This window comes from Phascolarctos cinereus, unplaced genomic scaffold, assembly GCF_003287225.1.
Source record: "Phascolarctos cinereus isolate Bilbo 61053 unplaced genomic scaffold, phaCin_HiC Scaffold_7;HRSCAF=346, whole genome shotgun sequence".
Classification (NCBI taxonomy): Eukaryota; Metazoa; Chordata; class Mammalia; order Diprotodontia; family Phascolarctidae; genus Phascolarctos; species Phascolarctos cinereus.
Genome location: NW_027556180.1, coordinates 44,279,586 through 44,351,674, shown reverse-complemented (window position 1 = coordinate 44,351,674; position 72,089 = coordinate 44,279,586). Strand labels below are relative to the sequence as shown.

The 72,089-nt window shown below is 39.0% G+C and overlaps 1 pseudogene; it reads left to right on the top strand.

Moving 5' to 3' along the window:
- Positions 1-45,378: 45,378 nt before the first annotated feature.
- Positions 45,379-61,513, top strand: LOC110204761 (arylacetamide deacetylase-like; annotated as a pseudogene).
- Positions 61,514-72,089: the final 10,576 nt, after the last annotated feature.

Below are 72,089 nucleotides of genomic sequence, written 5' to 3'. Positions count from 1 at the left end.
CATTGCCTACAAAAAAAAAAAGCATGTGGAAGTGCTTGTTGATAAATCAAAATAAATTAATTTTTTAAAATGTATTGAGAAGTATGTATAGAACAATTTCGTACACATGTATATATGTATGTATGTATGTATGTATGTATGTATGTATGTATGTATGTATTTGTGTCTAATGGTAGCCATCTCTAGGGGGGAGGGAGGAGGAAAGGAACAAAAGGGAAAAAAAAGAAATTTACTTGATAATGTTATTATATATTTGAAAGGAATAAGAAGTTGTGCATAGCATATTTGCAGTTTCATGTACAATCATCTTTTTTATTGTCCTATGTTATAGAAATGCTTGTTTTTTCCATAAATTAAAAAGAAAAATAAATATGTATTGAGGGATTTGTTTTTTCAGGTTTGCTTGTTAGCTTTTTCAATTTGATCAATGGGTAGAAGGTAAGTAGGAGGAGCAGAATAGTAAAAAATACTTTTAAAATAATTTTTAAAAATACAATAAGGGAATATAAATGTTAAGAAAAAAAGGAAAATTAGAGAAAGAGAAAGAATGTTTGAAGTGGTAAAATCTCAGAAGAGACAAAAAGTAATGGACTCAAAGACACAAGGAAAAGTTTTGACATTTGAAAGGAGAAAGGCCACCTCCTCCTTGGAGCCTGGAATGAAAAAGGAGAAATTGGGGGATAATTTATAAACTCAAAATCTAAGTTTTAAATTGTAGCATCTTATTTCAATTCAAGGTATTTACATTTAGCTACATAAAAAGGAACATTTATTTTTTTAAAGAGAATTTATTTTGGAACCACAAAGAAACAGGTATGAAATTATCACAACATAATTTAACTGGAAATTTTGAGTCTCTAAGAAATGGAAACACCATCCCTGATGTTTTCTTTCCTAAGTGCAGCAACTTTTTTATAGAGTTTCCATAAAATATTTTCTTTGGAAAAATGTACATCTTGGTGGTTTTATTATTTTTTGAACAGTGCTTATTTTTAATGTGACAACAAAAATCATGTTAAATTCAAACATTGTCAAACATTATTTTAAAATTACCTTCACAGATTATATAATATATATTCTCTTACTATAATATTGCCTCCTACCCCCACACATATTCACAGGTTGTTTCAAAAGTTTTAGTGCAGTTTTATGCTTTAGTAGCTTAAAGCTGCACTAAGACTTTCTGGAGAGTGTGTGTGTGTGTGTGTGTGTGTGTGTGTGTGTGTGTGTGTGTGTAAATAAAATCTGTGAAGATGTTGACTGATGGAAGAAAATGCACACTTAATAATCATAACAATGTGAATGGGATGAATAAACTCACCCATAAAATGTAGGAAGGTAAGAGATTAGAAAGCAGAATCCAACAATATGTTTTTTATAAGGAAAAAAATATATGGTTTAAGATTATATTTACATATATATGTATATATATGTAGCATATATATATACATATATATGTATATATATATATATATATATATATAGCACACATATCATTCCCCCCAACACTCCTAAAAAGGGGCTTTTACCCTTTCATACATGGTGACTCATAAGGAAGGGGTAGCAGAAAGAGATGAGGCACAGGAGATGAAGTGGATCAAATTTGCCATTTTCTTAGCTCTTCCTGAATCACTTTTTGTCAAGAATTCTGCAAGAGTCAACAATAAGTCTAACATAAATATATGCCCCTTTAGCAATACAAATGTGCCTTAGAAAAACATCATAGGTTGTAAAATTTGTTTCCCAGTTTTCTGCTTCTCTCCTAATCTTGGATGGATTGGCTTTATTTGTGCAAAAACTTTCCAATTTAATGTAATCAAAATTGTCCATTTTGCATTTCATAATGATCTCTATTTCTTGTTTGGTCAGAAATTCTTCCCTTTTCCATAGAACTGAAAGTTAAACTATTCCTTACTCTTCTAGTTTGCTTATAGTATCAGTCTTTATAGCTAAACTTGTACCCATTTTGACTTTATCTTGGTATAGGGTATAAGATATTGGTCTATGCCCAGTTTCTGCCATACATTTTTCCTGTTTGCCCAGTAGTTTTTTTTTCCCCAGCAATGTCTCTGATAAAATATAATTTCTAAAATATAAAGAGAGCTGAGTCAAATTTATAAGAATACAAGTCATTCCCCAATTGATAAATGGTCAAAGGCTATGAACAGGCAGTTTTCAGAGGAAAAAACTAAAGCTATCTATAATCATATGAAAAAAGTGTTCTAAATCTCTATTGATTAGAGAAATTCAAATCAAAACAACTCTGAGGTACCACATCACACCTATCAGATTGGCTAACATGACAAAACAGGACAATGATAAATGTTGGAGAAGATAGGGGAAAATTGGAACACTAATACATTGTTAGTGGAGTCGTGAAATGATCCAACCATTTTGGAGAGCAATTTGGAACTATGTCCAAAGGGCTATAAAATTGTACATATCCTTTGACCCAGCAATACCACTTCGAGGACTGTAACCCAAAGAGATCATAAAAATGAGAAAAGGACCCACATGTACAAAAATATTTATAGCAGCTCTTTTTGTGGTGGCAAAGAATTAGAAATTGAGACAATACCCATCAACTGAAGAATGGCTGAATAAGTTGTGGTGTATGAATGTAGTGGAGTACTATTGTGCTATAAGAAATTATGAGCAGGCAGATTTAAAAAAAAAACTTGGAAAGACTTGTATGAACTGATACAGAGTGAAATAAACAGAACCAGAAGAACATTGTACACAGTAACAGCCACATTATGGGATGACTGAATTTGATAGACTTGGCTCTTCAAAGCAATGCAAGAGGGGCAGCTAGGTGGCGCAGTGGATAGAGCCTTGGCCCTGGATTCAGGAGGACCTGAGTTCAAATCCAGCCTCAGATACATAACACTTACTAGCTGTGTGACCCTGGGCAAGTCACTTAACCCCAATTCTTAACAAAAAAACAACAACAGCAAAGCAATGCAAGAATCTGACAACTTTGAAAGATTCATGACAGAAACTGCTATCCACACACAAAGAGAGCTATGGAGTCCGAATGCAGGTGGAAGCGTGCTATTTGCTCTCCTTTTCCTTTGTTTTTTTGTTTTATTGCTTCATTCCCCTGGTTCCTCCCATTAGTTCTAATTGTTCTTTACATCATGACTAATGAGAAAATATCTTTAACATGAATGTATATGTACAGCTTATATAAGATTGTATGTTGTCTTGGAGTGGGGGTAGAAGTGGGAGGGGGAGAAAACTGAAAACTCAAAATCTTATGGAAGTGAATGTTGAAAACTAAAAATAAATTAATTATCAAAAAGAAAAAAAGAAAAACATCCTAGGCTTACAGCACTGGAAAGGCTCACAGAGGAAACATAACCCAAGTGTTACCTCAATAAAAGACAGCGTTGCATAATGCAAAGAGTATTGGATTTGGGATTAACAGACTTTTAGGTTCTAATTCTGGCTCTGCCACTTGCATCATAACAATAGCAACAACGATAATAATAAAACAGCCATCATTTATATAATACTTACTATGCGTCAGGCCCTGAGCTAAGTGTGTTGAAATTCTTATCTCATTGGAACCTCACAACAACCCAGGAAGGTAAGGGTTATTTATTATCCCAATTTTGCAGATTTTACAATCAGTATTTGAGGCCATATTTTTACTCAGAACTTCTTGACTTCAGCCCCAGTGCTGTATCCACTGCCACCAAGGGCAGTTTGGGAGAGCCAGCTAGGTGGGACAGTGGATACAGTGGATAGAGCACTGGCCTTGAAGTCAGGAAGACCTGAGTTCAAGTTTGGTCTCAGATATGTACTAGCCATGTGACCCTGGGGAAGTCACTTAACCTCTGTCTTCCTCAGTTTCCTCAACTGTAAAATGGGAATAATAGTTCCTACCTCCCACAGTTGCTGTGAGGTTCAAATGAGATAATATCTATAAAGCATTTACCATGTTTCCTCCTTCCCTTCCCCACTTAACCTCTGTTGGACTTTCACTTTCTCAACCATAAAATGAGGAGACTGGATTATTAAATGACCTCTGAGAGGCTTCTGAGATCTACTGGTCTTCTTAATGATGCATTCATTTACACTGAAGTGTTGCACCCAATGTGAACACCTAGAGCTTCTGATTTGACTCAATGTTTTCATCTTGCCCTGGGCTAAGAATTAGAATGTGGAGAGAGAAATATGGGGCAGAATCCAGAAGAACATCCTATAACCTTCAACAGTTGAGAGGGAAGAGTCAGTATAAGCTCCTAATTTTTAGAGCTTCACAAGTTGAGCCTACTAAAATTCATTCATGAATGGCTAATTGTAAAACTCTATGTACAGTTGGATATCCATTCGGGTGGCTTAAGCCACCTCAAGTCCACACCTCTCTTTCATCTGCTCATGGAAATACTCTCCATGGATGCCAGTCCCTTTCACCTTTTGGTGAGTTATATCCAGGGGTCTCCATTTTGGAGATGGGCACAGGTCAGCCATACTTCATTCCCCTGAGAGCTGTGCTTCAGACTCTCTGGACCTCCCTAGGGTACCTTCTCTGCCTCTTCCCCCAATCCTTTTAGTTCTTTTTTATGTATTATATTTCCCCTTAAAATGTAAGTACCTTGAAGGCAGAGAGAGTCCTTTTGCTTATATTTGCTTATATTTACATCCCCAGCACTTAGCAGTAAGAGCTTAATAAATGCTTGTGTCCTTCATTCCAAGTTTTCCTCAAATCCGAGTGACATCAGAAGAAATAGAGGAGGACCTCTAGCACACTTGCCTGGGGCAAATTTATGGGAAGATTTGAACAAGAGTCACGTGGGATCGGCATGCAGGGATAAATTGCAATATGCATTGTGGGAGGAAAGGTTCAGATTCATGAGTCTGCATATCTGTATGAGTAACTTTATCTCTGAATCTCTGGATAACAAGTACAAACTTAGTAAATTTGGTCATAGAAGGGAAATCCCAACAACCCCACTTAAACTAAGCTTGTGGAAGAGTGACCAATGCCCACCAAAGCTATTTGCCTTTGTCTTCCTCTTCAGGCTTGGCTCTTCCTTAACATGTTGACTTTGTCTTCTAGTAGTTTGTTCATTGGCCTCCTCAGCCCCACACTAATGAGCACGAGTTTACAAGCAATGTGTATAGGAAAGGATAAAGGCCTAGTTGGATTGCTCGGGAGGTTGCTTGCTTTGGATGGAGGCCTTGCCCAGCCTGAAACTCTACCGTAGTTCACTTAATTTCCTGTTCAGTGAATGGCAAAAATGATTCTTTCAGGTTCAGATGGGACATGGGTACTTACTGTGTTGTGCAAGTTCTCTCCTGGCACAAACTTTGCTAAGACTTTACTTTAGAGAAATGATAGATTTCCTTTTGGCTCCTCTCTTTAAATCTAGAAGGATGACCCAACCAATACTATGCATTTCCTGTTTTAGCTGCTTGCTGGAGATACTCAGGGTGCATAGAATGAGTTCTGGTTATCTATTGCTATAGTTAACATATATAATACATTATAATACAAATATATTTATATTTTATATATAAAAACTATATTAAATATAAATAATAAATCATATACATACATATACATACATGCATACATATACGTACATGCATACATATACATATATACATACATACATATACATACATGCATACATATACATACATGCATACATATACATATATACATACATATATACATATACATATAAACATGTGCATATACATATATACATACATGCATATACATATACATATACATATACATATACATATACATATACATATACATATACATATACATATACATATACATATACATATACATATACATATACATATACATATACATATACATATACATATACATATACATATACATACACATACACATACACATACACATACATGCATACATATATACATACATATATATACATATATATGTATATATATATGTTGGAGCTCCCAGGACTTTCTCTGTGACTCTTCTTTTCCCATGATAGATGCTTTCTGGGCATTATTTAGACTCAATAAGACAGTGTTGCTGCCCAAATCAGGGCAACTGATGGCATAGTGGATAGGGTGCTAGGCCTCGAGTCAGAAAACCCAGGTTCAAAATCAGCCTCAGATACTTCCTAGCTGTGTGACACTGGGAAAGCCACTTAACCTCTGTTTTACCTCAGTTTCATCATCTGTAAAACCAGGAAAATAATAACACTTACCTCTTAAGGTTGTTATGAGTATCAAATGAGATAATAATTGTAAAGTGCTTAGGTTAATGCCTGGCATATAGTAAGCATTATATATGCATATGGCTGTACCGAATATTGAAAACTGAGTATTGTTTGTCCATTGTCCATTATTGAGTATTGAATTGAATTTTTTACACTTCTTTTCCTACTTAAAAAAGAAATGAATTGATCTTATGTCTAGGGGGGTCTTCCGGTCTCTAGGAGAATACTGGGGTCACATCTGCTTGGTAGATGTTTCTTATCTATAATTCTTGTTATTACCCGTATGCCATGTTTAGTTGAGTAGCGAGGTGATAAAGTGGATAGAGTGCCAGGTCTGAAGTCAGGAACACTCATCTTCCCCGGTTCAAATTTAGCCTCAGACACTTACTAGCTTCATGACCCTGAGCAAGTCCCTTAACTCTGTTTGCCTCAGTTTCCTCATTTGTAAAATGAGCTGGAGAAGGAAATGGCAAACCACTCCAGGATCTTTGCCAAGGAAATACCACGTGGGGTCACGAGGAACTGAACACAACTGAAATGACTGAATGACAAAATGTTTAGTTGCCTATCAATTTCATGCTAAATGGAAACAACTGGATACAATCTCCAACAATGTCTATCTGCTTCTCTGGAAGGCTACGGTCATGGCTTGCCTTGGATTTAGAAAAATAGAGCAAATTCACAAAGAATGCCTTACGCATAGTAGGTGATTAAAAATGCTTGCTCTGTTGAATATATTGGAGGTCTACATGCTGTCATTCCCTCAGAAGATGCTCACCTTCTTGCTCTGGTTCTTTGATGCTCATCCGGTAAACTGATTATTTTATCCAATCCCACCCCATTTGGACTCTTCCACTGATGCCGTGTAGCCTCCAGCCTTCAAAGTCTGGTCAGACCAAGTCAGGCTCCACTGAATCTTGACCTCCTTGATTCAAGACTATTTCTCCCAGGCTTCTTGTAGTCATATCATTTCAGTCATGTCCAACTCTTCATGACACCATTGGGAGTTTTCTTGGCAAAGATGCTGTAATGATTTGCCTCTTCCTTTTCTTGCTGATTTTACAAATGAGGAAACTGAGGCAAACAGGACTAAGTGACTTGTCCAGGGACATGAAGTGTCTGAGGCCAGATCTGAACTCAGAAAATCAGTCTTCCTGTTTCCAAGTCCAGTGCTCTGTCCACTGCGCCACCTAGATGCCTTCTTCCAAGCTACCTGCTGTCTTATTCTGAATTTATGATTCCTAGGGATTCCCAAACATTGCTTAAGTTATGGTGACAGACAGAAACACCTAAATGTGCACACAGATTAAACTCTGCAATTTACCAACAATATCCTTGAGCAAGTCACTTTACCCCCAAAGCCTCAGTTTCTCCATCTGTAAAATGGAGTTGAATTAAATGGTCTTTAAGTTTATTTCTGGCTCTAAGTCTCTTGATCCTATGGATAACTTTCCCTCATCTACTCTTAAAGATCTGCTCCCTCCCTCACATCAAGGTTGTGAGTCAGTAGCCCCACCTGACCTTGACTTTGGTCCCTTGCAAAATTCTAGAACATGTAAAAGAAATGGTGAGTGAATATCCTACTCTGCCTTCCATGCAAGAAGATTGGGGGCTTGGGGGGGGCCGGCAGGGATGAGAGAAGAGAAAGACTTGAGCCAAATAAGAAGAAGGAAATCATGTGAGTGACTCAGAAGGGTTTGGACTACTGAAGCAGGTCAGAGGTTGACTTGGGGGTAGGCAAGAGGCAATTTGGCAAAAATCAATCCATCAATAAACAATCATTCAACATTTATTAAGTGCCTATGATTTACAAAGCACTGGATTTTAGCGAAAAAGTCTGGAGCATTGGGAATTTGGGAGAAAATGAGGAAATTTGAGATTTTTTTTTGGCTAGGCAATTGAGGTTAAGTGACTTACCCAGGGTCATACAACTAGTAAGTGTCAAATATCTGAGGCTGGATTTGAACTCAGGTCCCCCTGACTCCAGGGCTGGTGCTCTATCCACTACACCCCCTAGCTGGCCCCAAAACTAGGACATTTTGAAGAATAATCTCTAGGCCCAGATACCAGTCCAGATTCACTTCCAATTTGTAAGATGGATCATGGGCAATTAAGGAGGATATGAAAGGATTAAGGAGCATCAAGGAGGACTAAAATATTGCCTTTGAAGAGAGAAAGTTGGAAGGATCTGGCCAAAGGACTTGTCAGGCATGGCAAGGTAAATAAGTAAAGGTAAGTGGAGGAATTAAAGGGTAAAGTAGCTAGAGGGTAATGGTGGAGAAGGTTGGTAAAATTGCAAAGAGGTCGGTGCCATTTCAAGGGAGGTGGGTGTGGCTGTGGCTATGCAGGTATTCATACAAAGAAAAGAAATTTGAGTGAGGGTGTCTGTAAAAAAAAGAAAAGTTTGACAAGATGCTTAGGGTTGAAGTGTAAACACCTACAAGAAATTTCAAGAAATGAAGCTTAAAATCACTAGGGAGAGCAGGGGAAATTGGGCAATGATTTGCATCTAGTACACATTTCTGCCTCAGGTGAATGATGGTTATCTGTGTTCCCAGTATAAGCTGATCTCCTTCCTGAAGGATTTCCTAAAGAGATTCATTTTTAAAATTTTCTATTTAAAGTTTTGAGTTCTAAATTTTATCCCTCTCTCCCTCCTTCCCCTCCCCTCTCCCTGAGACAGTAAGCAATCAGATATAGTTTATACACATACAATTATGTAAAACATTTCCATATTAATTGTTTTGTACAAGAAGACTCAAATAAAAGAGAAAGGAAGGAAGGAAGGAAGGAAGGAAGGAAGGAAGGAAGGAAGGAAGGAAGGAAGGAAGGAAAAAAGAAGGAAAAAAGGAAGGAAGGAAAAAAGAAAGAGAAAAGTAGCATTCTTCAGTCTATATTCAATCAATATCAGTTCTTTCCCTAGAGGCAGATAGTATACTTCATCATTAGTCCTTTGGGATTGTCTTGGATCATTGTATCACTGAGAATAGCTAACTTAACAACGTTGCTGTTACTGTGTACAATGTTCCCCTGGTTCTATTCACTTCACTAGGTATCAGTTCATATAACTCTTTCTAGGTTTTTTCTGAAATCATCCTGCTTGTCATTTCTTACAGCATAATAATATATTCCATTGCAATCATATACCACAGCTTGTTTAGCCATTCCCCAATTGATAGGCAGCCCTTTGATTTCCAATTCTTAGCCATCACAAAAAGAGCTACTATAAATATTTTTGTACAAATAAGTCCTTTCCCCCTTTTTTTTTTTGGATGTCTTTGGAATATAGACCTAGAAGTGGTATTGCTGGATCAAAGGGTATGAACAGTTTAATAGCGATTCGGGCATAGTTTCAAATTGCTCTCTAGAATGGTTGGATCAGTTCACAACTCCACCAACAGTGCATTAGTGTTCCAGTTTTCCCATGTCCCCTCCAACATTTTCCCTAGGCTACATGGCACTCTGAAAGGTGTGAGGCAGAACCTCAGAGCTGTTTTAATTTTCATTTCTCCAATCAATAGTAATTTAGAGTATTTTTAATATGACTATAAATAACTTTGATTTCTTTGTCTGAAAACTTCCTGTTCATAATCTTTGACCATGTATCAGTTGGGAAATGGCTGTCATTTTTATAAATTTGACTCAGTTCTCTATATATTTGAGAAATGAGACCTTTACCAGAGATACGTTTTGCAAAAATTTTTGCCATTTTTCTGCTGTCCTTATCATTTTGGTTGTGTTGGTTTTACTTGTGCAAAATTTTTTTATATATAATCAAAATTATCTATTTTACATTTTGTAATGCTCTCCATATCTTCTTTGGTCCCAAATTCTTCCCTTATCCATAAATCTGACAGATAAACTATTCCATGCTCTCTTAATCTGCTTATGAATCATCCTCTATGTGTTGGTCTATAACTATACCTAGTTTCTGCCATACTGTTTTCCAGTTTTCCCAGCAGTTTTTGTCAAATAATGAGTTTTTGTTTCAAAAGCTAGGATCTTTGGGTTTATCATATGCTAAATTACTATGGTCATTTACTATAATGTAATTTGTACCAAATCTATTCCACTGATCGATCACTTTATTTCTTAGCCAGTACCAGATTGTTTTGATAATTATAGCTTTATAACACAGTTTGAGATCTGGACAGCCAGACCACCTTCTTTTGCATTTTTTTCCATTGATTCCATTGATATTTTGAGCTTTTGTTCTTCCAGATGAATTTTGTTATCATTTTTTCTAACTCTATAATTGATTAATTTAGGTAGAATTGTCATTTTTTTATACTGGCTTGGCCTACCCATGAGCAATTAATATTTTTCCACTTGTTTAGATCTGACTTCATTTGTGTCAAAATCTGTTCATATCGTTACTGGGTTTCTCTTGGCAGGTAGACTCCCAAGTATTTTATTTTGTCTACAATTATTTTAAATGGAATTTCTCTTTCTATCTCTTACTGTTGGACTTTGTTGGTAATATATACAAATGCTGATGATTTGTGTGGGTTTATTTTGTATTCTGCAGCTTTGTTAAAGTTGTTAATAATTTCAAGTAGTTTTTTTAGTTGATTCTCAAGAATTTTTGAAGTATAACATCATATCATCTGCAAAGAGTGAGTTTGTTTCCTCATTACCTATTATTCTAATTCCTTTAATTTCTTTTTCTTCTCTTATTGCTATAGCTAACACTTCTAGTACAATATTAAATAATAGAGGTGATAACAGGCATCTTTGCTCCATCCCTAATTGTGTTGGAAAGGCTTCTACCTTATTCCCATACAGAAAATGCTTGCTAATAGTTTTAAATATTACTTATCATTTTAAGGTAAATTCCATTTATTCCTATGCTCTCTAGTGTTTTTAATAGGAATGGGTGCTGTATTTTATCAAAGGCTTTTTCTGCATCTATGGAGATATCATAAGATTTCTGTTGGGTTTGTTACTAATATGGTCAATTATGCTAATGTTTTTTCCTAATATTGAACCACCCCTGCATTCCTGGTATAAATCCCATCCTGAAGAGATTCAAAGAATGCTTCTCCATTTTCCAAGATAGTAGAGATAACTAAGGGCTCCTAAAAGGAATAAAAGGAAAATTTCAATCAGAATGAAAGGGATCTGAAAGTTGAGGAGGGAAATGACCCTTGTTATGATGATAGAGAATGGAAATGTTCCAGGGGTAAGAGAGGAAAGGAAAAGGACAAGTATACAATTAAAGCTTAGAAAACAAATGTGAGGTCCTTCCTAAGAAAAGAAAAAAGGTGGATGTTCTGAAGAGGAAGAAGCTGGTTGTTCTAAAAATGATAGATGTAGGATGACAAAAGGAATCAGATGAGATAAGGTCCATATGAGGGCAGAAGAAGATAAGAGTAGTAATAGTTGGAGATTTCCTGGTCAGGACCACTGAGGCAGCCAAGTGTTGACTTGATACCAACAATAGAGAATCTGATGTCTTCCTGGAAGCATGTATACAAAACATAACAAAGGATCTCCCAAGACTTATCAAAATGGATGATAACTACCCACTTATGGTTATTCTTGTGGGTACCAACAACACTTCCAAGAGAAAAAAAAAAGTATCACCAATGATTATGAAGTCTTAGGCAAGAAACTGAAGTCCATAGAGGCACAGGTTGTATTTTCCTCATTGAAGGCACGGGATAAAGAAGTAGAAAAATTAATTTAATTAAAAATTAATTGAGGAAAGTGATGTCTGAGAATGGAGTTGCAATTTCTGGACCATATCTAACAGTGTGGGGTTGAGAGGTTCCTTACCAGAGACAAAGTGTACCTAACGAAAGCTAGTAGTTACAGTTTTGATAATCTAACCAAGAGAGCTTTAAACTAAAAAAGATGAGAGATAATATTGCTTATGTACATATATATATACACATATACATAACTTAAACATAATGAAAAGTAACCACAAAGAAGAAAGAATAATGTTCAAGACATCTAGAAATTCACAAGAAACCAAATCCAAGAAAGGAACCAGGAGTAAAAACCCATGGCCTCAAATGTCTATGCGCAAATGCCCAAAGTTTAGGCAACAAACAAGAAGAATTAGAAGTCCTGACAGAAGGAGGCAAAATTTACTTCATCTGTCCCTGAGACTTGATTGGCTGACAAGCAAGTATGGATCATCATTTAATACTTATCACTTCCCCTAAATCCAATATCTTGAAAAAGCATTAGAGCAGGGGCTGCTAGGTGGCACAGTGGATATAGAGCACCAGCCCTGGAGTCAGGAGGATCTGAATTCAAATCCGGCCTCAGACACATAACACTTACTAGCTGTGTGACCCTGGGCAAGTCACTTAACCCCATTGCCTAGCCAAAAAAAAAAAAAGCATTACAGCAGGTCCTGGAGTTGACAGCTTCTAAGGTCCCTTTCATGATCCTATGATCATTATGCTCAGCACTGGGAAAACAAAACCAATAACAAAACAGTCCTTGCCTTCAAGAAACTTACATTCTATCGGGAGGACAGCATGTCACATAAAAGTATATACACAACACATACATATAAGTATATACATACATGTATACAGAATACATATAAAATAAATAGATGATTTGGAGGAGGTGGAGGAAGCTAGAGGGAGGGAAGCACTAACAGCTGGGCTGATCAGGAATCCAGGGGAATCCCACAGATGGAAAACAAAATGGCTCACCAATTTTTTAAAATGAATCCATTGATCAGCAAGTATTTATAAAGTACCTACTACCTGCTAGGCACTCTGTGAGGTGCTGGTGAACCAAATACAAAAAGAATAGAACCAACTCTGCCCCCAAGGAACTTAGATTAGAGCTCTCACAACTCCCTGAGCTCACGGCTAATTAATCTTTTCTCTGACTTTTTTTTTTTGCTATTTATTGGTCTGTGTCTAACTTAGTTGTTTCCCTTTTGCTGCACACCCCGCATCCACCCTTCTTCTCTTTACTGCAATGGTTTGCCTGTTAAAATGTTGAAGGAATGCTCACTGTTGCCCTCAGATCCAAAATTGCCTGCTTTTTTTTACTTGTTAAAATTATTTTCAGGCAAGCCTTTGTGTCCAAATAAATGTATTCGGTCTAGAAATTAGGACATTTTAGGGGTTTTGACCACAAAAATAATACTTTGCTACTACTTGTCCAAGCCTTGAAGAACAAGGCATTGGAAAAATAAACAAAAATCAATGGGACCAGAAAGCTTCTTTGGGCTTTAAACAATTTCATGATATTTCAGTTAAGCAAAAATTTGAATCCCTATTTCTTTCTTAGATCCAGACTATCTATCTCTGTTTGCTTCTTTTTTTCTGTATTAAGGTTTACTCTGAGGTTTTAGGTTTTCAGGAAGCTATGGTTGGCAAGACAGAGTTTATGGAACCATCCTTTACCTTATAGTCAAGTCATATAAAGTAAAATGTAGTAAGTCAAGCCAAGATTAACCCTACCATGGCCCTTGGAACCACTGGAAAGAGTTATGAAATACATATGTTATCTAGGATACTTTGACAAATGTTATATATCACTTTTTTCTACATTTCTCATTGTCCAGGGACCTTGCTGTTGATTGTATTTTGTGAATGTTCTAAGAGCAATGTGGAGATAATTCATGATGTGGCTATTGTAAAGAAGTAAGCCAAAAATCATTTTAAAGAATGATGCAAACATAGCATCATTTTCTCATTTAAAAAATATCACCTTATTTAAATACAATTCATGAGGTGACATGGGTTCATATTACTAATGCTTACTACCTTGGAGACCTTGGATGAGTCAATTAACAGCTTAGAGCTCAGTTTCTTCATTTGTAAAATGTGTCAGGTGACACTGGATGGTTTCTGTGTTCACTTCTAGCTCTGATCTGTGATTCTCAAACACGTGGGTTAAGCACCAGCTGTGTATAACACAATATGCTAAGAACCACAAAGGCACAAAACCAGACATCAGTTCTGGGATCACAGATTTAGATCATAAATTTAGAGCTGGAAAGGACCGACCCTGCTTACGAAGAAATACAGTTATCTCTTCCACATCACGACTTTCCCCATCGTGGTTTCCAATCCAATGCATGAGAAATTAAATGGGAATTTGGGGGGAGTTTTGTGGAAGCCACGGACAACATGCAAAGGTCAGCAGATGATACAGAAAAAGTTCTTTTTCACACAGTATTTTTATTTAACATTGACCTACACATAGCCTATGATGAAATGCTTAACCCAAATTTTACCATAAGGTACTGTAAATACCCCATAAAAGAAAAAGGAAAATTCAGACTTCTCTGGTACAAAGAGAAGGCCAAAATCCTTTATGCAGACTTTCCAGATCAAGGGGGCACTGTGCTACTAACCTCCCTGTTGTGGAAGGGATAACCGTAAAAATCGGGACATCAGTGGTGCTGGCTAGTTCAGTCCTGTCTGTACTGTCCAGCACTGCCTGGTGCCTTTGGAGGCCTGAGTTGTCTGGAGCTCTTTGGATGAGAAGAAGCCAAACTTGGTGAGAAAGCCATCAGTTGGGCTGATGGCTCTTTCTCCAGGAGCTGGGATCCAGCATAAAGGTTGCATATGAAAAGAAAAAAAAGTTACTTAACATCTTTTGACTTCTGATTTCTGAAAGTATTAAAGATTTAGGAGAGTTTTATTTTGAAAAGAAACATATGTATGTACATATACGTATCAGATTTTCAGAGAGACTTCCTTTAATGTTCCATCTAGCAAGGAAATATTCCAACAGTAAACATGTAGTTATAATTTTACAGGCTCAGAAAGTAAGTGGTGTCCTGGCAGTTTAAACTTGTGGAACTTGCAGTATCAATGGCACATCATTCGCAGTAGCTTGGCCAAAGACTTTCCTTGCATAAGCAAATATTCTTCCAAGTATTTGGTGGGGGTAGCTTTAAGCAGCTGTTGGATATTAGCCTGGCTTACTTCTCATTTTTGTTTCTCTCTCGTTCAACTTAAGATGGGAGTCAACTTTAAACAGACAGGCTTTACCAGCTATAACACAAAATGAGAAATACCTTGGAAATGAAAGTCTATAGGAAGTTCTGTCATACCAAAGCATGGGCAACAGTGTGGATGGTTTTGGTTTGGAGGGGCCAAGAACAGGTGTCAGTTATGTAGGAAGAGTATGGTTAGGTATTGTGTATCTAGAGGGACAGGTAGGACTGGCAAGGTTGTGGAGACACCAGGAATACAGGTAGACAAGAGATCCAGGGTCTAGGAGATGAGAAGCAATAAAGAGCCCTTAAAATCGTGAAGCAGGAAATGCCAGAGTCAGCCAGGGAGGTGAGTACAGACATAACTTGTCCCTAGCCTCTCCCATGCTCCTAGATATGCTTAGGGAAGGCAAGGGAGGACAGGTTTCATGTGCAGTGAGACAGAGGGGAAAAGCCCCTACCAGCATATTTTCCTCCTAAATCTTTTTTAAATAAGTGCAAAATTTGTCAACCAAACCAAATTGTCAAACACATCTTAGCCCAAATTCTAAGTTAGGCAGAAAAAACAACAAACCTTGTTCTTAATTCTTAATCTTCAGGGGCAGAAGGTTTGGTCTTTCCAGAAGTTTTTATACTTGCATACCTACATACATACAAGTATATATATGTGTGTATATGCATGTGTGTACTGTCTAGATGTATATACATTCATGTGTATATGCATAAATGTATATGTATGTATAGAATATATGAGTAGAATGTATATAGATATAGATATATACATACATAGATACTACACATGGGGTAGCTAAGTGGCACAGTGGATAGAGCACCAGGCCTGGAATCAGGAAGATCTGAGTTCAAATCTGGCCTCAGACACTTACTAAGTGTGTGACCCTGGGCAAGTCACTTAACCGCTATTTGCCTCAGTTCATCATCTGTAAAATGGGTACACAATGGAGAAGGAAATGGTAAACCACTCCAGCATCTTTGCCAAGAAAACCCCATAGACAAAATCCATAGGGTCACATGGAGTCGGCTGTGACTGAACATACCCACAATATAATGTACACACACATATATATGTACATAATATATTTATGTGTATTTTCCACTAAGAATCTTTAAGAGTTACATCTATTCAATTAGTCAACAATGTTCCTGAGAGATGCCATTCGTCAACTATTCATCAATGGATATTTTCCACTTTGAATATTACTTGATTCTCACTAGACATTTATCATGTGTTCGTCTCGACTTTCCATAAATGCGCGCAGAAGGGGTGCTAAGGTGATGTCTGGTAAGGCTCCCTTGGATCTCTGTGGTGTCCCCTTAATGAAGTCCCTTTTCAAGGGGTGCTCTTTGTTAAGCTATATCCTCACCTGACTCTAAAAATCCTTCTTTACCCCTTTAACACTATATCAGTTGAGTCATTCCATAAAGTTGGGGTATGTACGCTCATGGACTTGGCCTTTCAAAGGGAGAGCAGAGAGAGAAATGGAACTAGAGAGCCTGGGAGATCTGAGAGGTGCAGGGAAAAGTGAGAGGAGACATCTCAGAGTCAAGATTTAAAAAAAAAAAACGATTACTAGTTGCCAATTACTGTGCTAACCTGGAATGTTAGGCAGAATGCCAGACTTAGAAAGAGCTAGGTTCAAATCCTACACCAACACTTGCTAGTTATGTGACTATGGGCAAGTCACTAAAACTCTCTAAGGCTCATTTTGCCCATCTGTAAAGTGGGGCTGATAATACCTCCAGTTTCCCCCCATGTGGTTGTTGTGAGGCTCAAATAAGATAATGTATGCAGAGCACTTTGAAAATACATTATATAAATTCCAGGTATTAATAATAATCATAGCAGATGTTGGAAAAGCTAGGTGGCAAAGTGGAGAGAGCTCCGGCCTTAGAGTCAGGAGGACCTAAGTTCAAATCTAGTCTCAGACACTTAACACTTAGCAGCTGTGTGACCTTGGGCAAGTCGCCTCACTAAAAAGCAAAAAAAAAAAAATCATAGCAGATATGACACCCATATTATGCCTAAGGGCTCATAGGGCTGCGAATTGGCTGCTTGGGCAGCTTTTAGAATCCTAAAGGATGACAATTTGGGGGCTGGGAGGAACCTCAGAGGCCTTCAGGTACAACTCATTCATTTTCCTCATCAGCAATATAAGGATAGCACCTATCTCCCAAGGTTGTTGTGGGGATCAAGTGAGACCACATATCCTAAATGCTCTGCAAACCTTCTGGCTCTATATAAATGCTAGCTATTGTTATAATTATTGTTGGTTTATAGATTAGGAAACCAAGGCTGGTTTTTTTGGTTTTGTTTTGCCTTTCTTTGTATCCTTGTGCTTGTACCACATACAGTAGGCACTTAATTAATGCTTGTTGACTCGACTTGAGGGTCAGAGATTAAATGATATGCACAAGGACACAAAGATAGTAACTGATGCTAGTAACATGGGATTTGAATATAGGTTCTCTGGCTCTCTTCCTTGCTATAAATAAACCCAATCTATTACTACTACATTTATTATCCTACCACTTAACTTTTCTGTGCCTCAGTTTCCTTATCTGTAAAATGAGAGTTGAACTCTGGTAGCCTCTTAAGTAAACTTGTAGATCCAAATCTTTGTTCATATGGCAATATGAAATCAATAAATGGTCCTTTTCCCATACAGATATTCACATTAGTCAATTTGGGAATCAATTAGTCATTTATAGATATTCAATATAATCAGTTATATATATTCACATTACAATCCATTTGCCTTCTTCACAGGCAGGAGATCTACCTGTAATCCTCTGCAAAGGGAATATTATCTATTTTAATTAAATAAGTCACATCCTCATTTGAAGTCTATGCCTAGACATGGATTGATTTTCTTTGGATTTTTAACATGATATGAAATGGAATTAATCTTCTCTATTCAAGCTGAGGCATAGAGACACCACGAAAGCCTTCTTGTGTTGCTTTGCCCCAAACACTCACTTTCATGTCTTTGCACCTAGGAATGAATATACTGGCCCTCTCCACTTCTCTGCTTCTGGCAGGTCTGAGCTCGAGGTAAGCATAAACCTTGCTGAGTAGACTAGAGACTCTGTGATAACCAGATGTTCCTGGGGGAGGCAATCAGCCCTTTCCCAGAAGAGTGGACTCATCATCTCCTGGAACTCGTGCAAAATTGCAATCTGCAATGACATTTCTAAAGGGCAGCTCACTGCTGTGTTGTCATCAGCGTCCCTATTATTAATGTGGTTTTGCCCTATGGCTGGTATTGGTGTGCTTTTATCATCCTTTCATTTCACTGAAAAAATTCTAACATGAAACACGATGGATATTTACATGGATGAGACTTCAAAGCATGACCTCCCACTTGTTTCTTGTGGAGGCTTTCTGCACTATTCATTAAACCTTTGGAGCTTTGTAAACTGTGTTTGGAACTCTAGTGGAGATCATGAAAAAGATCATCTGATGGCCCTCGCACTCTAGTCAGAGGAGAATTACGCTTCCTTGCTTTTTTCCACTGGTTCTTTGTCCTCTTTCCAACCTCTTAAAGTAGATGGTGCCCCAAGGTTCATTTGTTGTTATTGTTGTCCCGTCATGTCAGTAGTGTCTGACTCTCTGTGGGACTTTCTTGGCAAAGATATTGGAGTGGCTTGCCATTTCCTTCTCCAGCTCACTTTACAGATGAGGAAACTGAGGCAAACTGGATTAAGGAACTTGCCCAGGGTCACAAAGCTAGTAAGTGCCTGAGGTCAGTGAACTCAGGTTTTCCTGACTCCAGGCCCAGCACTCTAACCAATATGCCACCTGGCTGAACCCAAGGCTCATAAAGTCATACATTTAGAGCTGGAAGGGACTTCCATCCAGAATGAGATTTCTTAACCTAGATTCTCCAAGGGTCTGTAGATAGATGTTGCTGTTCTTGAAGAAGAGGACCTGCTAGGTAGTGAAGAAGATAGAGCACTGAGCTTAGAATCAAGAAAACTCAGCTTCCTGACTTCAAATCTGGCCTCAGATACTTACTAGCTGTGTGATCCTGGGCAAGCCACTTAACCCTGTTTGCCTCAGTCTCCTCATCTGTAAAATAAGCTGGAGGAGGAAATGGCAAAGCATTCCAGTATCTCTGCCAAGAAAACTCTAAATGGGGTCACAAAGAGTCAGACAAGACTGAAATGACTGAACAAATGTATATAGATTTCAGGGAGTCTGTGAACTTGGATGAGAAAAAAATTCCATCTTCATTCTCACTAACTTCTAATTGAAACTGGTCATTTCCTTTAATTATTTAAAATCCTTCTTCTGAGAAGAGGTCTATAGGTTTCACCAGACACAAAAGGAGTCCATGACCCAAAAGAGATGAAGAACTCCTAGACCAACCCTCTTAGTTTACAGTCGCAGAAGCCAAAGCCCAGGGAGATTAAGTGATATAACCTGAGGTCATCAAGCTAGTAAGCACCAGAAGTGGCACTGGAAGCCAAGTCCCCTGACTTTGGAGCTAGCGTTCTTACCACTGCATTGTTTCTTTCATGGCACTCTATCACTGGCTCTTTCCTCCCACTCACCTTTGGCATTCTCATTCCCTCCAATAGCTTTAAATTTCATGTCTGTGTAGACAACTTCTAAACATTTATGTGTAGGCCTGAATTCTTTAACCATATTCAAAATTGCCTCCAGGAAGTCTCTCTCCCCCCCACCCCACCCCGATTTCATCTCAATGGTATCTTGAATTCAACATCTTTCTCCTTAAACTTGTTTCTCCTGGCTTCGCTATTTTGATTGCAAGTATCCCCACTTGCCTAGTTTCTAAAACCTTGATTCTAAACCTTGATCTTAAATTTGGCCATCCCTCTCCACCAACTCTCATCCAAACAGTTACCAAATACTTTCCGATCTATGTCTATAATATCTCTTTCATGGACCTTCTCTTCTCTTTCCACACCCACACCTCTAGTACAGGCTTTCTAGTCCAAACACCTGGCCTATTGAAGTAGAATCTCAATAGTTCTTCCTATCTTCCCTCTCTTCAATCTCTCCATACCATTGCCACACTTTTCTTCTTTATGGAACAACTTGGCGATTTCATTCCTCCGCTAATAAATTTTCAGTAGATCCCTATCGCTTGCAAAATAAAGTTCATACTTTTTTTCTACTCAATGTTCTTTCTAGCAAATCACTTAACTTCACTGTCTGCCTCAATTTCCTCAACTTGTAAAATGGGCATGATAATACCACTTACCTCTCAGAGTTGTCATGAGAATCAAATGAAATAATACTTGTAAAGCACTTAGACCAATGCCTGGCACATAGTAGGCACTTAAAAATGTGGAATCCAGGGGCAGGTAGGTGTCTCAGTAAATAGAGCACCAGCCCTAGAGTCAGGGGGGCCTGAGTTCAAATCCAGCCTCAGACACTTGACACTTACTAGCCATGTGACCCTGTGCAAGTCATTTAGGCCCATTGCCTAGCCAAAAAAAAAAAAACCAATGTGGAACTTAGGGTTACTAGTGGAGATCATGGCTGTCCACAGCAACTGTGCCAAAAGTTGATGTATAATAGGAGAGAAAGGAATGAAATTTAGGATGCTGCAAAGGCAAAAAATTAAACAACAAGCTTTAAATCACAAGGGGCATTTAATCATCTCATCTTTGTCCTACTCATTTGTGAGGTCGAGTTCAGAATCACAAGTTATAGGTTTTGAGGTATGTATGGATTAAGGGAAATTAACAATAAGGCCATGAGTTTTTGCTTTTATTTGTGGGAGGGGGAGGGGGGAGTTGTTTGTTTTTTGGTATGGGGATTAGTTTTCACTAAGAACTAAACAGTTCTGGAAACTGCATTTTGGCTATGTCATTTCCAGAGGTTTGCATTTGGGGTTTCTTTCAGGAGGTGATCAGTGAATTCTTTCTCTTTTCATCTGGCCTTCTGGGTCTTAAAAAAGTGGGAAAGTTTTCTTTTATGATTGCTTGAAATATGATGCCTAGAGTCTTTTTTTCTATCCTGGCTTTCAGGAAGTCCAATGACTCTTAGATGATCTCTCCTTGATCTTTTTTCGTGGTCAGTTGTTTTCACTACCTTATATTTTCTTCTATTTTTTAAGTCTCTTGGTGTTGTTTTAATGATTCTTGCTGTCATGGAATCATTATCTTCTATTTGGCCAATTCTAATTTTCAAGAAGTATTTTTTCCCTTAGCTAAGGTTTGTACCTCTTATTCCGAGCTATTAATTCTTTCCAATTCCCCTTTCATATTTTTCATTTCTTTTCCCATTTTTTTCTGTTGTTTCTTTGGTTTTTTAAATTATTCTAGCTTTTTTTTTTAATCAACTCTTGCTTCGTCTCTTCCAAGAATTCTAAATCAACTTTCTTTGAGGCTGTATCTGTAGATGTTTTGGAGTCATTCCCTTTCTCTAGTTTTCTTGATCATCCTGGTAACAACAATCACTCTTTATGCTGGGACTCTTTTTTGGTTGCTTATTCTTCCAGTTGACTTTCTGACAATGGACTTTATGTTAGGGCCAAGTTCTGCACACTTGTGGAGGGAATGTCTGGGTTGAGCTCGTGTTCTCTTGGTTCTTCTGCTACTTTCTTTGGATATTGAGTGTTATATATTCCAGGATCTCAGGGACAGCTCAGGCTGGGGACTTGAAACCTTTGTCGGCTTCCAAAGTGGTCTAATCCAGGGAAAAGACTGATTTCTGTAATTCTGATCTGAACTTCATAAGCTCCTGAACTAGGTTTCTGTGTAAGGAGCATTATTTGTGGGCTTGCCTCTGGTTAGAATTCCAGGAGACTGCTGCTAGAAGTTGCTATCAGCCAGCTGGATAGCTCCACAGGTTCAGAGTGACAGAACTGCAATCTTGACCTTTGGTTTGGAATTCCTTCCATAGTTATTCCTCTGCAGGCTTCATATGAGCTTAGAGACTGAACCTGAGACCCTACTCCACTCCTGGGATCAGAGCCACAAAGCTATTGTTTTTCCTGCACTTGCTCAGTACATAGCCTAGGGCCCACAACTGCTCCTTACCCTGGAATGCCACCCCTAGGCTCAAGTCCCCTCCTCAGTCCGCCCTGGATCTGCAACTTGGAACTGGGTAGTGAATGACAAAGCAATTAGTTGGCACTTGGTGTTATATTTGCACAAGTTCAGGCACTGCTCCATCCCCTAACCCCCGCATGGATCCTGGGACCTCTTACTGACCTGGTAAACCACCTCAGTACTCTATTCATTCTTGTATTCTGGAATGCTCTACTACTGCAGGTTAAATGCCATCACTATCTGTCTCTCTATGCTAGTATGGGTTGGAAATATGACTGTCTTGTGATTTTTTTCTTAGATTTCCACCAGGACTCAACCTAGTACATTTTCTAGATATTTGTGGAAGAGGTTGGGTTGTTGGGGAGCTCAGCTATATGTCTTCCTGCTACTCCATCAAAGTGGCCTCACAGTCCTCACTCCCTTAACTTCCATATGAAAAGACTCAGGTCCAGGGACAGCAGTGGATAAGCTCTGTCCTTGGAGTCAGGAGGACCTGACTTCAAATCCGCCCTCAGACACATGACACTTACTAGTTGTGTGACCCTGGGCAAGTCACTCAACCCTGATTGCCTCACCAAAAAGGCCCCCCCCCAAAAAAAAAGAAAGAAAGAAAGAAAAGATTGAGGTCCAAAGAGGTGAAGCGACTTACCCAACATTGCAACGATAATGCCAGAGCCAAGACTTGACCTCAGGTCCTCTGACTCTGAACCCAGTCTTCTTTCCACTTGACCACATCATATTTCTAGAGTCTTTTGTACTTTTTCAACATTCCAATTACATGGAAAAACCTACTTATATTGTTCAAATGGCATATCTGGGTTGCCATTTCTGGCTTTGGCATCTTGACCCAGTGTGATCAGTGCAGTCCTACATGATCCTTTTTCTTTCTATATGTTTTTAAACTCTTGTCCAAATCTAAACATTTTATTGACAGACTTTCTCTTTATTGAATTGAAAAGCTTGAAGAAGGGGAAGGACTGAGCAGTGAGGTTCTTCTCATACAGAAAGAATCCCCGAAGATGTTTTTTTTATTACATTTCATGACCATTCAAAAATTTTGGCTCTAAAGTTTTAAAACAAAGCCAAAATATCCTGCATTTGTTTTGTTTTTCCTTTGGGATGACATGAATTATTTTAAGGGGGTAGGGATGAAGGTGGAAGAAATAAGCTATTGAAAAGTGCTCTCATGGCCAAAGAGCCCTGTAATTGCATGACATAAGTGTAAGTGAATCAGCTACATATGGACCAGATCTCCTTGCATTTTCATGTGATTATAAAAGGAGAATAATGAGTAAAATAATGTTTAAAGGTTTAATTTTCCTATTAGAAACAGTGCTTTCAAAATGACAACCAAAGCCCTATTTGGACTTAGGTTTTAGCAGCTACATCAACAGGGGAATCTCTCTTTAGATTTTTGTCAATCAACAAAGCCCATAGAAAATATTTCTTGAGTACCTGTGTTTTGCATGGCCCCCTGATCGATGCTTGTTCAAGTACTGCTGTGGTTCTTTCATTTTTTTTTCCTTTGTAGAAAAAAAAAAAAAGAGTCCTGGAAATCTAGTACTATCCCTGGAGTCTGAATTGGCCAGATTCTACGGTTTGAGGATGGGGGTGGGGGAGGAAGGAAAGAATTGTAAATAAAAGTGCATTCTAGTAATAGAGTGCAAGGTTTGTTTTTTGGTTTGGGATTGTTGTTTTGCTTTGTTTTGTGTTTGGTAAATAAATAAGCCAGACAAGAGAATTAAGTGGAGATTAAGCAAACATTCTTAGGAGCTCATGAATTTGGGAAGAGGGAACCGCCCAACCTCTTTTATACCAGTGGTAAATTGACCAAAGAGGAAGAGAGGAGGGTCTGTCCAGGCTAAACCGGTAGCTGGGATAGTGTAGAGCTGAGGGGGTACTCGTTTGTTCTCCCCATTAGAATGTTATCATTCATCATCATAGAGCTTCTTCCTATTGCTCAAATAAATCTGCCTTTCTAGATTTCTTTTGACCTGTGCTCCAGGTCAACTGTTTTTGATATTAGATGTCTTACATTTTCTTCCATTTTTCAATCTTTTCATTTGATTGTACTATTTCTTGCTGTCTCATGGAGTTCTTGATTTCTGTTTGTTCTCTTCTAATTTTTAGGGAGAGGATTGCTTGAGTGAGGCTTACTAAAATAACCAACTTTCACTTCTAAGTTATTCATTCTCCTCTCAGTTTTCTCTGGACCTTTTATTTCCATTTAAAAAAAAAATCTCTCACTTCATTTCTTCTAGATAGTAAGGTATTCCTTATAGAAACCCCCTCTTTTTTTTTTCTTTTGGGTCACTGCTTGGTAGTTGTTAACAGAATTTTTTCTCCTTCTTTGGGGGATCCCTAGACCAAAATGATTTTTACTACTTCTTGATTTTTGTTTGATTTACTCCTCTCTCCAGCTTTAGTTTCTGAATTGAAGTTTGTGCCAGAGGCAAGCTCCACCCTGTGCTGTGCTGTTCAGTGGAGTGATTGGCCCTTCTTGGCTTCACCCTGACCTCCACCACCCAGATTTAGTCACCCTCCTTCCCACCCACCCCCTTCCCTTAATCTCCTAGATTCAGAGCGTTGGAGCTTCAGGATTTTCTGTGGTGTTTCAGGACAGAATGCTAGGGACCTCGGAGCTCCCAGATCCCTGAGCTGTCTGGGTCCAAGCACTGCCCATACCCTGTCGTCACTGCCAGGGGTTTCTAAGGTCCTCAGCCTTAGGCTTTCTAACTTCCCTGGTTCTTTCAGAGGGCAGGATGGGGAGGCCCTCCATTCTCACTGCCTCTGAAAATACAGCCATTCAGTCTACACAAGCCCTGCCACTGATTCCACTGGCAATCTGGGATTGTTTTCCTATGGTGGCATTGATGTTGCTGGCAGGCCCTTTTCCTATTGCCCATGGGTCTCTGATGGATTTTTCGTACAGTTCTGGGTTGAAAGAAAGCAGTTACCATAGTTTCTCATTAGATTTCTTGACCATTATTTGGTCTGGTGTGAATTTCAGGTTTTTGCCAGAGTAGGTATGTGGGAGCTGGGTGGTCTGCTTCCATTCAGACAGTCATCTTGGCTGAGTTTCTTCTGGTTTTCAAGGTTTCTTCTCCTGTGCTCATTTGGAGTATATTAATAAGTTGATTTTCTTATTTTAAGAACTGTGTGCTCAGTTCCTCCATCCTCTGTTTTATTATGTGGGAAAATATAAGATTGTAGCTAATAGTTGTAGAAATTATTTTTGTTGTTTGTAGAGATAACATTTGTTATTTTACATTACGTAAGTTGTAAAATGCATACATCTGTTCCCTTGATGGGTCAGGGTATCTTATTCTAGAAAAAAGGTCCCTGAAATAAACTGTGTCCTCCCCTTCTTGATATCTAGTGGATGTTAAAGCTGGCCTTTACTGTGATTGGTCTAACTTGCTCTTGCTAGCGTTGCGGAATGCTATCTAAAAGTGCTGTATAAAAGAATGATTTTATCTTTCACTTGATGTAGATACTGCCACATGTGAACATCCACCCAGCTAGCCAAATAAAGATCTTTTTCTCTTATTTCTAGACTCCTACTTACCTACTGACCCTGTCCTCATGGACCCAGTGAGATTGGTGAGTAGTGACCTCCTGAGGGTCAATTTCAAGTTTAATTCCACCACAATTAATGTTTTCTTTTCTTTCCCTTTGCCTTCTTTCTTTTCTTCTTTCCCTCCTTCCTTCCTTCTCTTTCAATTATGAACCAATTCTGGAAGGAGAACTTCTAATTTAAGCCTCTTGCTACCACTATGATAAGAAGGGAACATTCTCCTAGTCTCTATTTTGAGCTTCTAGACATTATTCCTAAGAGCTCAAAGGTCACAACACCTGCAGAATCGAGGCTAGGAAATAAGCCACAGATTTTGTTTTAACCAGCAGCAAATGTCCGTATCTTCCCCTTTCTGTGCTGCTGCTTTGGTCCAGTCATTTCAGACGCTTTATGACCCCGTTTGGGGATTTTGGGGGCTGGAATGGTTTGCCATTTGCTTCTCCAGCGCATTTTACAGATGAGGAAACTAAGGCAAACAAAGTTAAGTGACTGGCCCAGGGTCATACAGTCAGTTAGGTGGCTAGATTTGAACTCATGAAGATGAATTATCCTGATTCCAAGCCCACTGCACCATCTCTCTGCCAATTAACACAACAACAACAAATATTACCTTCCTCTCTGTAAAATTCTATTTTTCTATGCTGCTTATGTATTCACATTCTATATTAAGTTGTTCAAAACTGATGCTCTGGGCTCTCTGACTTTGTACAGATGAGTCTGTGCTCTGAATGTAATAAAATTCTGCAGATAACTATCTTTGCATCTTTGATTTGGTGATTGATAGCTGTACCTAATCAATGGACAGTTGGATGATTTTTATGTCACAAGGATCTGCATGAAATCCTTTTTGATTCCTCATCAAAGATATAACCACTTTCTATGAGGTACACTGGGTGAAAGTTCGGGAAGAAATTGTTCTCTTTTTAACAGTTAGCTCAAAGTCTTTATGAGAGCCAAGGCCCTTAACTAACCCACTAACAAGAAAAAACTTTTCCCCTAAACTTTGATTGGATTAGGGCAGTGATGAGACTAAGAGAAGGGAAATGTGGATTACTTCAATTAGTGGAATTGTCATCTGAGTTCACCTTTGATCAGCTAGAAAGGAGAATCCTTAGGAGGAATCATCTAAGGTTTAATTGGTTTTAGGAAATAATTCTCTAAGGATGTGCCTAAAGTTAAGTATTAAATAACTATTGTTCTGTCCCTAAATTAGACTATGACCTAATCTGTGAACTCTTGTTCAATCTAACCGTAGAATGTTTTCTATTGTCTGGAAATCTATAAATTATAAATCTGAAATGGCTTGTATAAGAGAGATTACCCAAGGACATGAGGGAACATGGTGATTTTGGTTTTTCTCTTTCTAAGCAGAAACACACTTAGATTAGAATAAGATAAATTAATAAATATGGTTTCAGACAGACTTGTGCCTAAAATAAAAAATTCAGAATTTTCTTCCATGGAGGTGATCTAATCTGGCAATGTCAGACTCTCCTGGAGCAAGTGCAAAATGAGTATATCCTGAACTAAATTAAAATGCAATTGGAAAATTATTAAGAAAATGAATAAAATGCAATACAACATAGCTAATGTTAATTTGTGGTTTTCTAAGTCAATATACAGCCCATAGGAATGAGTTTCTATTTGAGCTTGACATCAATGTTCTAGATCCACCTCCTTTTTACAGATAAGGAAACTGAGGCTAAGAGCTGTGACATGACTTACTGAGGCCACACAGAAGTATCAGCTTGTAAGATTTGAAATTGGGTTTTCTTTGTTTTGGGTTTTTTAGGCAATTGGGGTTAAGTGACTTGCCCAGGGTCACACAGCTAGTAAGTGTCAAGTGGTTGGTCTGAGGCCGGATTTGAACTCAGGTCCTCCTGACTTCAGGGCCGTTGATCTATCCACCATGCCACCTAGCTGCCCTGAAACTGGGTTTTCTTGACTTCAGGGCAGCTAGGTGGCATAGTGTTGGGCCTGGTGTCAGTCTTCTTGAGTTCAAATCTGGCCTCAGACGCTTACTAGCTGTGTGACCCTGGCCAAGTCACTTAATCCTATTTGCCTCAGTTTCCTCATCTGACAGTTACACACAACTGAACAAATAGCTGAACAACTTTCTTGACTTTAAGTTCAGAAATTTAAGCACTACACCACACTGTTCCCTCTCAATATTAATTCTTCTTGATACCCAAAATGATTTGCCTGAGTCTTTTTTTGTTCTTGTAATTATGTGCTAGGCAAATTTCTCTCTTTCCATTAAAAGAGAAATAAAATATAACTACTCAGTAAAAACAGATGGTCTCATTTGCTCTTGTAAAAAATTATCTGAAGTCCTTGAATTGGAGACATTTGGAGCTTTCTCTGAGACTGCCTCAACCTTGCTGTCTTAGATCAAATAGACTTCTTTAACAATTGTAAAAATATCAGGTCACTTCCTCATTGTGTGGCTTGAAGGGAGGCAGAGTAGACATCTATAGCCTAGTCTCCAAACCTTCTCCAAGGGAGACTTTAATTCCTGCCGGGACAGGAAGCAAGAGGTTGAATTCAGACACTTGGCCACTCCTCTCCTCAGTGAAAGGGGGTACTGAGATAGAATTATATCTATCTACTCCCTTAAACATCATTAGTTTAGGGGATGGGGTTTTCAGGTTAAAGCTAATTTCTAATCGCTGTTAATAAGTGGGCGTGCGGGACCCAAAGCTTTATATTGAAGGCTTCATCCCTTTCCCACCAAATACCAGTTCCACAATGAACACACATAGCAATTAGCCAAGAAACCCATTTATTCAAATAGCAAAACAGAATTCAGAGAAAGTGTGCATAGAGAATATATACCAGGAATACAGAGTGAAGGTGTTCTCTTATTGGGAGCAGGATAGCTCAGCTTAGCCAAGAAAGAGGTTCCTAGATCTCACCCAAGAGTAAATTCTCCAAAATCTCCAGTGTGGCACTAGGGATGGGGACATGAGGGGGACTGTTAGCTCCTCTTATTTCAGGTTCTCCCCAGAGTCTTTTCCCTCGGCAACCTGAAGTGGAGTTGGCCTTACCCATCTTCTCCCTCAAAGCTGGAAGCCAGAAGTGCCCAAAGCTCAAAAAGACTGAAAAGAACTGAAGAGCTCTCATCTCCTCCAATCTCACCAACCTCACTTACGTGTAGGACATTGATCTCCACCAATAAGAAAAGAATATCTTACTAATGAGTTTTAGGACTGGAATTATGCTATGATATTCCCAGCCAACAGAATTCTCTCCCACCTCAAATTTCCAGCTCAAAGAGTATGTTGTAGGATGACAATTTATAAAAAAAATCTTTGTATTCACAGTGCCCAACACCACCACACTACTGTGGCCATAGTAGGTAATTAATCAAAGGGTGTCAAATTGAGTTTGTGAAGCCTTTGTGAATTAAGTGCCTTAATGCCTTTGTGAATTAAGGTTTTCATATTTCAGGCATTTTATTTCAATTCAATTAATAAGTATTTTGATTAATTACCTACTATGTGCAAAACACCATACTAGGTACTGGGATTACAAAGCTGTTAAACAGTCCTTATATTCAAGGACCTTAGAGTCTAATAGAGATGTGCGTACAAATAAGTATGATAGAAACCTTATGCTAGAATTTAATTTCTGTTTATTTCAAAATATAAAGTGAAGCTCAGTTTTTCTAAGTTAAATCTGGCTCAAAGATATTTTCATTGCCATATCAGATCTTTCTCAGCATGATCTTTCTCAGGCTCCCCACTGGCTTCACCTTAAAGTGTTAACCACTTATGGCAGGATGTTTTGAGGAGGCTTAGGCATCTGTGTAAGATTCCATACTGCTTATTTGAATTGGATTCTAAAAGACGATTGTAATAATTACTCCACCTCTCCTCCCAAAAGACAACTTCTGCCCAATTTTAATCGAAGTACTTGAGATGGTCTTTTAAAGGAAACATCCTTCACAGACGCTCAGTGCTGGAAAGGTTATCAGAAGACAGATAGGTTAACCCATGACTGAACAGAAATTTCTCTTAACACCCCCAGCAAGTGAGCACCTCCTTAAAATTCTCAAGCAAAGGGAAATCTCTGACCTCCCAAGGCAGCCCATGCCACTTTTAGATGACTCATTTGGAGGAAATGTTTTCTTGTGTCAAGTCAAACTCTGACTCTCTACAACTCTCAGTGTTACTAGTTGTGCCCCCTAATGCAAGGTAGAACAAGACGAATCCCCCTGGAGTCCCCTAACTAGGGATAAAAGGGGTTTGAGGACAGAACGTGGGTAGTCAGCCAGCAAGCATTTATGAAGTACCTACTATGTATCAGGCACTGTGCTAAGTGCTAGGGGTACAAATAAAAACAAACAAAAAAAACACGGTCCCTACCCTCAAGGAGCTTACATTCAAATAGAGAAGATAACACGCATACAAATATATATACAGCAAGGCCAGTTAGGTGATATTAGCCCTGGAGTCAGGAGGATTTAGCCTCAGACACTTAACACTTACTAACTGTGTGACCCTAGGCAAGCAACTTAACCCCTATTGCCTTGCAAAAATTTATATATATGTATATTATGTGTGTGTGTGTGTATATACATGTATATATATACTCATACACATATATGTATATACACACGTGTGTATATGTATGAGTGTGTGTGTGTAGCGTAAATGGGAGATCTGAGGCAAGGCACAAGGAAGAGGGGGGAACCTGGAAAGGTTTCTTAGAGAAGGTAGATTTGGGCTGAGGCTTATAGGAGACCAAAAGGCAGAGGTGAGGAAAGGGTGCCCCAGGAATGGGGAAGACTCAGCGAAAAACCATGTTTCTGTGTTCTAGCCCAACTGGCCTGGATTGCTCCCCAAATTCTGCATTTCATCACCTGGCTATGCACAGGCTGCCCCATGCTTGGAATACACTCTCCTTTACCTCTACCTCAAAAACCTTGACTCATCTGGTGCCTCAGCTCAGAGTCCACCTCCTACTGCAAGCTTTCCCTGATGGGATCATCACTCTAATCTGGAAGGCCATTGAAGCCCAACCCCTTGATTCTACAGATAATGAAACTGAGGCTCCCAGAAGGAAAATGACTCACCACAGTCATATGGACAGTAAGTGTCTGAGGCAGGATTTGAACTTGAGTCTTCCTGATTCCAAGTCCAATACTCTATCAACTGTGTCACTGACTCACCTATACTAGGTATTTGTTGAATTGAATTCCATGCAAATTCCTTTCAGATATTTAAATATACCTATTACATTCTCCTCCAAGCTAAACATCCCTATCTAGTTTCCTCAATTATTCCTTACATGAGCTGACTTCCAGTCTCCTTTGCCATCCTGGTCCAGCTGCGCTGCACTCTGGCTTCCTCAGTGTTCTTCCCATTTTCCTATGCATGACTTTTCACCTCATTCAAAGATAAAATGGGGGCAGCTAGGTGGCACAGTGGATAGAGCACCGGCCTTGAAATCAGGAGGACCTGAGTTCAGATCTGGCCTCAGACCAAACACTTGACACTTACTAGCTGTGTGACCCTGGGCAAGTCACTTAACCCCAATTGCCTAAAAACAGAAAACAAACAAAAAAAAATAACAAAGATAAAATGGAGGGGTTTAGCAGTTCAGAGTCAGATCACTGCCAAGGTAATCCTTAAGGAGTTTGCATATATGAATTAATGTAAATCATGCAAGGAATCTGTTCAAACACTTCATCGTAAATTGCAAAAATTGAGCATCTATCAAAGATCTAGTAAAACTAGAATTATATCTCAGATGCTCACTGTCTTCCATAAACAAACATACGAGGGGCAGCTAGGTGGATGGAGCACCAGCCTTGAAATCAGGAGGACCTGAGTTCAGATCCGGCCTCAGACCAAACACTTGATGCTTAACTAGCTGTGTGACCCTGGGCAAGTCACTTAACCCCAATTGCCTAAAAAACAAAAACAAACATATGGCAAAACCCAGGTCTACAAAAAGAAACCTCAAAATGTCTTATATCATCTGATAAATGGGCTCAAGTTGGCCCTAAAAATTTAAGAATATTTTCAATAGATGTTACCATGTCAACAAGCATTTATTAAGTGCCTATTCTATGTCAAGCTCTGTGTTAAGTGCTGGGAATACAAAGAAGAGAAAGTGATAGTCCCTGCTCTCAAGGAGCTTACAGTCTAATGGAAAGAACAACATGGAAACAATAATGTAAAAGCAAGGTATATACAGAATACATTGGAGATAATCAGCAGAGAGAAGGCACTGGCATTTAAGGGGGAGGATGAAAGTTTTTTTGTTGAAGGTGGCATCTTAAATTTTTTTTTTTAGGCAATTGGGGTTAAATGACTTGCCCAGGGTCACACAGCTAGGAAATGTCAAGTGGTTGGTCTGAGGCCAGATGTGAACTCAGGTCCTCCTGACTTTAGGGCTGGGGCTGTCTCCACTGCACTACCTGGCTGTCCCCAAAGATAACATTTTAGCTGAGCCTTGAAGGAAGCCAAGGTGTGAAGCTGAGGAAGGGGGGAAAAAAATCCCAGGCATGGGGGACAGCCAGTGAAAATACTCAGAGTCTGGGGCAGCTAGGTGGCACAGTGGATAGAGCACTGGCCCTGAAGTCGGGAGGACCTGAGTTCAAATCTGGACTCAGACCAAACATTTAACACTCACTAGCTGTGTGACCCTGGGCAAGTCACTTAACCCCAATTGCCTAAAAAGAAAATACTCAGAGTCAAGAGATGGGGTGTTATACATAGAACAGGAGGAGACCAGTTTCATTGTGTGTGGGGTGCGAAGTTTACCAATAAATTGGAAACTCAGAGATATTAGCAAAAAGAATAGTTCATTTATTGGCTTTCTCGAGAAAGGGCTCCCTCAGAGCACCCAAAAGATGGCACTGACTGAAGAGAGCTGGACTGTGTTCAGCTCAGCAGATTATATAGATCCTAAGGGCAATCCCCCTGCCCACCCACTGGCTCTTCTTCCCATTGGCTGGGCTTCAGAGCTCACAGTCCAAGTGCAGAAACTTCTCCCCAGCACCAAGGACAAAAAGGGCAAGAAACAAGGAATGGTTTGCTTCCACAACTAGGGAGGGGGCCTGAGGAGGGACAGAATCAGGGTGAACAGGATGTGGCTCTGTCATCTGATCTACTTGTGACACTCTGCTTTCTCAGTGAGGCAGCTTCTGAGAAATGTAGGGAGGGGTCAGCTACACTGAGGGGGCTTCACTATTTCAGCATTCCATTCAATCCCCTCCTCTTATTTTCAACCTTTTGAAGACCCCTCACACCATTCTTGGTAAACCTCGTCAACCAGTCTTCGCCTCCCTCAGGACCCCGACGTTCTTCTGCTGCAAGGTAGTCTAGTACTTGCCTATGCTGGAGGATGGCTTCTTTCGTCTGAGTTGCCTGATCTGCTAATAAGCCAAGAGCCCTTGCAGTCTGGTTAGTGATCATTTCTACCACTGCCTATTTAACATATAAATGGGTGTTCTGTATCCCCAGCTACGGTCCTGTGCTGCAGGTAGTGGGTCCATAAGTTTGGATAATCCTATCCAGGGGCCAAGTATCACCCCATCCATTTGCATCTCTGGTACTGGTAAGGGAAGCGCCTATGCTTCTCTTTTCTCTTTTTAGATCATCATAAAGCTTAGCTCCTAGGTGGTCACCTTCTTGTCCAGGGAGAAAGAAAACCTTTGGTCTCACTAAGCCTATATAACACACCCCAGTCCAATTAACAGGAAGGTGTGTATATGCCGTTAATCCACAGATCCAATAATGTCCTTTCAAAGCAGGCTGCTCTTTTTCAAAAATTTGGGTACTATTTTGAACGAAGGGAGAATACTGTGCGTCCTTGGTGCCAAGGGGACTCCCGCCCACTAGACTTAGATACTGACATTTCCATAATGCCTGTTGTTCCCTCTGATCACATTTTTCCACAGGCCACTGAAAGGAAAGGTTAGAGTTGCTCCAAAAATTGGAGAACAGAGTTGGTTTGCCACCTTTAGTATGGGCACCAAGCATGTTGTTATGCCATCCCCATTTGTAGGTTTTCCCCAAGTATATTTGTCCCTTGGTCTGATTGGAAAGGATTAAACCCATTAGGGAGTAAACAAAGGGAACTGCTAACATAGAAAGCTAAAACAGGGATAGCTATTAGCAAAAACAATACAATATGCACAGTCTTTTCACCCATCAATAGGAACCTTCTTCAATTTCACTTTTAAGTCTTCAAGGCTCGGCTGCACCACTATTCATTCAGCTGGGGGGCCACTGGTCCCTTGACTCGGGCGTGATGAGTCCAACCTCGCTCCTTGGTCCTAACTGCAGCATCAGAGGTCAGTAGGATCTGGAATGGTTCCTCCCAAGAGGGAATGAGTTTCTCTTCTTTCCAGGTGTGAATCAACACCCAGTCACCAGGCTGAAATTTGTGCACTGGGAACCCCAGAGGAGGTGTTTGGGCTATTAGTTCTTTCTTCTGTAACAAGATCAGAGATTTTGCCAAAGACTGTACATATTCTCTAAGAAACTTGTCCTTATAGCCTGTGTTCAAGACTCCTTCTGTCCCTGTTGGATATGGGTGCCTATAGAGGAGTTCATATGGAGACAATCCAATGTCCCTTCTAGGCTTTGTCCTTATCCTTAACAAGGCTAAAGGTAGGCACTTTGCCCAAGGTAATTGGGTCTCTAATGTTAATTTGGTAAGCTGTCTTTTTATTTCCTGATTCATCCTTTCCACCTTTCCTGAGGAGCGAGGGTGCCAGGGAGTATGAAACTCCCAAGTAATTTCCAATGCCTTCATCGGGGATTGGAGAACCTTGGAGATAAAGTGTGTTCCCTGATCCAAGTCTATCCTCTCCACTACCCCATATCTGGGAATTATTTGTTCCAACAGGACTTTGCTCACTACTGGAGCAGTGGCTTGGGCTAAGGGAAAAGCTTCAACTCAAGAGGTCAAGTGGTCCACTATGACTAGGAGATATTTCAGTCTCCCAACCAGAGGCAACTCGGTGAAGGCCATCTGCATATTCTGAAATGGTCTAATTCCAGGTGGTCATCCTCCAGCTGGTGCCTAACACTGGGTGGATTTATTAGTCCTTCGACAAATAATACACCCATCAACTGTCTGGTGGGACAAGGTATAAATACTGGGAGACACAAACCGAGTCAGGACTGTATCACACAGGTTCTGAACATCCTAATGGCTACCCTGGTGTAGGTGTTGCAAAATCTGCCTCATACTTTCTCGACTGACCACTTCTCTACCATCTGGGAGTAGCCACCTCCTACTATTGTCCAGTTTGGCTCCTAATTCCTGAGCCTGTCATTTTTCTCTCTCAGATAGAGGTGGAGCTTTTAGACTCGGAGGGAAGGCGGGGATTAAAATGAATATCTGATCTTTCTCTACCTCTGGTTCTTCATTCCCTGCCCTCTTTGCTTCTGAAGCTCATTTATCCCTCTCTAACCATCCTTAATCTGAAAGAATGAGACACTTTCAGGACTCGAATCTTTTTTTTTATTAATTTATTTTGATCTATCAACAATCACTTCCATATTCTTTTGAGTTGAAAATTTTTCTCCCCCTTCCTCCCCCCCTCCCCAAGACAGTGCACAATCTGATATAGGCTTTACATTTACATTCCTATTAAACATATTTTCACATTAGTGAAGTTGTAAGTAAAAATTAAAACCAATAGGAGGAACCATCAGAAAGATGAAACAAAACTCAACAGAATGTAAAAATAAGTGATAGCAATTCAACTTCCATAGTTCTTTCTTTGGATGTGGATAGCATTTTCCAACAGGAGGCCTCTGGAGACGTCTTAGATCCTTGTAATGCTGAGAAGGGTTCAGTTTAACAATATTAGTCATCGCATTATGTGGCTGTTATTGTGTACAAAGTCCTCTTGGTTCTACTCACTTCACTCAGCATCAGACCATATAAGTTTTTTCAGGTTTTTCTGAAGTCAGCCTGTTCATCATTTCTTATAACACAATAGTATTCCCTTACATTCATATACCACAACTTGCTCAGCCATTCCCCAATTGATGGGCATCCTCTCAATTTCCAATTCTTTGCCACCACAAAAAGAGCTGCTATGAATATTTTTGTACATGTGGGTCCTTTCCCCATTTGTATGATCTCTTTGGGATATAGCCCTAGAAGTGCTATTGCTGGATCAAAGGGTATGCACATTTTTGTAGCCCTTTGGGCATAGTTCCAAATTGTTCTCCAAAATGGTTGGATCATGTCACAACTCCACCAATAATGTATTAGTGTTCCAATTTTCCCACATCTTCTCCAACATTTATCATTTTCCTCTTTTGTCATGTTGGCCAATGTGATAGCTGTGATGTGGTACCTCAGAGTTGTTTTGATTTGCATTTCTCTAATCAATAGTGATTTAGAGCATTTTTTCATATGACTATGGATGACTTTAATTTCTTCATCTGAGAACTGTCTGTTCATATCCTTTGACCATTTATCAATTGGGGAATGGCTTGTATTCTTATAAATTTGTCTTAATTCTCTATATATTTTGGAAATGAGGTCTTTATCAGAGAGACTGGTTGTAAAAATTCTTTCCCAATTTTCTACCTTCCTTCTAATCTTAGTTGCATTGGCTTTGTTTGTGCAAAAACTTTTCAATTTAATGTAATCAAAATTATCCATTTGCTTTTCATAATGTTCTCTATCTCCTGTTTGGTCATGAATTCTGCTGTTCTCCATAGATCTGAAAGGTAAACTATTCCTTGTTCTCCCAGTTTACTTATAGTATCAGCCTTTATATCTCAGTCATGAACCCATTTTGACTTTATTTTTGTATATAGTGTGAGATTTGGGTCTATGCTTAGTTTCTGCCATACTCTTTTCCAGCTTTCCCAGCAGTTTTTTTCAAAGAGTGGGTTCTTATCCCAGAACCTGGGATCTTTGGGTTTAAGGACTCAAATCTTATACAGTACTTTTAGCTCTTGCTAGGCCATGGAATGAATGCAAATCAAAATAGTAAGATCTTTCCTATTTACAGCTTATATGCTTTAGTATTAATCATTAGCCTTAGATCTCTGACACTGCTCCCACTGAGACTGTTTCTCTAAAAGCACCCAGTTAAGTCTAGTCCATAGACACAACAAACCCAGGAATGAAACTCTAAGTTCATAGTAGGTTTGGACATAATTTTCTTGCAAATAGAAATTTAGTAGGCCCTCTAAAAGAAATATCAAAGATTTTATCAAAACATTTTTTTGTCATAAAAGTATCTCCGTTTCTCAAAAACAGCTTACGATTTCCTAATTACCATAAAATTCCAAGTTACCTAAATTCTCTAGTCAAAAGGCGTCTGTATGAGAATTATGAGATTTCACAAAATCTCTCTCCTTTTTTTTGCATAATTACCAAGTTTCTTTTCACACACAAAATACTTTTACCAGTGCTTGACTTAAACAATAACTCCAAATGGCTTAGTTAACAATTTTAAACTTCATAAGTGAAAGCCAGATAATCCCAGCTAAAATTTCCCTTTAAACATAGACAAAACTTAGAAGTTCTCATTTCTTAAATTACAATACTTAAAAGGAAATGTTACAAAACAGGACCATATAGAATGCCCCAACAGCCTCAATTTATTCCTTTTTCTCTTTTCTCTGAAGGCACAATTAATTTAACAGCATTCTAGATTATAAAAGAAATTGCCTTTCCAGCAACATAACTAACATAATTGCTTACCAGATTACATCATATAAGAAAATTCAGAAATATGTAAGCAGTATATTAAAAACTTAAAACAGACCCAATAAAAAAATCTTTCTTTCTTTCTTTACGAACTCTTTCACCAGGTCCAGTCTCCTGGGCCACTCCCACCCCTATAGACTGGCTTCCCCCCCCCCATTATCTATGCTAGCCCATCATTGTCTTTTACTGGTCTGATAGCCTCAGGCTACATCCAGATTCCCGATTCAACCTCAATGCCACTCCCAATCAAGGCACTTCAAGGCCTAGACTTCCCCACAACCAGTAGCCCCTGCCTTAGGAGCCTGGCCCATACTGCCCATCCCCCAACAAACCCAGTTGTTAGCCTTAAGAAGGTCTGGGTTAAAAAGAATTTTTTTTTAAATTTCTAATTGAAGCCCTGATATATGAGAGAATACTTCATTAATTCCAAATCAATATATTTCAATAAGTTGTTCACAACAAAATATGTTTGTACCACAGGGCATACATTATAAAATTATTTCCAAAATTGTAATAAACTTTGAAATAACCCATTATCAATTTAGATGAATGCACTCCCAAATCACTTGGCACAGAGAATCATTCATCTCATCATTAATATGTTGAAACTATAACTTTAAACCACCATATATTTTTATAATAGTCACGATTTTAAATGAAAATCTTCTATCATCGTCTCATAACCAAATATACCTCACTAGGTATTTAACAGTTCCAAACTATCTCATCTTTATCACTAAAAGACCCATTCCAGGTCAAGAGTTACCTTAACACCATTTCTACCTCACAATGGTCCCTCAAATTTTACAATCTAAGAGTTTTAGAAATACACTACAATTTAGAAACATAATAATAACTTAAATAATAAACTTCAGATAACATCAATTGCATTTCCAGATTATCACATATAGAAATTATCAATCTTATTACTCTTAGTATTTTTCCACTTCTAACATATGCCATTATATTAAGCATTTTACAATCATATCTTTTTTTTTTCCATAACCACCATCCAAGGGTGGGGAACTTAAGAGCTCATGGCTTAACTCAAAACACCCTACCCCTATGCAAATTACACTCACCAAGGCTGGGCAGCTTTGCTTGGTGATTCTGAAGGGAGATAATTGAATAGGACTCTCCCTTTCCCCCTCTCTCTTCCCAAACTGCTTTTACAACTTTACTATGCATTCTAAACAATTCACTGGTCTCGTTTTTCCCCTGTGAATAAGATATCTAATATCACTACCATTCCTCCCCAAGATCAATAAGGTCCTCCCAGGGAGGAGCTAATCTTGGTGTCTTTGCCTGCTGACCCCCATATCCCAAGGAGTACTGTTTTGAATGGGCAGTTACTCCTTTTCACACAGTAATCAATTGACAATTCTAGGTTTTAACATTACAACAGTAACTTCAAATAATTTAGTTAACAATCAAACTGTTTCAGCTATAACCCCTTCTTTAATTACAGGTAAAGGTGGAAATGCCTGGTTTTCTAAATGCAATTATCAAACATTATAACACAGGGTTAGCAGGGCCAACAAAGTAATATAACTGGTCTTACACAATTTTTCCACTGACCTTCAGTTTCTTTCAGTTTACTTTAATAACATCCAAATGATGAAAAGCTAATCTACATAACAATACAAAAGTTTACCAATTTGAAATAATGCTAGAGGCTTAAAATTGAAATAGACACATTACCAATCAGGTGGCTCCAATTCTGCCAACTCTGTTTCCAACTGGTCACATCAAATTAAGGAATAGTTGTTAACATTTTTAGTGTCTGCCCTCTGCTAGGCATTGTGTTAGGCACCTTCCACTCATGTGAGATAAACTGAGGTAACAAATTTCAGATCCTTACATTGTCTCAATTTACCTTAGTGCCAAACAGTGTAATAAATTCTGAAATTAAGAACATCATAGCCTTGGCAGCCACAGAATCCAGCCACCCCTAACAAGCCACCACCCTCAGCACAGCCCCTGGCTGCCCATAAATTACCTTTTGTTTGTGTTCCAGTACACAAAAACTTTTCTCTTTTATGTGAGGCAGAAAAGATTAGGTGCTACTCAATCTGACTTTCTTTTTCATCTGAGGGGGAAAAGGTTCACCTTTTCTTGCCTTTTCCTCCACATTCAAAACTTGTAGAGAGAGAATTTTTTTTCTTTTCCAACAGTTTACAAACCTTTTTACTCTCAAACCTTCTATTCACACTGTTAACATTCATTCACACCACAGACACAAACAGGAACACAAAGCAGACATAAAACAAACTGCTGTAGAATCCTCAAATCCTCAAATCATATTTAATCATTTTCTTTTTTTATCTTTCCCTTTATATTTTGGTAGTTCATCCCAATTACTAAGTGTAGATCTCAAGGGACTATCAGCCAGCACATCTGGTAACTTTTCCTTGTCTCCACCCGATTTTGAATTTGATTTCCCCATCCTCTCAGATGGCTGCTTTACCAACTCAAAGAGTCTAGGCAGGATGGCCACTTTACCAACTCAAAGAGTCTAGGCAGGATGGGACCCCAAAACTGTGTGGGGTGCAAAGTTTACCAATAAATTGGAGACTCAGAGATATTAGCAAAAAGAATAGTTCGTTTATTGGCTTTCTCGAGAAAGGGCTCCCTCAGGGCACCCAAAAGATGGCACTGACTGAAGAGAGCTGGAGTGTGTTCAGCTCAGCAGATTATATAGATCCTAAGGGCAATCCCCCTGCCCACCCACTGGCTCTTCTTCCCATTGGCTGGGCTTCAGAGCTCACAGTCCAAGTGCAGAAACTTCTCCCCAGCACCAAGGACAAAAAGGGCGAGAAACAGGGAATGGTTTGTTTCAACAACTAGGGAGGGGGCCTGAGGAGGGATAGAATGAGGGTGAACAGGATGTGGCTCTGTCATCTGATCTACTTGTGACACTCTGCTTTCTCAGCAAGGCAGCTTCTGAGAAATGTAGGAAGAGGTCAGCTATACTGAGGGGGCTTCATTATTTCAGCATTCCATTCAATCAGATCATAGGGTATGTGGGGAAGTAAAGTCTGTAAAGACTCAACAGGTAGGAAGAGGCTGGATGATAAAGAGTTTTAAAAGCCAAACTTAGGATTTTATATTTGATCCTGGAGGTAATAGGGAGCCAGTGAAATTTGTTGAATAAGGTGGGGGGGATGTGTTTAGAACTGTGCTTTAGGAAGATCCATTTAGCAGCTGAATGGAGGATGGATTAAAGTACGGAGAGACTTGAAGCAAGAAGACTACCTCTGCATTAAACATAATAAATCAGCAAATATTTCTTAAACATCTACCTAGCACCAGATACTCAAATACTGGGACGTAAGTGCTAAGAATGAAACCAAACCTAGCCCTAAGGAGCTTACATCCTAATGGGGAAGCCAAGTGCAGCTAGGTCCAGATAAGCCAGTAAAATGAATGCCCTAAAGTATTTGTATTATTCAAATTCAAATTTCCATTGGGTTGAAACCAAATACCACAGTTTGCATAATCATAATTTTGAATAGTGTGAATTCAGATCCATAGCCGGTTTTCCCAAGACTGTTTCTAGTAGAACTCCACTGAAAATAATGAGATAATAATTATAATACTGTAAAGGATTTATATCACACTTTAAATTTTACCAAGTGCTTTGAATACATCATATCATTTGACCTTCACACCAACCCTATGAGACAGGTCCTGCAGGTATTTTAATTCCCATTTTACTGATAAAGGAACTGAGATTCAGAGATATTAAGTGGTTGGATCCTGCAGCTAATAAGTGGCAAAGCTAGACTTCAAAGCTGAGTCTATCTGGATTCCAAGTCCAGTACTTGGTCCATTTCACCACCCTTAAAGTGCCTCTTGCACAGAATGCTTTGTACTAAACCCATGTGAGGCAGGTAAATAAGACTTAGCACTTACTTTTGAGGTCCTTACAATGTAATAGATTTGTTTCCATCTTATAAATTATTTTGTGGAGTGCCTTTACTACATCTTTCCAGTCTTTCAAAACACAGCTTTATTAGCAGCCAGTTATGTACCTTGCAAAGACAGAAGTAATAGGAAAGAGGCTGCAAAGGAGGAATCCTCTTGTGACTTATGGAGCGCATCTCTACCCATCTAACTGTGTACTTCATACATTTGTTTGTGAAGTGAAGTCTTTGGGTGAATAGTTTTCAGGAACATACTACAAATTCCTTGATCTGCACTTAACTATGTAAAATATTCAATTTGGTCTTATTTTCCTTTTATGTGTTTATTTCAAAAGATGGTTTATTTAATACAAGGCCATTTGTTTCCATTTATGCCAGTCTTAATTCAGTAACTAGTTAACAGTTGAAAAAGAAAATCTATTATTTTCCTTTAGATCAAACAAGTCACATTACAGTTGCATTACATGCACCAGCTCCAGGCAGCTTCTTGGACTGAAAAGCACATTTTAAAGCATTCCTATTAGTACATTATGCACTACCCCAAAGAGCTAAACCAGGGCAGTCCTGCTCTAGGGAATTCTTTATGAGAAGAATAAATATCCTCATAAAACAAGCTATGGGTAAACTATGAAACAGAATAGAGTTGAAGCTAATCTGCTGGCATTAAAAACATTTTAATTTCTGACTCAACAGATGATACCCACAGCATTCAGATGAATTAACAACTTTTGGGGATTAATGGAGCAGGAGGTAGGTATCTGTTAGCCATAAGCCAGAGGAAACACACACTCTCTGTAATGATGGAAGGCAGAGTTGGTGGGGCAGGAACAAGGACCACACATATTATCTCCTCAAACACATGGTAGCTGAGGTTGGGGGAAGTATCAGAAAAGCAACCGTGTCAATATGTAGGCTCCCTGGGGACTGGCTGAACTCACACACAGAACCAGCTCCTTGGCCTTTTTGCTCTTATAGTAAGGGAGAGGGTGACTGGAAGAATGGCAGGGCCCTCAACAGGAATAGGGAAGTTAGGAAAGGGGGAAGATATGGGGGAAAGATAATGAGTTCAGTTTTGATCGTGTTGAGTTTAAGATGGCTAAAACATCTAGCTGGAGGGAGACAATTGATTTACTTAGTATAAATAGCCCACTCCTCTTGGTTGATTATTGTCTTTTGTACTTGAAGACAAAAATGATATCACTATGTTGGGGCCAAATAGTGTGTCTGACTGTGACTGATTGGACCAATATGAGCTTAGAAGGTTCTACCAAAGGTCGGGCACAAATAGTCCACGCGAACATTTGGAGTGTGCATCTCAAGTTTCTTTTAAGGTACTGCAGTTCTGCTTTGCTCGTAGAGCACAGCAGTTTGTTTGAAGCAGGCACATCATGCTGAGTGGTCCTATGCCCTTGTCTCCCATGTCTCACAATAGATTGCAAAGTTCATCAGCGAGACCTTGAAAATGTCCTTATATGGCTTCTTCTGATCTCTGTGTGAGCGCTTGTTTTGTGTGAGTTCTCCCTAAAATAGTCTTTTAGGCAAAGGTACATTTGATATTTGAATGACACGGCCAGCCCTTTGGAGCTGCACTCTCTGCAGTAGAGTTTGAATGCTTGGCAGTTCAGCCTCAAGAAAAGATCTCAGTGTTTGATAACCCTGTCTTGCCAGGTGATCTTCTAAATCTTCCTGAAGCCATTCAAATGGAAGAAATTATACAGTGTTTTCAACGACTGCAAGATTCACCTTTAGTTTTAACATCAACATTATATCATATGGCTGAGTATTATGGGAGCAGCTAGGTGGCATAGTATATAGAGTGCCAGGCCTGGAATCAGGAAGACTCATCTTCTTGAGTTCAAATCTAGCCTCAGATCCTTATTAGTTGTGTGACCCTAGACAAGTTACAAAACTCTGTTTGCCTCAGTTTCTCATCTGTAAAATGAGCTGGAGGAGGAAATGGTAAACCAATATAACATCTTTGCCAAGAAAACTGCAAATGGGGTCACAGAGAGTCAGACTAAACAACAAGAACTCAGAGTACTAGCTAAGATAGTACTCTAGTCCACACCCACAAGTTGGGTTAATCTTAGCTAACTATCTCATAACCTAAACAAGTATTGTCCAATTGCAGTTGATTTATACAGCCTTCCCCACCGTTACCTCTTGGGGAAATTCATGATGTATTGTACTCATTATGAAAGGATGGGTCATGTGACAAGGGAAAAGAGTAAACAATAGACAGACTTCATGTCTCATTGTTTATCCCAGCAATGGCAGGAGAAACACACCCCTGAACCTTTGGGTGGACCCCCAGAGAAGATTTGAGAGTCTGTGGACAAGAAGGTTAGTGAGCCAATAAACATTTATGAAGCCCCTACTCTGTGCTAGGCATTGTGCTAAATGCTGAAAATACAAAGAAGGGTAAAAGATACTCCCTGCCCTCGTGGAACTTATAGTCTAATGGGAGAGAGCTCCTTGAGTGTTATAGGATGAAAGGCCTCAGAGGGGATGTCATCTATGTTAGAGGAAGTATTCACATTAATGAAATCACAGAAAAAGAAGATGTCTTTGTATTACATTCCCTTCCATCCTGTGTCCTAGACTTGGAGTCAAGATGGCCTGAGTTCAAATCTTCACCTCAACCACTTTCCATCTCTGTGACCCTGGACAAGTCATTTCATTTTTCTTAGCCTTAGTTCCTTCTCCTTTAAAATAGGGATAATAATATCCCTTTAATGGTTTTGAAGTGATGGGACAGCTAGGTGGCGAAGTGGATAGAGCACCGGCCATGGAGTCAGGAGGACCTGAGTTCAACTCGGGTCTCAGACCAGACACTTGCTAGCCGTGTGATCCTGGGCAAGTCACTTAACCCCAATTGCCTCGCCAAAAAAATAGTTTTGAAATGAGCAATAAATGAAATAATGCTTGCAAAGTTTTTAAGTACTATATAAAAAGTACTAATATCTCCAGCAGCAGCAGCAAGCAGAGGATGTATACTAGATAAGGGCCGGACTCATATCTTTACTAAACTTTTTAGTTGAGTTTAGTTTTCCCAGCAACAAGCAGCAATACACTCTGCAAATGATCAGAACTTATTAAATATTTACCGAGTTCAACTGAATTTAATTGCATCTGATTGTTTCCCCCACTTTATTCCCAGAATCTCTCACCATGCTCACCAAGACAGAGAGAGAGAGAGAGAAGAGAGAGAGAGAGAGAGAGAGAGAGAGACAGAGAGACAGAGAGAGAGACAGAGAGAGAGAGAGAGACAGAGAGAGAGAGAGAGAGAGAGAGAGAGAGAGAGAGACAGAGAGAGAGAGAGAGAGACAGAGAGAGAGAGAGACAGAGAGAGAGACAGAGAGAGAGACAGAGAGAGAGACAGAGACAGGGAGAGAGAGACAGAGAGAGAGAGAGAGAGAGAGAGAGAGAGAGAGAGACAGAGAGAGAGAAACCTAGAGGAAGAAGGCATATAAGACAGTAAGACAAGATGGAACAGTTTCATTGCTGTTATCAAAAGCAAGGTAGAGAAGTCCAAAGTGGGACAACAATCGAGAGATAACAATGCTCTGAATTTAGCCTCCTGGTTTCCATGCTAATGGTGTCCTCTGTGAAGGCAGGCAATCAAGAATTGTTTGTATGTTCAATTCCCTGCTTCTATTATACATCAAACTTTGTTTCGTCAGCATCTTGGACGTGCTATGCACACACTACGGCCTGAATAAATATTTATGGATTGAATAAAATGAGGAGGGGCCATCTATTTTGTCTTTGTGAGTTGACTGTTACTGGCAGGAAAGAAGCACAATTGGTTAATCTTCTAACTAAAAACAAAACAAAAAAATAAAAGATTTATGGTCCAGATGATGAAACCACTTGGAGATCCAAATTCAAAACTGTCACCTTATTGCTTATATTCAGAACAAAAGGACAATTAACTCAACCTCAACCAGCTCCAGGAAGGAGCTGAACTGAGACAATATGGGCCACAAAGCTCTCTGCACTGTGGTTTCCTGTCTTCTCATAGCTTATTATGTATATTCACCTGTACCAGAGAACATGGAAGAACAATGGAAAGTCATGGTCCATAATTCATTCTGCAGAGCTTTTATAAATCCGGTAAGAGAAACATGTTCATTCTGAGTATTTATGGATTTTATGGATTTCAAGTCGTGTGCTCTCTCTTTCTATTAGTTGACACTTTGGACAGGGAATTAATTTATTTTTGGTTAAATCAATGAGATAATATTAATTCTTTGTTTTCACATATTACTGTAAAAGGCACAGGGTGACATGGTCCCTGCTTAGTAGAAACATATAGCTAGATGAGAAGTCAGACAATGATGAAATACAGAAGAACTTTGGTGGTGGTGGTTGTTGAATATAAAAGTCTTCTCTCTCCCACCCCCATTTATTTTATAATTCTTTGAGATTCACTTTAATGTCTTTGCCAAATTTAAGCTTTCATGGACTTCTGTCTCTAGCTCCTTATTTATGTGTTGTTTTTATTAAATGTAAAAGTTCACTCCTGTTCATATATGTGTTTAGTGTCTATTTAATTTTCCTCATCTGTTTGAATTCACCTTATTGCCCTGTACAAGAGTCTTCTATGGGAAGAACTTATTTGGCAGAGGGAAGAGGAGCTGACCCAAATTGTCTAATTCTAAGGGATTAGAGCCGACGGGGGTCTGTTCTACAGAACCCTGTGTAAATAGGCACTTAATATTTTTCCAAGCTGAGATTACCTGAGAATAGAGAAGTCAGACAGTAACACAGACTACTATGGGAGATCAAAGAACTGCTGGCATCCTAGGATCATAGCTGTAAGACTGGAAGGGACCTTGGAGGCCACTGAACTCAATCCCCTAAGTTAATGTTGAGGCAACAGAGACACAGAAAGAAGTGACTTACTTGCCAAGGCTCAAGAGAGACAACTAGATCAAATCAAACCAATGGGCTAATCTCTCAGTTTGCTCTCAACCAAGTTTCTATCAGAGATGACCTTGATAAAAGCCAGCTGGCCACAGTCTTCACCCTCTCTTTACAAGTCCCTCTCCACTCCAGTCAACCTCCATTCAGCTGCCAACAATTTTCCTACTCTATAGGTCAGACCATATCACACACTGCCCTCCACCATTCAATTCACTCCAGCAGCTCCCTATCACCTCCTGGATAAAGTATAAAATCCTCTGTTTGGCATCCATGGCCTTTTATAACTAGCCTCCTCCCCAACCTTTCCAGTCTTCTTGCATCTTATCTCCACCCCTACCCCCAATGTACAATGACCTCCAGGCTGACAGTCCATCTCTCTGCTCTGGGTATTTTCTCTGGCTATGCCCCATGCCTGAAATTCTCTCCCTCTTCATCTCTGACTTCTGGTTTCCCTGGTTTCCTTCAAGTTCCAACTAAAATCTCATCTTCTAGAGGAAACCTTTTCCAACCCCTCTTAATTCTAGTGCCTTCCCTCTGTTAACTGTTTCCTATTTATCCTCTATATAGCATAGATAATAGATATATAGATATATAGATATGTAATATATGTATGTATTTGCTTGAATGCTGTCTTCTCTATTAGAATGTAAGCCCCTTGAGAGCAGAGACTATCTTTTGCCTCTTTTTGTGCTTCGCACAGTGCCCGGCACATCATAGGTGCTTAATAAATGTTTACTGATTGATTACTGATTGATTAATCATTCTCTTAGTCTCTCTGCTTCAAGACTGAGGCGTCCTTCACTCTCCACAAAAGTGATTTAACTAAAGTGCAAACATCATGTCATTCTCATAAAATCAGTGTCTCCCTGTTACCCTCAGAATCAAATAGAAAATCCTCTGGCATTTAAATCTCTTCACAACTGGGCCTCTCCTGTCTTCTCAGTCTTACTACACTTTTCTAGCCTTCATGTACTCTTGGCCCAGCTACATTGGCTTTCTTGATATTTCTTGCACACTGGACTCTCCTTTTCCCCTACCCCCACCCAGTGCCTTCCCTCTGAGATTCCTTCCATTTACATCGTATGTGTCTTACATGTTGTCACTGCAACAGAATGGAAGCTTCCTAAGCATGATTACCAATTTTTGCCTTTCTTTGTATGCTCAGTTTAATTTAGCCCAGAGCCTGGCACATAGTATTTAACAAATGCTGTTGGCTGACTGTCCAACTGCAGTTCTATGTGAAGCTCTCAAAAGGGCTCAGAGCTGGATTTCTTAACCATTTCATGCCATGGGTCCTTTTGGCAGTCAATCTGGTGAATCCTATGGACGCTTCTCGGAAATATGTTTTGAAGCTGGTAGTACATTGGATAGAGCAGTGGGCCTGCAGTCTGAAAGACCTGAGTTCGTATTTGACCTAAGACACTTACTATGTGACCCTGGTCAAAGTCACTTAACCTCTGCCTCAATTTCCTCAACTGTTAAATGGGGGTAATAATAGCACTTGCCTCATAGGGCTATTGTCAGGTGCTCAGCACAGTGCTTGCCACATAATAGGGACTGCGTAATCCCTCCCTTAAATGCGTAACATCAAGTACATAGGATTACCAAGGAAAGCAATTATATTGACATACCTAGATCAATTTTTAAAAAATTATAGACTCCAGGTTAAGAACCCCTTTCCCTGGAGGAATTGCTGAGCATCTCCATTCATTGCCAGACTCATAGCCTAGGGTGAATCTCCATTTCAGTCACCATAGGCCCTGTTTTCTATTGAATTGACCCCTGCGACTCCAGGTGGGTATTAAGCCCAATATATAAGATATGTGTATGTATGTTTGTGTTGGGGTGAACAATATAAAAGTCTCTTCCAGCCCAATTTTCCAGGTGGTTCTCTCACCAGTGAAGCATACAAAAAGGCCTTTCAAAAAAGTTATTAACACACCTGCAGAAACATCCTTCTTGGCCTTCTTTACTCAGCTAAACCAATTTTGTCTATAGTAAGCAGACTTTGCAAAGAATCTTATACTAGTAGTGCAAGTCATTGCCCTTCCTTCCGCTTAAGTCTTTTTAATGGGTCTATCATCTCATCAGGGTATTGCAAATGGTAATGAACTCATACCTTCTGGCCTCTTCATCCTGTTATTCTCACTCCTGTTTTGTTTTGTTTTTTTACTTTCTAAGCATTCTAAAAGTTTACCTCTGTTTCTTTGAATATCTCTGCTTCTTACAGCATTTCACATAAACCCAAGCAACATTTAGGCTATTCATTTTTATGCATGCCTGACCCATTGGAATCCTTTTACTGGATCGTAAGCTCATTGATCTAGTGTTGGCAGGTATATTAGAGATCATCTATTCTAAATCCCTCGTTTTACAGATGAAGAAACTGAGAGAAATGAAATGGTTTCTCCAAGGTCATACAGGTAGTAAGTGGCATAATGAGAATTTGAACTCAAGTCTTCAAACTCTGAGTCCAACACTCTTTCCTCTGCCCCAAGATGTCCCCATCTCCCATCTCCTTAAATGGTGGCTTCTATGCCACTTCTCAAAGCACAATTCACCTTTGGTTACGGTCAAATACCAAAATCCATATATATTGTTTCTCTGCCCCTCCCATCTTGCATCTTTCCATTGTAATTTGGGTCACCTACAGCTGTCATTTTCCCCCTGAAATTACAACATCCTTGTAGTCATGGCTAGATTGCACCCTATAGAGGATATTGACATAAAAAAGATAGGTTTTTGTAGCAGAAAGTAACTCAAGAGAGTATAGAAAGCCCTTCCACCATTACCCAATGACATCTAACCTGATCTTTTCATCTTGGATTCTGGGTCCAACTATTTATCCATCTATCATGCCTGTCCCAAGATATACATTAAGATAGTCTCCTCTCTGGGGAGATGGATTGCAACACCATTCTTTCATCTAGTAAACAGACATTCTGCATCTACTTTGTTTTGATTTTTTCATGGCTACACTGATTACTTTTGAGAGACTACTGAGTCATCCTGGTAAACTCCATTTAGCCAATAGAGCATTATCTGAAAATAGGACCTTTTCCTCATGTACTTGGATTTTATGCTAGAGATAATTTATGATACAAGTGTACATCCTTGGAGAATCTACATGTCCCTGTTTTGTGCCTTATCCAGTGCTATTGCTCAGTAGATTATGAAACTTAAGTAGTTTTTATCAAAGTTATCTTCCTGACCAAAGTTGTTACATCATAGATAGATATAGACAAAGCAATATATGATATTTTATAATGTATAATATGTGTACATGACATACATGTAATATAATATGTTGATATGTATGATAAGATAAATAGAATAAGTCTCATAAGGCTGAATTTTGCTTTAAGTCAATGTTTTACTAATTCATTAAAAAGACATGATGGGATCTATATTCTGTCCATTTGTCAATGCATTGTATGACTCCAAAAATGATCTTCTAGGAAAACTTGCCTGCTCCTTTCTCATATTTTCATTATTGTGGACACAGACCATTCTCCGAAGAATTACATAGAGATAGAAAGTGGGCATTTGGGCAAGAACCCTTTTATTTTTATCTTTGTATCTCCAGTGTCTAGTGTGAGACCTGGCACACGGTAGGTGCTTAGCTTCTTATTGAATTGAATTGAAATAAATCTGAGTCTATAGTTGCTGATGTCTTTTTTTTTGACAGGTAGAAACGATATTGCCAGTCATGATCTTTTTCAATCTTTTGCTCTTTGATATTCCTTAAAGATTGACTCCTATGTCTTTGAAATTGTGATGTTTTCCTGTGATCTTGCATTTCTGGATGGAATCTACAGAATGGTATGGATGCAAATTCCAAAGGATAAGAAATCTGAGAGGATTGCAACCTGCACCTGTGGAAGGAGTAGTTGTACAGTGACTGTCCAGTTCCTAAACTGAACTCTTCCCAGCATTGGGTGGGAGAAGGTTTTAAAATAAGAATGGAAATCTCCTTGCCCTTATATTCCTCAGTTATTTAATAATAAAATTGGGGAGTGAGGGAAATGGAAGGAGAACTATTTCATGTCAAATTAATATGGAGGAAGGACCAGTTCCAGGTCTACATGTTATGTCATGGTCTCACCTAAATGATTACTTACCTCACTTTTTGGTTTTTACTCATAGGCTTTTCTCATTGAGAAGCTAGGGCTGATGCACCATGGAGAATTTTTCTCCATGATGGCAGGATTACTGAATACACCACCGATTTCAGATGAAAACCTTGCAGTGACTGACACAACATTTGTTGGGGTTCCAGTACGTTTATATATGCCAACAAAAAATCTGAATGGGCTAAAGAGAGCTGTGATTTATGTTCATGGTGGTGCAATTACCTTTGGAAGTCCTGGTAAGTCTATAATCTCCTTGGAAAATAATACGGCTTTGGCAGGACCGTTATAAAACTTTTCTATTTGTGAAATTCCATAATCTGTGATACAATCTCTGCACAGAGAGACATCACAAGTAAAGGAGGGAGAGATATTTATCTGTGCCTTAAATTATTCCTTTGGAGCTGAGGTTTTTTTTTCTTCAAGTTTTTATATGTTATTGTATTGATGGCTTTTATTTTAGCCACATTTATTTCTTACAAATCAAGATGAGAAAAAAAACAAATACAAAAACATTAAGCAAAACTAACCACCCCCTAAGGATTTCTGATGATGATATATTTATCATTCTATGCCTAAAGTTCCCCACCACTGCAAGGATAAATAATGAATCAGTCAATCAATGAAAATAAGCTTTTACTTTGTCAACCCCTGTGATAAGCATTAAGGATACAAACAGATGGGAAGAAAGTGCATGTTCTCAACCCTTTTCCAGTTCAAGTATGGGCATGATAATGACACAGCCAATTATTACTGACTGTTCCTGTTGCTGCTGTCCTTCTTTTGTTTCTCCTTTTCCTCTCATTCTTTCTTTTTTCCTTCTCTTCTCCTACTTTTTCCTCTCCTCCTCCTTATCTTCCTTCTCCTTTTCCTTCTCCATCTCATTCTTCTCCTTCATTTCTTCTTCTTTCTCTTCCTTCTCTTTCTCTTTCTTCTTTTTTTGCATTTACTCCAATCTTTAATATTCAAGTTGAGTTCAATACAAGTCAACAAATCTTTATTAAACATTTGTTAAGTGCCCACTGCTGAATGCCAGGTCACAAGTGAAACTGGGAAGGTTTAAGTTCACCCACACACACTCAAAAAAGCAAGAAGCCATGGAGCAGACCTCTGGGAGTTGGAGTTAACTTTGTCCCTAGATGGATTGAACTGGACCCCACATATGGACCCTTTGAACCAGGAGGACATAAAACAATTTCAGGCTTTAGGCAGGGAGAGCTCCTAATACATTAGGGAAATTCAGCGCCAACTGCTTTTAATCTCCTTGCTGGTAGTTTTACGTGTTTTATCCTTCTTCACCTCTTTCTACTGCCTTGAGAATCACTTTTATGCAGGTATTTTAAGGGGTTTTTTTAATTAAACAAGTTGTTTATCTGAATTTTTGGGTACTAAGTGATCCACCATAGCAGTTGTAGAAGCATGGTCAGGACACCCATGATTTCAGAGGCATTGCATAAGAAGCTGGGGACAAAAAGATGAAAAACCAGACTGCCCTTGTCCTTGAAAAGCTTGGTTGATAATCAGTTCACACTGGTTGAATTTAGGTAATCATAACTTCCAGTGACAAAAGAGTACCTTTAATTTGTCCTCCTTAAAGGACTGTAAAACTGGGCATCATATGGAGTTGAAGTATTATCGTATTGGGAGTCAAGAGCCCTCCAGGTTCTACTCTCAATGCTACTACTGTGTGATGGGAAGCAATATATTCTATTTCTCAATGCCTTTTCCTCCCTCATCTGTAAAACAAAGAGATTAAATGAGGTAGACATTTTTGTAACTTGGGCTATCTGATTTCATCCATAATTTAATTTCTGCCAGGTACTAGTAGGATTAGAATATCAATGCTCCCAAATGGGAAGAAATAATACCTTCTCTCATCATCCTTGCTCTCACAAGGAACCAGCTTCAGCACATTCCAAACACAGCACAGTGCCTATGCTTTCATTAACTGAAGCAATATACCAATGCCATAGGAAAAAGTAGATCCTTTTGAACTTTTAGTGTGTTTCCATTTTAATCAAGGCACATTGCAGAAAGCTGAACAGATGATTTCAGAAGTATTAGGCAATTTAAAACATACTCTCAGAAGACATGAGTCTATAAGTCAAGATTTTGGCCATCAACTCTTGGCTAGTTGTTGATCTAATATACTTATCATCTGTACCCTGGTCAGCAAGTCAACAAGCATTTACTGAACATTTATATGAGGAAGCTAGGTGGCTCAGTGGATAGAGTGCTGGCCCTGGAGTCAGGAAGACTCATCTTCATGAGTTCAAATCTGGCCTTAGACACTTATTAGCTGTGTGACTCTGGGCAAGTCACTCAACCCTCTTTGCCTCAGTTCCTCATCTGTAAAATGAGCTGGAGAAGGGAATAACAAACCACTCCAGTTTCTTTCCCAAGAAAACCCCAAATGGGGTCACCAAGAGTCAGACAGAACTGAAAAATGACTAAAAAACAACAGGCATTGTTCTAAGAGCTGGGTAATAGAAAGAAATGCAAAAACATGGATCCTGCCCTCAGAGAGCTCACATTTGAATGGAGAGGAAAGCATTTTGATAACTACAAACATACGAGATATATACAGTGTCAATGAAAGATAATTTCAGAAGGAAGGCAGTTGGGAGGGGGGAAGGAATGTATGATTAGAGCTAAGTATTTAACATACAATTTACAGCAGCAAATAAATATAGTAATTTTGTATTTAATAAGTGCAAAGACTTAAAATTTTGGGATAAGAATTCATCACTCGGTAAAAATTGTTGGGAAAACTGAAAAGCAGCATGGCAGAAATGGGCATAGACCAGTATCTTACACCATTTATCAAGATAAGGTCAAAATAGATACATGACCTGGATATAAAGAGAGATATTACAAGAAAATTAGAAGAACACGGAAAATATTATTTATCAGACTTATGAACAGGTGAACAATTAATTAATAAACAAGAGATAGAGAGCAAAGTTAGGTGGAAAATGGATAATTTTGATTACATTAAAGTAAAAAGGTTTCACACAAATAAAACAAATGTAGCCAAGATCAGAAGGAAAGCAGAGAACTGGGGGGAAATTTTATAGACAGTTTCTCAGATAAAGGTCTCATATCTCAAATACATAAAGAATTGAGTACTTAAGAAAGTCAGGGAAACAATGAATCAGAAATGAAGAGGAAGAAAATTTTAGGCATGGAAGGCAGCCAGAATAAAGAATCAGAAGACAGAATATCACATCTGAGGAGCAGCAAGTAGCTGGATTCTAGAGCCAAGTCAAGTCATGTCAACAATCATTTTTTTTTCTTATGTGAGGCAATTGGGATGTGTTATGTGTCTGAGGCCAGATTTGAACTCAGGTCCTCCTGAATCCAGGGCTGGTGCTCTATCCACTGCGCCATCTAACTGCCCCTCAACAAGCATTTATTAAGCATTTAACTATGTTCCTCTTCGAGAATGAAGGATGAACAGCAACAACTATATTCCAGCACTGTTAAACATTGTGTTAAACGTTGGAGATAAAAATATGAGAGACCGCCCCTGCCCTCAAGGACCTTCCATTCCAGGCAAGTGAGATAACACAGAGGGAGAAGAGGATAGGCTGAATGACAGAACTTTGGGAAATACCCATATGGGGACAACCTGGATGAAGATCATCAAAGGGGAGTGAGGCGTAGTCACACACACACACACACACACACACACAACTCATCAGAAAATAACATCTAGGAGGAAAGATGCACAGACGAGCAGAGACCTGAGAAACGTTGTATCCTCCCAGACGCCAGGAAAGTCCAGACTATTTCTCTTGAATCACAGCCCAGGCCCCGGCACAAGAAGACACACATACACTAAAGGGAAGAGGAAGCATTAACCCGCAGACGTTTTAGGGTGGAGTTCAATGGCGTACGAAGCTAAATACAATTTTATTAGCATTTTTCATTCTCAGAGACAGGGATCTGCAATTCTTTCCTATGGGTGCAGAGAGGCAATGGTTATTATTCCTGATACAACTGTTATAGACCCTCCCTACCTTTCTATAGAAGGGACTCCCTTCTGGCTATTCTGACTGTTCTGTCTCCGGTAATTCCCTTTCATGACAGGGTAGTGCTTGAGCAGTCAAAACCACTTCTTTTAAATACTTTTCTCCAGACGTATCACTTCAGTTAAAATTCTGGTTACTAGATCTCTTATCCCAACACATGGCAGTCACAAATACAATTATAATTTTTTGAAAATTGTACTTTCCCCTTAAAACATCTGAAAAGCTTTGGCTTCTTATACCTCTAAAGACAACCTACCTGGAAGGAATCTTGGATAGGAAGTTTCTTGGGTGTTTAGAGAAATTGTAGGAAAATCTAGAATTCCAACCAACTTTCCAGGATCTCTGGGGGAAAAAAATGGTGGCATATGTCACACCATCGGCCAATGGATACTGTTGAGGTGACTAACACTGAATTAATGCATGAGTAAAAAAGCATTTTAAGCACTTACTGTGTGCCAAGCACTGTGCTAAACTCTGCTATTGAGCATAACATCCTCTAAGCTGCCCACTGATGAAAGGTCTGGAAGGTGAGGGGTGAAATGAGTCTGAAGTTGGTACACATTAAACGTTGGCCACAGCTAAATGGCTTCTCCCCTAATCTCAGTGCGGGGTTCCTACTTCTAGATCCAGTCATAATGCTGAGCCTCTTTCATTTTGTGGTCCTTACTCCAAATGAGAAGAGACTCTGGGCTGGCACGTAACAGTTGAGTCATAATCTAAATTTGTCCCCCACATCACACCCGCGCATTTACTTGTGTCGACCACTGTCATCAATTCAATACTTCTCCTTTCAGCAATGCTGTCTTATGACTTGCTGACAAGAAGGATAGCAGCTGAACTGGATGCTGTTGTTGTATCATCAGAGTAAGAGAGAATTTTTTTCTTTTAAAACGATGTTTTTGTTTTGTTTTAGCCAAGGGGAGGGAAAGAAACTCATCCTTTACCTATGTACCAAATGATAGCCATGTCCTGTTATTTTCACTAAGATTCCTTAATGCTTGGGAAGTTATTATCCATCTCCCAAGGAGCACTATTTATGCTGCCATTTCCCTTATATGCTATGGGACATATAGTGACAATTGCTAATAGATAAGCTTGCGGTGTGGGTAAGCCTACCGGATATAAGGAGCTCCCAAAGCGGAAAAAAAAAAAAACCACAATCAGAGCTGGAAGACCTTTGAAGCTATCTAACTCAACCCTCCCCCATTTTACATCTGGGGAACCTGAGGCCCAGAGAGGTTAAATGATTTGCCAAGATCACACAGGTAATAAGTAACAAAGACAGGATTTGAGCTAAAACTATTGTCATTACTATGTTCTCCTTGGTTCTGGAAAACTCCAAAATCTTCCCCATGGTGGCATTAGCCATTTGGGGGAGTGAACAATAAATAGAAACCTATCTAAAGAGACTTCACAAACTCCTACTGAGGGGGACCTCTTTTGGAGAAAAATGAGAGTCTTGAACACCATACAAGAAAGGGATCTTGGGAGCGAGTGGGAAAGAATCTTCCTAGACTCCCTACGACCACCTCCAGAGTAGCTTAGAATCTTTGATAGATCTTGCAACAATCCCACCCATATGAAAGTATTCCAAATTTCTGATGTCATCCTGCCTCTTTCTCTTGTCATGCTGGCCACAGAAAACGGAAGCCAATAGAAAATAGGAGCTTAACATGAAGAATTTCACCATGTGCACTAATATTCTCCCACTGAATCTATTCTTTAATGGAGAGATACCTACATAGTCACACTGAGAGTCATGTGATCAATGTTTTGTTCTCTTGGAAGCTATAGACTTGCGCCTAAATACCATTTTCCAACTCCATTTGAAGACGTCTACAGTATGGTGAAGTTCTTTCTACAGGACGAAACTCTGGCAAAATATGGTGTGGACCCCACTAGAATATGCATTTCAGGAGACAGTGTCGGGGGAACTGCAGCAGCCTCAGTGATTCATGCGGTATGATGCTATGCATTTTTAAATTAATTGGAATAATTTTTATGTGATCACTTTATTTCATGTAGTTTATTTTTATATTTTCATGTACTATATTCAGGAGAGTCAGAAGACGTGGGTTCAAATCCCAATTCTATTACTGAGTGGCTTTGGAGAAGTCATGTTTCTGTCTGCATCTCATTTTCCACATCTGCAAAATGAGGGAGAGTAGAAGGCTTGGAATAGCTCAGTGGTTCTCAAAGGGTGGTCCAGGAACCCTGCTGATCTCCGAAAAATCTTTTCAGGGAGTCCATGAGGACAAAACTGTTTTCCTAATAACACTAAGATGTTTTAATTTTTAATATGGTGAATATCAATAAATATGATTCACTTGAACAAAAGCTCTTGGGAAGGGGGTTCTTCAATAATTTTTAAGAATATAAAGGAGTCCTGAGATCAAAAAGTTTGAGAACTGTTGTCCTAGATGAGAATTTAACACCTTTCAGATCTAAAATCTTTGACTGTCTAATCTTATATGTAGCAGACATAAAGAACCAGCATGTTCCATCTCTGCCATTATAAAGTTTGCCTATTGTAGATAAGTATGTCGGTGAGTTAAGAGATTAGGAGGCTCTTTAAAAAAAACTTCCTTCTCTATTTCTTAAGTTTTGAATATGTTGAATTAAATTCCATAAATGCAAATACCTTTTTATGTTCTAGGCACTATGCAAAGAAAGGCAAAAACAAAAAATTCAAAAACATTACCCTCAAGGAGCTTACAATTAAACATGGCATCTACCATTAAAAATGAACACAATGAATTCCGTCTTTAAGGAAGTGATTCCTTTTGGTAACCTGTTTTTTTAACATGAGGACATCTAGCTATAAACATTCTCACCAGAATTTCTTCCATATTCTAACTAATCATATTAATTGGCAACTTATAATTAGTAACTATATTAATTAGTAACATTAATTCATAATTAGACAACCCATATCCTGAAGAAATCTGTCTTGCCAAATTGTTTTCATCCTCAAAGTAAAGTCTTTTTTTCCAGATAATGTTGTACTGCAAGTGAGATGGGGGTGAGGGTGGAGCAGAAGGGAAGGGAAAGAGTATCTGTTAAGCACCTGCCATGTGCCAGGTAATTGTTAAATGTTTTACAAAGATGAACTCATTGGATTCTCACTACAACCCTGTGAAGTACAGTTATCCCTTGTGGGATTCAGGGGCACAGCACCCCCACAATCTGGAAAATCCCCATAAAATTTTTGGCCCTCCCTTCATACCAGAGAAGTCTGAATTTTTCTTCTTTTATATGGTGTTGGGTTAAGTATTTGGTCATAGTCTTTGGCTGTGCTGTCTGCAAAACTCCCAAAAAATTCCCATTTAATTTCTTAGGTTGATCTGCAATATATCAAAACCATAATGAGGAAAGGTACAATATGGAAGAGATAACTGTATTCAAGTCTGGATTGTAGACATGGTCTATTCAGGGACCTCTGCACCACAGGAAACTGCTTCTCTGCTCACTGACTGACTACTGATACTCATAATTCTTCAGCTGGGGAAATCTTCTCTAAACCAACCATACAGAAATCCTTATAAAGCCCTTCCGTTAACTATCACTCATAAAAGGGTTTTTAGAAAGTGTTGGCTATTCATCTGAATAGTAGTTCTTTTTAAGGTAGAGAACTAAGTTTTTGTAATCAAACTGGCTATCTTTGCACTAAACAGACCAAACACAACAGGTTATCCTCTCACCTGAGCTGTGCCGTGCAATTACAGTGGAATTTATAGCCACATGGCTGCATCTCACCAAGATACCAAAGTAGGTGCAAGTCCTGATTGCTTTTCCATTTCATGACAAAGGGGGAGCAGAGAGCAACAAACCCTTAGGAAAAGCTTTACCTTGGTTCCAACTCTAGGCGATGCTAACTCTTATTGATATTGGAAGTCTTGTCCAAAGAAGTCAGTTCTCTCTCTCTGACTAATCAGGATTTGCTCATCCAAAGACTTAATGAAAGTCCCCTGACAGTCACTGGCCTTCCACTTGAAAAGTCACAATTTCCCAAATTTCCCTATCGAATTGATTGTCTTTTTTTTTAATCATAGCACAATCTACAAATGTTTCTATGATTTCTCATTTTCTGAGTTTTGTCTCCTTTAGTCATAAAATAGGTATATGCAGATTAGCTGAAGCACCCATCATGTGTGGAGCTTTGAAACTCTCCAAAAGCTATTCAAGCTCTTTGGTGACCTTGAAACTGTGTTTCTTTACACTCACTTTTCTCTAAATTTTAATAAATAAAAGTTCTTTTTCTATTTCTAAACTAGCCCCAAACAGATGAGGTATCACTCCACATAGATGACAATGAGGTCTGCGGTTTAAATCTGTACCTCAAATCTACAGATCTTTTTCTTTCAAAAACTGTCCAAATTCCACCTGAAGGCTACGTGACTTCATAGTTTAGAGTCAAACAAAGGTTTTATTTCTACTCACATCAGGCATCAGAATGTTTATCCAGAACAGCAACAAAAACTTGCATCCTTTTATAATATAAATATCTTCCTTTACAAAAAACACTTTTTCTTCTCTTTCCAGAATGCTCTAAATATCTGAATGCTCTAAAAGAAAGAGAAAGTGTTTCTTACCTTTTTGATGTTGTGCAGCCTTCAAGTAAAAGAAAAACGGCAGTCACCTAGCATTTATTAAATGCTTCATATGTGCCAGGTATTTTGCTAAGTGCCAGGAATAGAAAGGGCATCTAGGTGGCACAGTGCACAGAGCACTGGGCCTGAAATCAGGAAGATTCATCTTCCTGAGTTCAAATGGAGTCTCAGAAACTTACTAGTTGCATGACCCTGTTAAGTAACTTAACCCTATTTGATTCAGTTTCCTCATCTGGAAAATGATCTGGAAAAGGAAGTCTCAAACCACTCCAGTATGTCTGCCAAGGAAACTCCAATGGGGTCACAAAGAGTTAGACACAACTGAAGAACAACTGAACTGAGGAATGCAAAGAAAGGTAAAAAAAAAAAAAGTCACTTCACTCAAGGATCTCACAGCCTAATTGGTTTGACTAGAATGGTCTCTAAAAGTCTCTTCAGTTTTATAATGCTACATTTCAATAATAAAACCACCTATTTATAGAGTTCTTTCTGGTTTACAAAGCATTTTTCTCATCTAACTCTCAATAACACAGTAGTTATCATTTCCATTTTACAGATGATGGAACTGAGAGGTAAAAAGACTTGTGCATGGTTATACTGCTAGTAAATGTCAGAAGTGGGATATAATGATATGAATAATAATAGTAGTAGTAAATAGTATGTATATGGTATTTTAAGGTTTCCAAATCACTTCATGTTATCTCGTTTAATATTCACAATAATCATGTGAGGTAGGTGCTATCATTTTGCTCATTTTATAAATGAGGAAACTGAGGCTGAGAAAAGTTAAGTTACTTGCTCAGAGTCACACAGCTAGTAAGGGAGAAGAAAAGGTGAGGAGAGTGGAGGACACATGAAGGAGACAGATGACAGGGAGAAGATAGGAGAGAGTAAAGGATAGGAGAAAAGAGAGGAGGAAAGAAGGCAAAAGGAAAAAAGGGAATAAAGGAAGGGAAGAGGAGGAAAGAGAGAAAAGGGGAATAAAAAAGAGGAGAGAGAAGAGAGGAAAGTGGGGAGGAGGGGAAGAGAAAAAGGAAAAGGAAGGAGATTGAAGAGGAGGAGAAAAAGGAGGTAGAAAGGTGGAGGAGGAGAAAGAGAGGGAAAGTGAAAGAAAGAGAAGAAATGGAAATCTAGCTATGTGATTTCATCTGCAGTCTAAAAGACCTTGTGACTAAGTTCAAACATACATCAGGAGGGAGCTATTCTTTCTTTGTTTTTGTTTTTTGTTTTTTCGTGAACGTTAAGTGAAGATCCCCCCTTCTTAGGTTTCTGCCCTCTCTAGGTCATTGTAGCTCGTGGGCTGTAAACAGTCTTGACACTGGTCTACCTCTATCTTGCTGAGTGAGTTTGACCTTCACTCTCCTCAGTAATGATCCCTGGCCTTCATTCTTCTTCTCCCAGAGGCTTCCAGACTTTTTTTTCCCTAAAATGTCCCTTTCACAGAAAAGAACAATTTCAACCACAAGTTTAAACAAGATGTTTAAACCAATCTCAAATTTGATTTAATGATCACAGAGTTATTACATTTAATTAATAACAATAATTTGAATTAAATTTTATGTTTATTTAATTTTTAAAAGAAGAAATTTCTGTATTAAATGAATATTGAAGTTAGCCTAGCCTTTTTTGCAGTCATTAGGAAGACATTATCAGTACTGGCATAACCATCTCACGACAATTCATTTGCCTGGTTTTTGAGAGTGTTATAAGTCAAAATGAATTTTTTCTCCCTTAGGGTCATGAAAATATTCTGAGTAGACAGTTGAGAAATGCCTGATTCATTGGATAATAGGTTAATGAATATTCTAAGGTGATGGGTGATCCTGAAGCCAAAAATAAACTCAAGATGCAAGCTTTAATTTACCCATTTTTACAAATGATTGATAGACTCGCCATCCTACAGGGAAAACGAATATGGGATAATATTGACAAATTTATTTAAATTTATGGGTGATTACCTTACCACTGATGAATCCCTTGAGCAGACCTTGGCAGCCAACCAATACATACCTGCCAAATTTAGCCATCTCTTCAAGTTTGTCAACTGAAATCTTCTGCTTCCTGAGAAGGTTTTTTTTTTCTTAAATAAAAAATAACCCAATTTATGGAAGTTCCAAGAGAGCAGAAAAATTTTCAGGGATTGTGGATTATGGCACCTCTCCTTTATTGGTTGATAATTCAACATTGTGCCAACTACCATTAACTTACATCATCACCCATGAGCACGATGTCTTAAGAGATGATGGGCTCATGTGTTTCTCGCCTACGCAGCAATGGAGTCCAAGTTGTCCATGACCACATTGAAGATGGATTCCATTCATTACTCTTTTTCATAACACCTCCATTTACTTTACATGTTAGCTTTAAGTTAATAAATCTATACCTTAGTGGGCTAAATGAGAATTTATAAAGAGCATGTACATACATGCAATCTGCTAATTATGAATGATTTGTTCTATGATTTCATTTGTAAATAGTTTGAAACTCAGAACGTGGTTTCTAATGGAAACAATATTGAACATTGGGGGTTTGGGGGTAGATGGGCATGTGAGGTTCTCAGTCCCAACCTGAAAAGACCGTCTGATAGATCATACTAATAACCTTATGGATTCTAATTTCTGAGTATAATTATGCTTCTCTGGGGAAAAATATTCAAAATTCCCAAGTATGGTTCCAAGAACATGTCCTCCCACTACTACCCTGTTTCAGCTTCCTTCTACCTGAAGAACATGAGCTTCAGACCCAGACTACTCCCTGGCCATCTTCCTTTAATGCTACTGGCTGGAATGAAAAAGGGAAAAATTTAACAGCATCTGCTCCTATCCCTCCCCCTAGAGCTGCCTCATTCCTGCTTCCACCTCTCCTGGGCTAGCAGTCCTAAGCCCCATAGGCAGTGAGCGACCTGTAGCACCTTCTAGGCAGCAGAGAACACTTGTTAAAGGCTTCCTCCATCTAGTCCTAGAAGAGGCCCTAAGATCAGGGAGTTGAGGCTGTAGAAGCTGCCTGGCCTTTCTTGCCATGCCCCAAGAGTGTTTATTCCAAATCTCTATTTTAAAGCAAAAGTAATCCTAAAAGTCAAATTCTGCTTCCACTTTGCAAATATCATCTCATCTAAGAATTCCCTCTCTCCCTTTCTCACAAATACACTGACAGATACAAACTGAATCTTGGAAAATAAAGGTAAGAACACACCATGGCTAAATGGAATGAGGGCTAGATTTGGAATCCATGGCCCTGAGTGTGAATGTCAGTCCTACATAGAGAACATCCATGGGGCCATCACCAGTCATCTTGACTTTTGTTTTGCCATTGGACTCCAAAGACACTGGAGGGGAGAGTGAGGGTGATGATTTTTGTGCAGCTGTGCCCCATCTAAATCCGATTCATGCACAAGTCAAAACATCACCTGCATGATGTCACTGGTCCTCTTTGAGAAAGAAGGACAAAGGACAACAATCTCTGTGAGTCTGGTCATGATTTTACCTCTCCAGGTCTCAGTTTCTTCATCTGTAAAATGAAGGGTTGGTATCCTAAAGAGATCATAGAAATGAGTAAAGGACTCACATGTACAAAAATATTTATAGCATATATATATATGTATGTATGTATGTATGTGTGTATGTATATATATACACATATATACACACATATATATATACACGTTACTTTATTTCCACTTCTTGCATAAATTCATAATGACCTTGTACTCATGATGGGAGGGCAGATCATGTCACAAGAGGAAAAGGTAAACAATAGACAGGCTGCAAGTCCCATTGATTAGCCCAGCAGTGACAGGAGAAACATCCCCAGACCTGTGGACAAGCGGGTCAGTCTATCAGTCAACAAACATTTATTAAGCTCCTACTCTGTGCCAGGCACTATGCTAAATGCTGGGAATTAAAAGAAAAGTGAGAGATACTCCCTGCCTTAAGTCTAATGGGGGAGAGCTCTTTGAGTGTTTGACGATGAAAGGAGTCCAAAGGGTTGTAATCTGCCTTACTGGAAGAAGTACTCACATTAATGACATAACAGAAAAAGAAGATGCCTTTATTTGTATTACATCCCCTTCCATCCTTTGCATCCTAGACATGAATGACTTGAGGTCAAATCTTTACCTCAGCCACTTCCTAGCTATGTGACCGTAGACATGTCACTTCACTTTTTTTAACCTTAGCAAAGGTAGAGGGACTTGCCGGAGGTTACACCGATCACATGTGGCAGAGCCTAGAATCGAATTCCAACTTCAGCCCTGTCAGATAATTGAAGATGTCCTTTGTGTGCCATTTTGTCCTGGCCCTGTCTCTCTGAGGATCACAGCCCTCATAAGAGGGCAGCAACATTCATTTAAGGTGGTAGCTCTTTTATTAGCCTCCTACTGATGCTACATATGTGTGGTGGTGTTGCCGTTGCTGTTGCTGCTGCTGCTGATGATGATGATATGTATTGCATGTACATAGTTTTTTGGATGACTTCAGGATTCACTGTTTATAGATCCAGACTCTAGTCTCTCATACGACAGGGTTATTTCCTGCTTAGGATAGGAAATTATGATTCTCATTTATAGACGACTTAAAATGTACTTTTTTACAACAACCCTCTAAAATAAGTAGTACAATTATTATTATGCCCATTTTGCAGAGGAGTGAAGTAAAAGAGATGATATGACTTGCCCAATTCTGCATAGCCAATTGGTGCCGGAGGCAGGATTCCCTCCTCACTCCCTCCTCACTCTCAGGCCACTGCTCTTTCCACTACATATTTTGTTTAAAAGAATAAACAAAATTTCTGAGTTGAGATGGAAAATACCTTAAAACAATCTAGCTTAAAGAGCCCAAGACATTTTGAAAGTAGAGGCTAAGGGGACTGTGGCAGGGGATTCAGGCAGAGTGTGTGGTCGGTCACTTGGCGCGTGAGCCTGAAGGGACTGCAGGTGGGTCCTGATGTTCTCTTAGCCCCGCCCTTCCAAAAGCATATGAAGAAACACCTGGAAGAGCCAGGAGCCCCAGAAGGAAGGGCTAGGAATTGAAAGGGGGCTTACTACAAATATAGGAGACAGAAAACATTACTGGTTGACCTAACCGATATAGCCAGCTGCCTTAAAGGAAAGAGGAAAATCATTTAGGTCATTTAATTTAATCCTACTATGTAATCATTTAATTCAAGAGTTTCATTATTAAAAATATTTATTACCATTCAAGGCACAACCTGGAACATACAAATTTATTATTCCTAACAGTATAACTAATAACAATAATTTTAGACCAAGGGAAAGAAGAAAAGGCAAGGCATTTCTTTTTGCAGGGTTCTAATATTCAAAGCATTTATTAAATGCCTACGTGCCAGGCAGCTAGATGGCACAGTGCACAGAGCACTGGCCCAGCAGTCAGGAGGACCTGAGTTCAAATCCAGCCTCAGACATGTGATACTCACTAGCTGTGTGACTTTAGGGAAGTCACTTCACCCGAATTGCTTCACCCAAAAAACCCCCAAAAAAACCAGAATTCCTCTGGGGTGGCTAGATGTCACAGTGGATAGAGCACTGGCCCTGGGATTCAGGAGGACCTAAATTCAAATCCGGCCTCAGACACATAACATTTACTAGCTGTGTGACCCTGGGCAAGTCACTTAATCCCATTGCCTAGAGGGAAAAAAAAATACTGAAAAAAAATGCCTAGTTGTCAGACATTGTACTAAGCTCTGACAACACAAACGGGTGGAGGGGAACAGAAACAGGTCCCCCCCCCAAAAAAAAAACAAGCTTTCAAGTTCAACATTTTTCTCTTTCTGGTGAAAGGTCTGGTGGACTTCTAAAGCTGTCTTCATGTGGCTGATGACAATCATGCAGGGCTGTGTCTGGAGCTAGCTCAAACAGGCTCCCAGGAGCCAATTGTTAAATTTTCAACATACGCATTTACACCTCAGAATTGGCAACAAGCTACAAATCAGGGCTTGGTTTATTGTTATATTGATTGTTGAGAGTAGACTGAAGAAAGTTACAGAGAAAATGCTAATACTGCAGACAAAACCTAGCGTGCTATGTACATCCCCCCCCACCCAGAACCTGTGGTTAAACTTTTGTCAGCACATCCCCCAACCCCTGCATACGTTTTCAATGGGATTCCCTTTCTTATTCTTACTTTTTTTTGTTTGTTTTAGGCAATTGGGGTTAAGTGACTTGCCCAGAGTCACACAGCTAGTAAATGTCAAGTACTTGGTCTGAGGCCGGATTTGAACTCAGGTCCTCCTGACTTCAGGGCCGGTACTCTATCCACTGCGCCACCTCGCTGCCCCCCTTATTCTTACTAAACAGCTAGTCTTCACTATTCCAATTGTCTATGATAACTATAAGACATAGATTGACTGGTAGGGTGGCATTGTGTGTGATCAGACTGATTACCTCAGATGATCCTCACTACAGCCCAGTGAGGTCAGTACTGTGGGGGACAGCTGAAGACCAGTGACAGGTGCAAGATAACTGAGCTAGGAAGGATCAGCAGTCAGGGAAGATCATGGCAAAAGAATTGCTATGAGAAGGAACCTCAGGGGTTTAGTCAACTCTCATTTTTTATGCTGTAAATTACAACAGTCATTGATTTGTCTTGGTGCAGGGAATTTCCACACAGGGACTTGCCCATACCTACAAAGATTATTGATACAGATAAAAAACAAAACATGCCCAGCTAACTACATCCAACCTCCCTCAAACTCCCATGACTCTGGAACAACTTGGAACCCAGAAGTAGCACACATACCTCCAAAAAAGTTTGTTTGTTTATTTGTTCATTTGGCAAAACGTTATTCCTAAACACCAAATAGCAAAGGAGGTGTTTCTGACACCACTTGCCCATGTTGCATCGTGTCACTTTGCTGCAGCCTTGATTCTGAACATACAACATGCACACTTTGCACTGCACATGCCATCATGCCACATAACGCCAATGAACACTTCCAGAAACACCTCCGCTCAGATTCAAGACTACTGTATGTGATGAATTGCAACATTTTTTACTGTACATACAAAATTGTTAAATGAATTTTCCCTTGCGATTAGGACAGACTTTCCAACAATTTCTGAAATGGCCCTAAACATACTTCTGTCATTTTGTAGTATGTATTTATGTGAAATGGCATTCTCAGCATTGACAATTATAAAATCAAAATATCGATCAACTCCCAAAAGCACTGAAGATGTTCTGTACCCTGCAGTATCAAATATTCCACCAAGATTAAATTCTTTATGTAAAAATAAACAAGCACATCCTCCTACTTAGTATACAAATTTGCTTTCTTATTTAATAAATGGTAAAATTATATGTATATCAAAGAACTGTTTTAAATTTATTTATGATTTATTATCAGTAATTGTTTGATTGCTATACTTCTTTTATATACCTATATACTCAGGGTGGCATAAAAATTTCTCAGGTGAAAAAGGGTAGTGAGTGGAAAAAGTTTAAGGAGCCCTGAATTAGGGAATGACTGAACAAGTTATGGTATATGATTATGATAGAATACTACTGTGCTACAAGAAACAATGAACTCAATGATTTGAGAAAACATGGAAAGACTTGCATGCTTCTGGAGTTGTGGAATGAATTTAGTAGAATGAAATTCAGTAGGGAACATAAATTCTTACATGTGAGATCAAAAAAAATCAGTTTCACAAAGATGAGAAATGAGAGAAATAGTTAGACAGCAGTTGGCATAGGGATTTAAGTGGCTTCAGGTTGTATACAGATCAGGACTATGATGATATGGTAGCCAGACACAAAACAACAAAACGAAATCCTCCTGTGACCTTTAAGAGAGTCCTATCTTCCAAGGCTTAGGAGGTGATGGCGCCCTGCATTCTGACACGACCATGCCACACCTAGAGTACTGTCTTCAGTTGTAGATACGTAGTTTAAGAATGAAAATGATACGCTAGAGAGTCTTAAAGGGGGCAATTAGAATGGTGAAGGACCTTAAATCACATTAAAATTGGTTGAGAGAACTGGAGATGTCCACATTGGAAAAGAGAAAATTTGAAATGGTGGGGATGGGAGGTGAGGTGTTCACTACCTCCAGGCATCTGAAGGGACATGTTTAGAAACAAAGATTAAGCTTGATCTACTTGGCCCAGAGGTCAGAACCAGGAGCAGTGGGTAGAAGGTACAATGAAGTCAATTTATCCATTTTACACCTAACTTTGCTCTCTATCTCTTGTTTATTCATAAATTGTTCACCTGTTCAGAAGTCTGATAAATAATATTTTCCATGTTCTTCTAATTTTCTTATAATATCTCTCTTTGTATCCAGGTCATGTATCTATTTTGACCTTATCTTGATAAATGGTGTAAGATACTGGTCTATGTCCATTTCTGCCATACTGCTTTTCAGTTTTCCCAACAATTTTTACCAAGTGATGAATTAGGACTTTGGTGGCAAATAATTAGAAATTGAAGCAATGTCTATCAATTAGGGAAGGGCTGTATTGTAATAAAATGCTATTGTGCTACAAAATATGACGAACAGGACGATTTCAGAAAAACCTGGAGATTTGCATGAACTAATGCAAACTGAAGTGAACAGAACCAGGAGAATAACGATGATCAACTGTGAATGACTTAGCTCTTCTCAGCAATAAAATGATCCAAAACGATTCCAAAGGACTTATGATGAAAAATGCTGTCCACCTCCAGAAAAAGAATTGATGACATCTAAATGCAGCACAAAGCATACAATTTTTCACTTTATTTTTTTCCCTCGGGTTTTTTGTCTGTCTTCTTCCATAATATGACTAATATGGAAATACGTTTCACATGATTGTACATGTATAACCTATATCAAATAGCTTACTATATCAGGAAAAGAAAAGTGGTGGGGAGAGGGGAGGGAGGAAGGGAGAGAAATTGGAACTCAAAAAAATTTTTTTTAATAAATGTTAAAAATTGGTTTTACATGTAATTAGGAAAAAATGAAATATTCAAAAAACAATAAAAACTTTGATGTATTTTTATGATTAATGAAAACATGTCTTTTTAATATCAAAACAAGAGAAAGTTGATGTTTCAATATGGAGCTGATCAGACAACCACCGAAAAAAGGAAGAGAAACATCATTGTAATCTTCACTATTGCCTGAGACATTACTGTCACCTAGTGGTAGAGTTCCAGATGGCAATATTAGTACGCAGTTGGTATATTCACCTAGAGGTGAACATTTAATTACTCTACTTGTGGAAATGTTGGCTTTTTTTTTATCTTGTCATGAGTAAACAACAAATTCTGGTGGTTCTTGTAGTCTCTAGATCTTTCAGTTAACTAAATGACTGGGAAAATGTAATATACTGCAGAAAATTTGTATCTCTAAAAACACATTTGTTTGTCATCTTTTCACCAATGACACCCTCCATATAAAGGTAGCATAGATTTGGAGTTGAAAGAGACCTTACAGGCCATCCAGTTAATCTTCTTATTTTACATATGAAGAAAGTAAGGCTTGAAGTGATGAAGTTACTTGCCTGAGGGAGCAAGTAAAGTGTCATAGAGTTTGGAGTTAAACCAAGGTCCCCCAACTCCATAACCTGTGCTTCTCCCACTAAACCAAGGTTCCTCCTAATCCATTCTCATGAAGATTTTATGAAGATGGGAGAATGGTGGTACATGAGAATGTAGTTACTGATGTCTTCCTATTTGCTATTTTCCATCCAGTTTTCATTTTTAATAATGACACCTCTCATGATCTCTTGGTGGCAGCTAGGTGGTACAAGAGATAAAACTCTGAGCCTAGAGTTGGGAAGATCTGAGTGTGACCTTGAATAAGGTACTTAACTTTCATCTACCTCAGTTTCCTCAATTGTAAAATGAGGATAATAATAGCACCTACCTCCCAAGACTGTGGCGAGGATTAAAAGAGACAGCAATTTTAAAGCACTTAGCACAATGCCATAGTGAGAGCCATATTAATATAATTTTCATTTTTTATTATTATTGTTTATTTGTTATATTATATAATACATTATTATTATTATTGTTTTCCATTCTCTAAGAATCTTCCATTATTGAGGTAGCTTAAAAATCATTCCCTGGGGGCAGCTAGATGGTGCAGTGGATAGAGCACCAGCCCTGTAGTCAGGAGGACCCAAGTTCAAATCCGGCCTCAGACCAAACACTTGACACTTACTAACTGTGTGACCCTGGGCAAGTCACTTAACCCCAATTGCCTAATAAATAAATAATATTTTTTTAAAAATCATTTCCTGAATGCCTTTATCTTTGCAGCACACCTCTCAAAGATATACATGTTGTACAGATGTGTCATCAGGTCCAGTCCCTCTTCCTGAATGCCTCTTCTCAAGCATCCTTCATACTCTCTCTTTTTACTTACTGTCTCCTGAGCATTGCCTGTTGAGGAGTCAGGTCCAAACACAGTGTTTTCATTGTGATTGATGAGAACAGCTTTAAGTGAAGTTGACATAGCACTTTGAGGTTTATAAAGCCCTTAGGATAATTTCCTCATTCTGAGCCAAAAGAGTTAATGAGATCTTTCTTGGGCAGCACCAGGAGGAAGCAAATGGGGTGCTAGCACCCCCTGCACACTCTTCTTGTCACACCCCATCTAATTAGCACGGATAGTTCACAATTTAGTAAGGACATTGATAAGCTGAAGAGCATGCAGAGAAAGCCAACCAGGACGCTTCACGTTCAATGAGGATTCATTGTTGAAGAAGCTGTGGGTGTTTCGCCTGGAGAAGAAAAGACTGGGGAGACAGATGAGGAGGGAAGATGAGGTTGCTGCCTTCAAGTATTTGAAAGGCTGTCATGTGACAAGGATGGAACAGACAACCACCATCATTTTAATCTTCACTATTGCCTGAGACATTACAGTGCTGGCCAGGAGTCAGGAAGACTCATCTTCCTGAGTTCCCTTACTAGCTGTGTGACCCTGGGTAAGTCACTTAACCTTGTTTGCCTCAGCTTCCTCATGTGTAAAGTGAGCTGGAGAAGGAAATGGCAAAACACTCCAGGATCTTTGCCAAGAAAAACCACATGGAATCACAGAGTTAGACACAACTGAAATGACTGAATGACACAACAGTTACTTGTAAACTCTCATAAATTGTTTCATGAATAAATTCCACATCCTGAGATTATGTGCTAAATCAGGGGAAGCCAGCTACGCCTTACTGCAAGAGCCCTTTGGTCTTGTTAACTGCCCATTGTCCATACTCCTCAGATAAGCTACAGACGTGCTGAGTAAGACCAGAAGAACACAGCAGAGCCAAGATGATGAAGAAAAGGCAGAGGCTTCCCTGAGCTCTCCCAAATTCTCCTCCAAACAACTTTAGACAATGTCTCAAAATGAGTTATAGAGCAGCAGAACCCACAAAAAGACATTGCGAAAAAATTTTGCCAGCCCAACACAACTTAAGAGGTCAGCAGGAAAGGTCTGTTGCATCAGAGAATGGAGTGACATTCAACACAGGTTGTGCCACAGCCAGCCAGGTCCCAACAAACCCATAGCAGGCAGTGACTGGGGGGGTGAATGAATCAGTGACAGCAGCTGTGGCTTCTGGAGCTCTCAGCCCAAAGACAGTAAGGGGGTTGGACAACTGGCCAGAAGGAGATTATATGCCTTTGCTGGCACTGGGTGCAGGACTCTGTAGTATTGCCCATGCTCAGGTCTGGTTTATAGTCCTGGGTCACAGTCCCAGGGCAAGGAGGAGCACTAGCATAGCAGAGTTTGCAGGCCCAGGGGAGGAGTGACCCTGGTCATAGTTTCAGGGCAGAAAAGAGTGATTGTGGTCACTCTCAGATGAGAGCACAGGCCAGGAGAATAGTAAACACACATCTCTTTAGATCATACCACCTTGGAAAAACTGAAAACTTACAGACTCCCAGAACTAGATTTGGAAATAGCTGCACAAAAAACCTGAAGCTTGTGACAGTGCCCCCTCCACCCCATGAGCAGAGTACAACTTAAATACAAAGTTAAAAGTGAAAAATAGGATTGAAACATGAGTTAGCAACAGAAAAGTAATCTGACTATAGAAAGTTACTACAGTGGCAGAGAAGATCAAAACAGAAATTCAGAAGAAGACAACAAAGTCAAAACTGCTACATCCAAAACCTCAAAGAAAAAATCTTTAATCTCAGGCCCAAAAAGAATTTCTGGAAGTGCCCAAAAAGGATTTTTAAAAATTAAATGAGAGAGTAGAGGGAAAATTGGGGGAAAAAAAATGAAAGTGATGCAAGAAAATTATGAAAAACAAGTCGACAGCTTGGTAAAAAAAAAAGTTGAAGAAAATAACTCCTTCAAAAACAGAATAAACCAAATAGTAAAAAAGGCAGAAAAAACCTACTAAAGAGAAGAATGCCTTAAAAAAGCAGAATTGGTCAAATGGAAAAAGATATACGAAATTCACTGAAAAGAAGAATTCCTTAAAAAGTAGAATTGGCCAAATGGAACAGCAGCTATAAAAGCTCACTTAAAAAAAATGATTCCTTAAAAATTAGAATTGAGTAAGTGGATGCTAATGACTTCATGAGACAGCAAGAAATAATAAAACAAAATCAAAAGAATGAAAAAATAGAAGAAATGTGAAATATCTCATTGGAAAAACAACTGACCTGGAAAATAAATTAAGATAAGTTAAGAATTATTGGACTACCTAAAAGCTGCAATTAAAAAAAAAAAGAGTCCAGACATCATCTTTCAAGAAATTATCAAGGAAAACTGCCCTTATATTCTGGAACCAAAGGGTAAAACAGAAATGGAAAGAATTCATGGATCATCTCCAGAAAGAGATCCCAAGATGAAAACTCCCAGGAATGTTATTGCCAAATTCCAGAGCTCCCGGATTAAGGGGAAAAAATTGGGGGGGAGGGGGAAGGAAGGAGGAAGGGAGGAAGAAATCAGGGGAAAATATGGTGGAGGGAAATACACAGTAATCATAACTGAAAAAATTTACAGCAAGTTTGTCTGATAAAGACCTCATTTCTCAA